Raw genomic sequence first — 60,948 nt, forward strand, 5'->3', positions numbered from 1 at the left:
AAACCTATCGGGCTATGAAAAGGTGTATGGCGCCACATCGTTTAAGCCCTGGAATCAACCCTTAAGGGAGCAATCTATCTATTTACCCTTGCTTCGGGGAAGGAGTGAATTCCATCTTATGTAGCTGAGTTCCCAGCTCTCAAATCAGACGAATCTCCAAAATGGTAGGTTTGAATCGACGACTTGGCCACTCTTTAACCTGTCTCTTATACACATCTAGATGTGTATAAGAGACAGCTCTTAAAGGCAGAAGTTCCCAACTCACTCAGGATTAAGGTCATGTTACCTATGGTCATTCTAGTGAAGTGAAGTCTCTGTCATGAACGACATTATATAACGAAACTATAACACTTTGTGGTCCAGTCTTATACAAACTCCTTTGTATAGGACGCCTCGACTGACATGTCTCCACATGAATGATCAGGATCAAACCATCTATAGCAAGTCACAACACTTATAACTATTCTACAAAGCGGGTCGCATCCATAGTGTCACTAGGATAAGGTTTCCCTCCTTAAGGCATGATCCACCTCTATGTCTCCACATACATGCTTAAGTTACAACGATAATCGGGGATCTTAGTTTATTGGTTTTTGGTAAAGCAATTAAAACATCCTATGTTTCATAGACAATAGTGAAGAAAATATCATATATTATTACATCACAAAAGTTTGTTCAATGCAATGTTTACAAACTACAGGACCCAACGAGAGTTTAGGGCATCAACCCCAACAATCTCCCACTTGTCCTAAAGCGAGTGGGGTTTACAATACAACAAGTACAAAATAATAAACTAGGGCACTAAGGCCCAGTACAAAAATCTCCCACTTGTTCTAGTCCAGCAGCGGGTGGTCCTGTAGACCAATACTCTAAAGGTCACCCTAAAATACTATTTCCATGAAAGCCTTCGTAAATGGGTCAGTAACATTGTGCTCCGAAGCGATCTTCGTGACTATCACGTCCCCTCGATGCACTATCTCCCGGATAAGATAATACTTTCGATCTATATATTTTTCATGCTTGTGACTCTGGGATCCCTGGAGTTCGACACAGCACCCCTATTTTCACAATGGAGGGTGATAGGCCTAGACATGTCTAGAACAACTTCCAAATCTGCCAGGAACTTCCTGAGTCAAATGACCACCTTAGCAGCTTTACAAGCCGCTACACACTCAACCTTCATCATGGAGTCGGCGATGCACCGTTGCTTAATGCTTCGCCACACTACTATTCCTCCATTAAGAGTGAAAACTAACCCTAAAGTGGATTTTCAAGAATCCTTATCAATCTGAAAGTTAGAATCTGTGTATCTAGTAAGGATCAAATCCTTAGTTCCATACACGAACATGTAGTCTCTCGTTCTCCGAAGATACTTGAGGATGTTCTTGACTATGATCCAGTGACCCTGTCCTGAATTAGACTAATACCTACTGACTATTCCCATAGTATAGCAGATGTCTGGTCTAGTACAGAACATCGCATACATCAAACTGTGAATGGCAGATGTATATGAGACCCATCTCATCTCCTCAACCTCTTGAGGCGTCTTAGGACATATTTCCTTAGACAATGTAACTCCATGCCTGAAAAGCAGTAGGCCCCTTTTTGAGTTATGCATCGAGTACTTTAGCAATATCTTGCCAATGTACGAAGCCTGAGGCAGTGCTAGTATTTGTTCTTCCTATCCCGAAAGATCTGAATACCAAGAACAAACTGAGCCTCTCCCAAATCTTTCATTTAAAATTGGGTCGCTAGCCAGTTCTTAACTGCAACCAGTAGTCCTACATCATTCCCAATGAGTAGGATATCGTCTACATACAAAACTACTGAACTGTTGATGATTTTCTTGTATACACAAGGCTCATCAACGTTTTGGTCAAAGCCATACGATTTGATTGCAGTATCAAACTAAATGTTCTAAGATCGAGACGCCTGTTTCAGCCCATAAATGAACCGATTCAGTTTGCAAACCTTTTTCTCTTGACCTTGGGCTATGAATCCCTCAGGTTGCACCATATAAATGGTCTCCTCAAGATTACCATTAAGAAAGATAGTCTTGATGTCCATTTTCCATATCTCATAGTTATAATAAGCGATAATGGATAGAAGGATGTGGATAAACTTCAACATGGTAACAGGCGAGAAAGTCTCCTCATAGTCGACTCCTTCCACCTGGGTATAACCCTTTGCCACAAGTCTAGCCTTGAATGTTTGCACCTTCCCATCGGCACCCCGTATCCTCTTGTAGATCCATTTGCAACCTATAGGGTATACATCATCAGGTTGAAATACAAGATCCCATACTGATTTGAAATACATCGACTCTACCTCGAGATCCATGGCTTTGTCCCATTCATCCTGGTCAACATCCTCTATTTCCTTCTGATAAGACAATGGATCCTCAACGTCGCCATCGGCTACCATAGCCAAGATTTTTCGTGAAACCCAAATAGTGAATAGGTGGGTTGGCAACCCTCCCATTACGTCGAGGTTCCCTCAACTCTTGAGGTGGAACTAACCTACCAAATGAACTATCATCAACAACTCTTGCTAATGAAGCATGCCCTTCAATAACTCTTGTTGAAGTTTCAATAGTTTCATTGGAAAGCTCACATAACATGATCTTACTATGTGGACTGTGATCCTTAATATGATCCTCCTCTAGGAACGTAGCGTTCGTACATACAAGCACTCTGTCATTCGTAGGATCATAAAAGTACACCCTCGTATACCTTTAGGGTAGCCTCAAAGAGGCACAACCTCGACCGTGGTTCCAATTTATTTGGATTAGCCTCAGGCATATGTGTTGGGCAACCTCATATGCAGAAGTGACGTAAACTAGCTTGACGCCTATTCCACAACTCCAAATGTGTTCTCGCAACACTCTTGGAAGGTACACAGTTGAGTATATACACTGCAGTCTCCACTGCAAAACCCCAAAACGAGTCTGGTAAGGAAGTGTAACTCATCATCGATCGAGCCATGTCCAACAAGGTTTTGTTTCTCCTCTCCGTTACACCATTCTACTGAGGTGTACCCAATACTGAGAGTTGGAAAACGATTCCATGTTCTATCAAATAGTTCTGGAATCCCAAATCCAAAAACTCTCCACCTCGATCGGATCGAAGTGTCTTAATTCGTCTATTCTAATACATTTTCAACTTCAACCTTGAACTCTCTAAGCTTTTCAAAAGATTCTGACTTCCGATGCATCAAATAAACATACCTATACCTAGAGTAATCATCAGTAAAGGTGACGAAATACTCATAGCCTCCCCTGGCTCGCACATTTATCGGACCAAAAGGTCAGAATACACTAACTCTATAGGCTCTTTAGCTCGATAACCTTTTCCAAAAAAAGGTCTTTTAGTCATCTTGCCCTCAAGGCAAGATTCGCACACTGGTAAAAAATTTTCCTCTAACTCGCTTAGAGGCCCATTCTTCACCAACCTCTCAATCCTACTGAAATTGATGTGCCCTAATTGAAGGTGCCAAAGTTGGGCATTTTCCTTTATATAAATCTTTTGTCGTTTATTTTCAGTTACGGTAGTTTTAAACATCTCTATGTTATGGAGGGAACTCGTTGCTAAAGACCTTAGAACATACAAGTTACTTTCTAGATTTGCTTAACAGATTTCAACTCCATCTTTACGAATAAAAACTTTATTCAATTGAAAATTGTGAGTATAATTATACTATATCAGACACTTTACAGAAATTGAGCTCATTTTCAACTCAGAAACTACATAAACATTATGCAAAATGATAAATTTCTTCTGTAAAGTCAACTGGACTCCTCCCACTACCACAGCTGAGACGATGTGTCCAGTGCCTACTCGCATCGTCATCTCACCAGCCTTCAGCTGCCGCTAGGATCTAATCCCCTGAAAAGAAGAACAAACATGATTAGTGGCCCCAGAGTCAATAATCCATACATAATCATCATTCTCCACTAAACAAGTTTCCAACACCAGTAAATCATATTTACCTTATTTTACCTTGACCTTGGCCTTAGCCTTGTTTTTCTCCTTGATCTAACGAGGACAATTCCTCTTCCAGTACCCATCTGGTTACAATGGAAACACTTTTCTTTGTCTCCTGGCATTAGTCGCCTTCCTTGTTGGGCGACAGGCTGTGGCTTAGCAGGTGTCTTCCCTTTCCCCTTATCACACTTCTTTTTCTTCCACTTGGTAGTGTTAGAAGTAGAAGGTGTAGATTTTGTTCCTGAGGTTGAACGCTTATGGAACTTCTTTAATGACAAGGCAAAATTTGCCTCACCAACCTTCTTCTCCTTACTTTTCAGCAAGGATTGGAATGTCTGCAACTCTTTCAGGAGAGTTGTAAGGGTATAGTCCACTTTGTTCAGAATCGCATTACTAACAAAGTGCAGGAAGCTATCCGGCAACGAATGCAAGATTATGCTAACCTGACTGCCCTCATCGATCCAAGACCCATTCATCTCCGCCATGTTGAAGTGGACCATCATATTAAGCACATGTTCTCGAACAGATGTGCCTTCCTCCATTTTGGAGTTGAAGATGCATTTAAGAGCCTCATGTTTGAGCTGTATATACGGTTGTCTGAACATTCCCCACAGGGACTTCATGATCTAACGCGCTGAGACCATAGGCTCATGCTTCTTGGCCAAAACATCGTTAAGACTGGCTAAAATATAGGCTTAAGCCTTCTCGTTCGCCCGTGTCCAACACTCATAAGCATCTTGAACATTTTGAGTGGTGTTAGGAGGTGGAATACGAGGACACTCCTCTATAAGGACGAACCATAATATGATTAAAATGGTTGTGATCATGTGTTTCCAACTAGCGTAGTTTTCGCTAGTCAGTTTGTCGATGCTAAGTAGAGCTAATGTGGCGGTAGCCATAATTACGTTGCTGAAAAAAGAACAAACTTAATAAGTCTATGCAATACCATATTTTAACACCAATTTTAGTTTTAGCAAAATCGTTTCCAAGTATCCTAAGTGAAAAGACTTCTATTTCGCAATGATGCCCCAATGAGGTAGGACAAACATCACCGGTGGGGTGATCAGATGCCCCTTCACTGGGATGAGACACTCTCAAGCATTAGGCAGAAACAACTCTTGTAACTGCACCTAACCCTTAACAATTCCACGTAAGTGTAACCCTTCGATTTTGGCCCTAGATTCTCACCCTAATGTGCCCACCGTACGGAAAAAGTAGATTAGAACAAGAGACTAAAGTGACCTTATCCTATACAGGAGATCAGATAAAGAATCATGCAAAACTGCCATCCTATAGGGGGACACTCCCAGGGTGCCTCAAGGCGATGTACAGAAACGTTATCCAACCTAACGAGAGAGACCGTGGTATATGCTATCGCACGTCCTGCTCCTACTTACTATAAACATTCTCTCCGTCTACCTTGATATTGACCTACCTAAACACCATCCTTTAGGAGGACACTCCCAGGGTGCCACGAGGCCGAGGATAGATCTCACGGTGTGAACATCAAGGGAGAAACGTGAAGAAGTTTAAATGAAGTATCATATACCCCAAATACTTCCAACTGAATGCTCTACCTAGGGGTTCATTAACTTAGACCATCCGGCTACTGATTTTATCTAAGTCAGTTTAATTTGCTAAAAAAAACCTCTTGTCTTTGAAATTAAACAAGTTCAAGTAGTCATATTAAACTCTTTAACGGACTGTCCTCAAATTTGCATGCATGCATCAAATCTATCTAATTCACCTTTCCAGATAGGTTCTCAAGTAGAGGTGTTCCATTTCCGCCAGTTTAAATACCCCAGCCTAGACAAAACCCGTCTTAGACAAAAGGTTCGTTATAGATAGATTTGCTACACTTTTAATCTTTTATCAGTCAATTTAATCCTATTAAATTGATTAAAAGATTAAACCTTAGGTTGCTAATCTTATTAGAACCGTGATTTAAGGTCTATCTCCACCAAGTTTTAAAACACTTTTAAACCATCATTCAAGCCTAAGTTTGCATGCATGCATTTCTTATAGATTTTAGTTCTAATTTTCTTATAACTCTTATAAAAGAAACAACTAAAACCCATCCACATTGCCATGCATAACTAGGTATTTATAACATTTATAAATTTAACCTATGTTTCATGCTTTATGCAATGTTAATTCATTACTATATATAACTCTTATATACTTATAATGAACCAAGCAAGCATGCTTCCATAATATTAAGTTGATGCATGTCTATGCTTAATGCATACATAAATATAATTCTTATATTATATGATGCATGAGCATGCTCTTATGTAATTTAAATCATGCTTCTCTAAATCATAACACTTACAATTAGAGATAATGCATGACCAACGCATAACCTAAGGTGGGATTTTAATTATATGGCATACCATATGACATATAATCAAACATACATCCTATGTACATTCATTAAAGATTAATGGACCGAGATGAATAGCTTCAAAATCGGAAATAAAATTCTATCTATTACATTTCTCCATCGAGCAAACCGGTTCACAGGCGAACCGGGTCTTGAACGCCCGGACGAAGCCTCCCTGATCGTTTAGCAAACTGGCTGGGTATCCACGATCGTGTAGCTACAATCGAGTACCATTTATAATGCGATGAAGCATGAGGCACTCGATTGTTTAATGCACCAGACATTAAACACGCAAGTCTAAACGATCGTTTAGATGACGACGTTGTTGTGAAGCACAATCGTCTAGACGATCACATAACAAGTGCTAAAGTAACGATTTACTCTGCGATCGTATAGTTAATAACTAAGCGATAAAGCTTGCTGAGCTACATGATCGTCTAGTGCACGCGCGTCAACATTCTGCCAAGTATACCATACTCAACGATCGCTTACCCCATCATTTACACGATCCAACCAACACTTGGTCGTTTTCATCCTTAAAGTACAGCAACTCCTTGCCTTAAAGCCTCATCACGAGTGACTCATAGACACTCAAACACTTTGAATTTACAGACTCGATAACAAGTTAATATGCCCAAAAACATAGGGGTCCTTACAATTAACTTTGAATGTAAAATAATTAAATAACCAGAGGCATCATCCCAGAAAACTCCATTAATCCACATCCACAAAACTATTAAACAATTAAGCAAAGTGCAGACATGCTTTACCCACCGAGAAAGTAAATGTTATTCTTTGCATCAATGAATTTGGAATATCAAAATCTAGCTCTGATACCAATCTAAGGAACTCTGATCAAAGAGTACCTATGAGTGGAAGTAAGATCGTTTCAAATTCATTGTGATTAAAATACTGCATTCACTAACAAGCATACAAGTTATGCATTTAACAACAAATTACGACATGCTTTTTAAACTTAATTAACAAAAGAATGAGCGACATACCTATTGAAGAACTTTTCTTCTTTTTATATCTCACTCTCATCAAGGGACTGCACCTCTCGTTGTCGCTGTGTAATCCAAGCCAATCGTCCACCAAATCATGTTGTCGCTCACCACCGAACCGTCTTCAACATGAACAGGTAGCAAGGAGGACACCACCAAATAGTAACATTGGTATTCTTGGAGTGAGAATCCAAGAGGTGTGGACTCTGTTGGATTTGGTAGAGGGAAGGAGGAAGGAATGATTGTTTACAATGACCAAGCAAGTGGGAGAAGTTTGGTGTCTATCGTATAGACGGGTGCTTAATTGTTTGGCAAAGGGTGCACAATCGTTTAGTAAAACGGTGCTGATCGTTTAGATGATCATTTAGGTAAATCACTCGCGCGTGCAATCGTTTAAAAAATATGTTTAGTAAAACTTGAGTTATTGTGTATGCTCTCATTAGCTAGACGATGGGTAGTGTACTAATCATGAAGCGATTATTCGATATCTTTACAAAATGAAAACTATTTTTATTTTATCCTTCAGTTACGAAAACTGAATGCAACCTTCCACTATATTTCATACGGTTATGGAGAAAAACCACCAACAAGAATCCTATAATTGTTTAATTAAAAATAAATATAATCATATTATATTTATAACCTATGGTTTAACATCACATCATATGCAACATATGAATCATAGTCCTTTTCCCCTCCACTAGATATAAATCATATTTATATTCTTTTCCTCCAATTAATGCATCTCATATATCATGTCAACTATATCATATATAATTGACCAGTTTAATCATATCATATATAATAAAACTCCTTTTTGTCAATTCCACATTTCAAACTGACCCAAAAACTAATTCTCAACTTGAATCCATTGAGCAACTAAGGGAACCTTATGGACCTGTGGCTCAAAGCTCCAACGGTACGTGAATAGCTGACTAAACTCTTTAGCCACAAGATCCACAATCCATTAACTACCAGGCATTCCACTAAAGACCTACAGCTGCACTCTTCTAATTATAGATATATTTCTGTGTTTATCTGATATATCGAATCAATAGTACGATAATCCTTCACAGATGCTCATAAGTACAGCTGGGACAATTTATCGTTTTGCCTATATAGTTACATCTAACTTCTTAAGTACCACTGATCCCTCTAATGAACAATACAACATAGTCTTACTATGTGTGGACACCTCTCGAGCCATAAGAAGGTGTGTGGAGCCACATTGTTCAAGCCCCAGAATCAGCTCTTAAGGGAGCAATCTATCTATTTACCCCTGCTTTAGGAAAGGAATGAATTCTATTTTGTGTAGCTAAGTTCCCAGCTTCCAAATAAAACGAATCCCCAAAGTTGTAGGTTTGAGTCGGTAGTCTGGCCACTCACACCCATGCAAATCAAAGGACTGTCCTCAAACACAGAAGTTCCCAACTCACTCAGAATTAAGGTCATGTTACCCATGGTCATCCTAGTGAAGTGAAGTCTTTGTCATGAACGACATTATATAACGAGACTATAACACTTCGTGGTCTGGTCTTATACAAACTCCTTTGTATAAGACGCCCCCACTCATATGTCTCCACATGAATGGTCAGGAACAAACCATCTGTAGCAAGTCACAACACTTGTAACTATTCTATAATGTCTCCACTTGTATGTCACCACATACATGCTTAAGTTACAATGACAACCAGGGATCTTAGTTTATTGGTTTGTGGTAAAGCAATTAAAACAACCAATGTTTTATAAACAACAGTGAAGAAAATATCATATATTATTACATCACAAGCGTTTGTTCAATACAATGTTTACAAACTACAAGACCCAACGAGAGTTTAGGGCATCAACCCCAACACAAACTACATACATTCATCCACTTATAGACATGAATAAAATACATAATGCAAACCCACCATTAAACTAAAATTTTAGTTATGGAAAATTAAAATTAGGACAAAAAAACAATCGCTCTAATACCAATTGAAGGAATCTAAGGTCCACTACAGAAGCGGGATCATTCCAATTTCATTTTTATAAAGATTAAAATTACACAGAACATAAGATTATGCATAAACATGAAAATTATAGCATGCTAAAACAGAAAGGAAAGGCAGAAGGTTTAAAATTCGACTTACCCTTGAAGAACAAATCTTCACGTAAATCCTCCTCGAAGGTCACAAACACTTCAAACCACCGATCTTACAAAAAAAAAAAAAATACCGCAAACCAAAGGGACACCACCAAGAGGTAATCCTCTGTATTCTCTGTAGGAGGATCACAGGAGGTGTGGGCTTTATGTTCTTTTGAGAAGAGGGAGAGAGATTAGAGAGGGAAAAAAAAACTTGTAGGGAGAGTGCTTCTAGGAATAAACTCACAAAGACCTTCTTTATAATCTTTTGTGAAGAAGATGAAAATTGGAAGAAAACTGAACAACCACTCACGTATTCCACCAGAGAGAAAAAAAGGGAAGAGTTACAACTCCCTCCCAAATTATTTTTTTAAAAAAATTAATGTCATAATATAAAAATTATTTAATAAATAAAAAATAAAAAGGGAAGAGTCATACCTTGACATAGTGTCTATCATGATGGTTGATGTAACGGCTGAGACGACCATGGCAGAGATGCAAAGGAAGATAAGTCTCCTAATGTTGAGGAGTGAAACCATGAAATCGATGCCTTAAGAGATCAATTACAGGCTTAAGAAACTGCTGAGATAAGTCAAATTTCAACTGCCAAGCCAATGACAAAGGAAGACTGTTTTGCAGGAAAGTCAGCCGCAATAATCAATCTATGTTGTCTCCTTATCAGTTCAATAGCTGCAAGATAAGATCACAAACTCCATAAGAGCTCAGTATGGAGGACCATCGCAATCTTCTTTTATGTACTCCAAGTCGTACACCAAGAGAATCGACAACCTAAGAATGGCAGCTGGATATCAACCTCCAACGTTTAGCAGTTCGATGCAAAGGCAATCCAAAGCAACACGTTGCTTACTTCATTGAAACTTGCAAAAATGCAGGGACAAGAGGATATCTGCTAGTCAAATAATTTGTTCTAACCTTGAAGGGAAAGGCTTTTGATTGGTACATAGATCTAGAGCCATGAGTGGTTGACAATTGGGAACAGCTAGAAAGAGAGTTCCTGGGCCACTTCTATAGCACAAGGTGCACTGTTAGTATGATGAAGTTGACAAATACCGAACAGTGAAAGGGAGAATTGGTCATCGACTACATCAATCGATGGAGAGCTCTGAGTTTGGATTGCAAAGATAGACTCACTGAATTATTCGCAATAGAGATATGTATCCAAGGCATGCACTGAGAGCTTCTCTACATCCTACATGGGATAAAACCTCGTATTTTTTAGGAGCTGGCAACACATGCTCATGACATGGAGTTGAGCATCACCAATAGGTGAACTAAAGATTTCCTAGTCCTTGAAGGGAGAAAGGATAAGAAAGAAATTACAGGCATCGAAAAGATTAAGAATAGTGCCATAACATAATCTATGGTCGTCAATATGACCCCACTAAATTTTTCCTCCAAATGAAATGAAAAAGGATTTGAAAGAAAGCATGATAGCGACAAGAAGCATTGTCCAACTCTTAAAAAAAGACTAACTCTAATGTTGCAGGCATGCTGGAACAACTACTAAAGAAGCAACTTATTCAGCTGTCGGAATGCAAACGACTAGAACAAGCAGGAAGAGTTAACGACCTAAACTACCACAAGTATCATCGGGTCATTAGCCACCCAGTGGAAAAGTGCCTCATGCTAAAGGAGCTAATTCTAAAGTTAGCTTGTGAAAAGAAGATTGAGTTAGATCTTGATGAAATAGCTTAAACAAATCACGCGGCAGTCGTGACGACTTTAAATGTTCCAAAACCGTCTACATCTTATGATCAAAGAGAAAGCTTCATCCAATTTGGGACTTTTGAGCCTATAGTCGTTCAATTCCAATAAGAAATTCTAACAACAGATTTCTGAAGCAAAGATGATCCTATGAAGATAACAACGAAGGGTGGATAGTTGTGACTCGTCGAAAAAGAAGACAACTAAATTCCTCCCAAAAAGAGTCATGCTTCTATGAAGCTATAAAAGAAGGAACAAGACTCAAAAAAAGAAAGCAAAAAATAAGGCATGGAAGCTTAAGCCTGTTAAGGAAGAAGACGATGACTTCCCTCAACTTTGACAGTTGGTAACTTTGGCAGAACTTCTCCCAAAAAACTTCTTTGATAATCATCTAAAGGAAGTATTAGAAGTTGTTGCACATCATGCTGTCAGCATAGAAGAAGCCAACAATAATCATAAACTGCTGAAGAAATTGATAATTCAAAAGAAACCGAGCAAAGAACTATTGTCTTCGATCGTATCAAGCCTTCAACTACTCAATCTTCAGTCTTCCAAAGATTGAGTATGGTCACGATAGAAGAAGAAAACCAATGTCCAATATATACTTCCATTCGAACTACAGCCTTCAAAAGGCTAAATATCTCAACATCAATGATAATCAACCTTCAAAATCTATTTTGATCGTCTCAAAATGACAAGCGATCAACCACTACTACAGAAATTGGATTACTTGATGTCTTTCCAATGTCGAGTAAAGGGTATACCTGACACTTATAAAAGTGTCAAGTATTCGACTGTCAAGTATAGTGTGATAACTTGACTCCGAAAAAATGTCAAGATAAATGTTTCTTGATACAATTTTCGTGTCAAGAAAGATATTACACTTGATATTGGTGGTATGTCAAGTTTATTGATTCTTGACATTGATTACGTATCATATATGATAACTCTTGTTATTTTTTATTTGTCAAGTATATGTCTTTTTTTTTTTCAAATTAAATGCCTCAATTGATATTCTCATTTTTTGTCCTGTATTCCAATAATACAATTATATTAACTAAATAAACATTATACATTTAAGTCTATCAACTCAATATATTCCCTAAAAATTCCATATGTTCAACTATGACCTTTCATATGAACACTCCTCACAAATTACAACAATATTTCTCTTTCACATGTACATGCACAAAATAAAATCTCAATTGCTGCTTTTGAATACAAAACTCAACTATCAACAAACACAAAAGTGACAAATCGTTTAATAAGTAACTTCTCAACAAATTACATTATTTAATCTATACATTGAGCTTTGAAGTCTAAAGATCGAGAACTAAGGGTCAAGCAAGTCATGTTTAAGCAAGTCAACCTGCAAAATAGAATAAAGGATGGTAATATCAAATTTTAAAATATAGAAATAAATATTAAGATACAACAATGACAAAAAGTCACGCACAAGGAAAAATGTACATGATTGGCTTACTTTATGCAATGGAAAAATATCATACTCGAGACTTAAAAAATATCTACAACTTAAAGTTAGTGACTTACTGAGATTTCATTCATTCTCTTTTGACCATATCCAGCCTCATGAGGAACAATTATCTTTCGCTGAAAAAAAAGGAAGATGGGAGAGATTTGAGAAAATATAATAAAGAGGAAGAAGATTATCAACAAATCAAGCATATGTTAAAATTTAAAATAGAAGAATGCAGACACCTATCCCCAACTTTCACAACTTTCACAACTTTAAAGGAACTCTTAACGAAGAGCATCCATGAGCGCGTTTGGATCTTTCAGATATCATTGTGACCGAAATACAACACGTACATTCTAACATACAGTTATGCAATTTAACACTAATTAACGGCATGTTTTGATAAATAAAATACAAGGGATTGAGTTCACATACCAGTTGACGACTCTCTTCAATCTCAAACTAAACACAGTGGAAGAACCTTTAAGAACTGTATCACCCAGCAAAACAGCCGACTACTGTAGCACGATCGTTTACACGAACAGCAGCAACACGAACAAGTACGAGCAAACAAAAGCGGGGACGACACCACCACTTGGAGCCCTTGACATTCTCGGAGTGAGAATCCAAAGTGTGGTCTTTTGTAAATTTGGTAGAGTGTTGGAAGAACAGGCTGATCGTGTAGACGATAAGCAAGTGGGAGAGAAATCTATCATATAGCGGAGTGCTTATCGTTTAGACAAAGCCACACGATCGTGTAGGTTTTACTGAGCGATCGTCTAGTAATAGGTAAACGATCGTTTAGAAAACACGACATGCTATGCAATCGTTTATAGAAAGAAGTGCGATTATTTAGACACAAGTGTGTGATCGCTTAGACGATGAAGCACCATCGTATAGGCTCTCGGGTAAGCGATCAAGACGTTTTCACATCAATTGCGATTTTTTCCGAACCTGTTGCAAAATAAAAGAAATCATTTTATTCTTCGGTTACAATAACCGACTACAGATTGTCCCACTAATGCACGATTGAGGAGAATATTTCGGGTAATTATCTCATAATTAACCAATTTAATAAAAAAAATGAATATAATGATATTATATTTTTACCCTATAGTTTGATATCACATATCTACTATAGTAATTTCTCCTCCATTTGATATAAATCATATTTATATCTAATTTCCTCTAAAATAATGTATCTCATACATTTAGTCAATTATATCATATATAATTAACCAGTTCAATTATATCATATATAATCAAACTCTCTCTTGTCAATTTGAACATTTCAAACTGACCCAAACACTGATTCTCGACTTTATCCAAGCTACCTAGAGGATCTTATCGACCTGTGGCTCGAAGCTCCAACGGTACGTGAATAGCTGACTAAACTCTTTAGCCACAAGATCTACCATCCGTTAACTGTCATGCATTCCACTAAAGACCAACAGTTGAACTCTTTTTACCACATATATATTTCTGTGTCCATCAGATATAACCAATCATGAGTACAATAATCCTTCACAGATGCTCATAAGTATAGCTGGGCCAATTTACCACTTTGCCCCTGTAGTTACATCTCACTCCTTAAGTACCACTGATTCCTCTAATGAACAATACAACATTGTCCAACTATGTGTGAACACCTCTCAGACCAAGAGAAGGTGTGTGGCACCACATCGTTCAAGCCCTGGAATCAGCCCTTAAGGGAGCTATCTATCTACTTGCCTCTACCTCGGGGAAGGAGTGAACTCCATCTTGTGTAGTCGAGTTCCCAACTCCAAAATAAGATGAATCCCCAAAATGGTAGGTTTGAATCAGCGACCTAGCCACTCGCACCCATACAAATCAAAGGACCGCCCTCAATGGCAGGAGTTCTCAACTCACTCAGGATTGAGGTCATGTTACCTATGGTCATCCTAGTGAAGTGAAGTTTCTATCATGAACAGTGTTATATAATGAGACGTTCACACTTCGTGGCCAAGTCTTATACAAACTCTTTGTATAGGACGCCTCCGCTCGCATGTCCCCTATACGAGTGATCAGGTTCAGATCATCTGTGACAAGTCACAACACTTGTGACCATTCCACAAAGCGGGCCGCATCCTTAGCGTTACCAGGATAAGATTTCCCTCCTATATCCATGTACTACAGACCATTTTGGTTATCACTCAAGACATGATCCACTTGTATGTCACCACATACATGCTTAAGTTACATACAGATAACCAGGGATTTTATGTTTATTGGTTTGTGATAAAGCAAATAAAACATATAACTAAGTAAAATCAAGATGTGAAGTAAATATCATATATTATACAACAGATGCGTTCATACAAACTATTTATAAACTATAGAACACGAGACTTTAGGGCATCAATCCCAACAATTATCATCTACAAGCAATAAAAAATAAAGAATATTTGAAGCTCGATCCTATCTACAAAATTTCATTCAAAACTACAAAAAAGTAATCCAATCTTATCTACAAAATTTCATTCAAAACTATGAAATATTGGAAGCCCAATTCTTCAAAATTTCAGTCACCAAAATAACTTATTAACTCCAAATAGATTACCATAAGTGTGGCTTAATTCAAATGCCACTTCAAAACTACAACAAAGTAATCCAACTACGAAAAGTTCAATAATAATGGTTACAAAATGTAAATTCCAACAACTATGTAACAATTCCAAAAGAGTTTCAAGACCTTAATACCTATCAAAACATCCAAACATTGTTAACTTTGTTGGACAGTGGCTCCAATCCCTTGAAATCTTTGAATTGAACATAAAAATTTGAAAATAACTCAATTATTAGATCAATACTTCAATGAGTAACAAAGAACTATTAATACTGCATCGACAAAGCCTCTGAACTTGAAGATGGGGGAACATCGACGAAACCTCCAAACTTAAAGATGGAAAAGCATCAACGAAGCCTCTAAACTTGAATTTAAAGAGGCATCGACAGTACTTGATCTTGAAAAACATCTAGCTGAAGATGAAGAGTCGAACTATAGACGATTGAATTTTAAGTGAGCACAGTACTTGATCTTGAAGAACATCGGCTACATAACACTGCTTCTTTATTTAAGTGAGCGAAAAGATGATTGAATTTTCTAGCGATAAGCTTATTGTACACATCCAACCCCTGTACCATCGTGTAGAAAACATGCGCCTTCAACCTTTTGTGTTACCCCAAGTAGGGATAAACATCTTTAAATTGTTGTGTTGCCTTCAGTAGAGATGAACATCTTCAATTTATTATGTTGCCCCCCAATAGAGATGAATAACATCAATTATTTTTGTAGCGCCACACGTAGGGTGATTATGCCACTTCTTTTTTATGGATTAAACTTAAATTTCTTACCTACATACCCTTATATCAACAGATAACTTCATCTTCATGCGTGAAGGGGCACAATTGTGAATCTTTTCGTCCTTGTTTTCTTCATAAAATGGTTTTACCTTCAAGATTTTCATCTTTCTTATATATATATTCACTACTACAAAATCTACATTACTTGACACTTGTAGTTTTTAATTACTTGAAGTTTCTTTAGAAGAAAAAAAAAGTCAAGGAAGGATCTTTTAGAAAGAAAAAAAATGTCAAGTAAATTGGTTAAAAAAGCGGAGATTAATGAAATGTTTCAAATATTTTCAAACGAACCATTACTTGACACGTTTTTTGTGTCAAGTAATATAAGGTCTTGTTTGACAGGTTTTGTCATGTCAAGTATAAGAAGCTCTAACTTGACATATTTTTTGTGTCAAGTAGAATATAAAAATAATATATTTTTAAACTTTATTTATTGTTCTCTCCCTCCCTCTCCCATTTTCATTTCTCTCTCAAATTTGGTTTCCTTCCTACCAAAATTATCAAATAAAATATAAATAATTAACTTATTATTTTAAATAAGTAAAAAATAGTTATCAAATAAAACTTCCCCCTTCCTTATTTTCTCTCTCGCACCCCTCCCCCCCCCCCCCCCCGAAAAAACACCCTTTTCGCAGCACCAGTCAGCCACCATACAGCCTCCACCAGATTCGTGCCAGACACCTATCGATCAACCACTTTACAGCCTCTATCGGTCAATCCTTCACCGGATCTGTGTCAGACGCCATCGGATCCGCACTAGACGGCCACCAGATCCGTGCCAAATGCCCATCGGTCACCCACCGGTCAGTCCTTCACCAGATCCGCGTCAGTCGCCCAGCCTAGCCTCGCGCCAAATCTGGTCAGTCCTCATGCTAGATTCGGTCAGCCCTCAACTAGGTCTGATCAGTCCTCCATCGGATTCACTGTACAGTCACGTTGCCCCTGTCAAGTAAGAGCTTCTTATAGTTTTATGAGTGTTCTTGTTCCTCTTTTGTTTTTCTTTTCAGGTAAGTTGGTACAGGCCCGAGTGAAGCATCGATTTGAGCAAACACTTCGGATAAGTGTTTTAGATGTATTGAAATGAATTTGTGATTTGGGTTATAATGTAGCATCTTCTGTAATGATTTGCTTGTTTGAATATTTGATGATGAGATTGATTTTGAAGTGTTGGAAGGAGTTGAGTTACTGTCCAATAGGTTTAAGACCGATCTTGGCAAGGTTTTGGTAAGTTTGGAGGTTAGGATGCTCCTATATCTTCAAGTTAAGAGGCTTCATCGATGTTCCTCCATCTTCAAGTTTAGAGCCACTATCGATGCTCCTCCATCTTCAAGTTTGGAGGCTTCACCGATGCTCCTTCATCTTTACGTTCAGAGGTTTTGTCAATACTTTTCCATCTTTAAGTTTAGAGGTTTTGTCGATGCTCCCCATCTTCAAGTTCAGAGGCTTCGACGATGCTTCTCTATCTTCAAGTTAAGAGGTTCCGTTGATGCTCTTCCATCTTCAAGTTTAGAGGTTCTGTCGATGCTCTTTCATTTTCAAGTTCAGAGGCTTCATCGATGCTCCTCCATCTTCAAGTTAAGAGGCTTCATTGATGCTCCTTCATCTTCTCTTTTAGAGGTTTCGTTGATACTCCTCCATTTTCAAGTTCAGAGGTGATGCTTCTCCATCTTCTAGTTTAGAGGTTTTATTGATGCTCCTCCATCTTTAAATTCATAGGCTTCACCACTTCCTCTTTGAAGTCAGTTTCACTCCATCTCCAAAATATTGGTGAACTTCGCTCCCTCTTCAAAATATTGGTGCAGCTTCGCTCTTTCCCAAAATTTCAGTGCAACTTCGCTTCCTCTCCAAAAAAAAGTTTGTGCGGTTTCATCTCATATGTAAGATCAAGTTTGGTCTACCTGGCTCTGGATTATATGCGAGATCAGCTCTAGTCCACCTGGTTTTGCCTCATACGTGAGATATCTCACCTTCTTCAAGTTTTTTCCAAGAACTAATTTCCTGAAACAAGAAACAAATATGATTAGTGGCTCCTGAATCTAGTATCCAAGTTGAAGTATCATATTCCACTAAACATGTTTCAACGACTAGTAAATCATATTTACCTTGTGTCGTTTTCTCAGCTTTCTTCTCTGCAAGGTACTTCGAGCAATTTCTCTTCTAATGCCTGTTTTGGTTATAGTGGAAACATTTTCCTTTATCTGCATCCTTCTTTCCCTTTCTTATCTTGGGAGCCTATCCTTTCCCCTTCTTTTTCATTTGAGTTTTAAAGGGTCCAGCTTTGTTTCTAGAGGACAATCCTTTTATGATATTTTTCTTAATGGTAAAAACATTTACTTCCACTTCCTTCCCCTTACCTAAAGTAAAGTTTTGGAATTTTTGGAGCTCATTAAGAAGGGTAATGAGATTAAATTCTATCTTAGTTAAAGATGCATTTGTCTGAAAAGGTATAAAACTCTTTGGAAGAGATTGTAAGATAAAGTTAACCTGATTAGCCTCATCAATGGGTCCACCATTTACTTCAGCGATATTGAAGTGCATCATCATGTCCAAGACATATTATCTAATAGAGGTCCTCTCCTTCATCCTCTTTGTGTAAATGTGTAATTGCCTCGTGTCTAAGGGACCATGATGGTTGCCCAAACATTCCTCTTAATAAATTTATTATCTCTTTAGTCGTAGCTAAGGATTCGTGTTTCTTTACCAAAACATCAGACATACTGGCAAGAATGTAAACACGGGCCTTTTTATTGGCTTTGAGCCATCGATCGTATGCTTCCTGAATAATTCGGCTAGCATTTGAGGCTGGGGCTTGAGAACATTCCTTAGTTAAGACAAATCTTAGATCGTCAACTACCAGTATTGTATTTAGATTTGATTTCCATGCCGAATAATTATCGCAATTTAGTTTCTCGAATGCTAAGAGTTGAATTATCGAGCTATTCATGCTGAAAAAGATAAACATATTCTTTTAGAAAAACTGTAATCACAAAGAAACCAATTAGTTTAGCAAAAAAAACTAATAATGTACTCTTCATTATTATATTTTACAATGATATTTCAAAAGTTTAGAGTAACCTCCACCGAAGGGCAGTCGATTATTCCTCTTTTAAACCAAGACAATCTTGACTAGATGCTAACCCCAGAATAACTCTTTATTCTTATAGCACTTTAGTTATCGCTACTTTGGTCGAGAATATACTAACATCTTAGTAATTCTTTTAAGTTTAACCTTCCATTTTTGGATTTTAAAGACCAGAATCAACATGTCCCAAAAGTGGAAAGTCAATATGAAAACTGATCTAAGAAAGCCTATCCAAATTTGGAGTTCGCGGTGTTCCGAATCCTATAATACAACCCTCCGAAGGGAAAGGTCGCTCCAGGGCAGACATGCATGCGCATTATAGGAATCTCACGGTGCGACCTAATGGAAGAGATCGTGGGATATGTTGTTACATACCCCTCATCCACTTACTATGAACTACTTCCCCTATTCACCTTGATAGTAATCCATGCAAACACTCTCCGGAGTCTGCTCCTAAGCACAGCCTAAAGCCCTGCATAGACCTCACGATGTAAACTCTTATGGACGTTAGAGCTAAAAGTACACTACTTCTCTCTAGCTGAAGTGTTCTATAACAGTTTAGGGTATAAAAAAAACTTATAGACATATTTCGGCTAAATTAAACATATCCTAAGTCTAGGTGATAGATCTATGAATAACTCTTATACTGGATTTTAACCTATAATGTCTAGGTGATAAACAAATTTTATTACCTCACATCCCTCACGCATGCTCATTAAAACTAGGGTTATTTGACTTAGACGCCAGTTTGATCTCCAGGTAGGAGGTGTTCCGTAAACTATCATCTTAAGAACCCCCAACCTTAGACAAGATCTCCCCGAGTAAGTAAATAACTTTTTGTTTAACAAGTAAACCTATTCTAACTCTTTAGAAAAGCCAATTAAAATTGCACCAATTTAATCCTAGGCGAGCATGCAAACTTTACCTTTGTTATAGATTTTAAAGTCTAGGTTATTTTATAACAATTATAAAAAAAAAAAAAAAAAAAAAAAAATTATAACCATTATAACCCTACAATCATACATCTATAACATACATCCATACTCAATGATCATGCATTAATATAACACTTTATATTAAAAAAAACTTAACATGCATACTATATACATTATAAGAATTATAACATATATCAAATGCATGTACATGTTAACCTATGGTGGAATTTTAAATCTATATAGCATACTATATGCACAACATCAAAAAATAATTAAAACATACATCAACATGCATAATTAATTAAACACCCTAAAATGGATTGGTTTTGGCTCTTAAATTAAGCCAACAACTAAATTATTACAATAATAATTTGGTGTAGTACAAAAAACCGTTCTCGAATCAGCTTCAAACACTTTTGAATCAACTCGAACTGGCAAAAAAACTCTCGAATCGGCACAAAAACTCCAAAAACCAGGTTGAACCAATCAAACCAGCTCAACAAAACCGGACCAGACCATCTGGACTGGCTGGTCAATGCTTGCAGGGGCGGTCAATGAACGCTGGAGCGCGGGTCGGCTGAAGCGGGCGAAGCGCGCGAGTCGGATCCGGGCAACGGTCGGGTCTGGGAGCAGTGTCTCAGGTTTGTGAGCCAATTTTCTCCAAATTTGAAGCTGTCCTCTTTCCCAGAACCGAGCAATTACAGTTTAATTTCAACTCTAATGACTCTACCAAATTTACAGACCTTTTGCCACACATTAATGCTCATAAACATGTAAGCAATTACAAATTAATACTACAAAAAAAAAAAAAAAAAATTAATTTAATTGCCAAAACCTAAAAACCATTTTAGTTTCCAATCTCAATTTTATCTAATAAATTGATACCCATCATATGCAATTGAGTAAAATTAAAACATGCTCTGATATCATATGATGGAAAAATAAGCATGCACAGCGGAATTGAGGACCAATTTTACTCTAATTGCATAAAAATAACATACAACCCTAAATTAATTAATAAGGGTTTTTTTTTTTTTTGAAATATTGCCTTTAAAACTCTCGAAACGCTTCTATCTCTAACCGAACACAAACTGGACAACCACTAGAGTTGACCTACTATCCTCTGGACTCAGAACCGGGTTGTGGGACCGATGGATGAAGAAACCGAGAGAGAGAAAGAGATGGAAATAGGAGATGGATTTTTTTGGGTTGGGTTTAGGTTTTGATATTTCTCAAAAATTGTGATTTTTTTCTACCCAATTTAGAAACTAATTTTGGCAAATTGTCAAAAGTTCTCTATCCAAATTGAAAGCTCAATTTTATAGAAAAGAAAAACCATGCAAAAATTGCATGAAACAAATTCATAAAAACCCAACACCTCAAAATTCACTATCTAACTGGGCTTGATGTCTCCACTATAATCCAACACCTAGCCCACTATCTTGTTAGTGGAATTGTCCAACAAAAAATTTGGATTTTTCCACTAACTTTAGTTAAAGGGCAAAATAGTCATTTTATCAAAGTCGAATTTTGACCGAAAAATCAACATTTTGACTTTTTATGATTTTTTTCCGTATTGACTAATTTTGACCTCTCGCGCATGAATCCATATTCATTTTCTCGAAATTCAAATCACATTTGAATATAAGGCCGGTCAAAGTTTGACTTTTCAAAGTCAAAAGTCAATTCTTTGACTTTATACATCTTTGATCATTTTTATTATTTTCGAGCTTTCAAATATGAACGTATTCATATTCTTGATATTTAAATCACATTTAATCATTAAAGCTATATCTCTAAACTAAAAATCGACCACTGTACCACATATATTCTCTCTTCACCTAATTTGAACAATTTAAATCATTCTATTATACTGTTCTAAGTTTATTCCATATGAGCTAGTAGGGGAACCTAATAGACCTATAGATCATGGGCTCCACAACAATTCGAGATTAGCTGGCTAAACTTTTTTAGACGGAGCTAATCAACATTCGTAGGTCATTTCACTATAGTCCCGTAGTTACACTTCCCTCATTATAGATATATTTGTGTCCATATGATATAACCATGATTAGTAAGCTAATCGGTTGTTTGTAATCTCGGTTGGGTCATAAAAATCGTTTTACCCCAAGACTACATCTTATTCCTTAAGTTTCACTTAAGAGGGTGGGGCCTTTGTTCAAGACCTGGATACTAAGGGGAACAACCTATCTACTATCCCTAGAGTAAATTTCGTCTTGCACCCCTATGTTCTCAGCTATCCGCCTGATCTTATCCCTGAAATGGGAGGCTTATTGGGCCAGCGATAATGAGTTGCCCTCACCTATGCAGATCTAAAGATAATTCCGAGTAAACATGAGTTCATAGTTAGCTCATGATTAAAATTAAGTTACCTAAGTCATCAATTAACGAAATAGTCAGTTTTATACATAAAACGGCATTTAGAACGTAAAAAGTGACTATTTCATAATTCAGTCTTATGTAAACTCTTTAGACAAAGGATGCCCCCACTTTCATGTCTCCACATGAACGGGTTAGGATCACATCGTTTGTACTAACTACAAAATGGGTCGTATCTATAGTGTTCCAATAAGGCGTCCAACCTTATTCATATACAGACCATTTTGGTTATATATTTGAACTTGATCTTCAAACTTAAACTTAATAGCTCAGATCCTTAATTTATTGGATTCATGAATATAGAATTTAATTTTACTAAAGATTTTCAATAACATCTTTATTGAATAAAAATATGATATTACAAACTACTGACATAAAATCTAACAGTTAGTAAATTAAAATATATGTTTTAAAAAGAAAAGAAATGGTGACAGAAAATTTAAAAGGGATTTGTTGAAAAAAATTTCAAATGAAAAAAAGAAAGAAAGGAAGAGAAAAAAAAGAAGAAGAAAAGAAAGGAAAAAAAACGAAAACAACGTGAGATGAAGAAAATAAAGGAATTTAAAAAGAAAAAAGAAAATGTGGGGAAAAAAAAAAGGAAAAAAGGGAAGAAAAAAAAAAGGAAAGGAAAACGTGAACGAAAAAAAGAAGAAAAGAAAAGAAAAACGGTAAAGAAGAAGAAGAAAGAGAGGAATGAAAACAGTCGAACAGAAAAGCAGAAAAAGAAAGAAGGAAAGAAAAAACAAAAGAGAAGGAATGAAAATAGGGAAGGTCTACCCTCCATCATCTTCTTCCTCTCCTTTTGTAGCCGCCGACCACCCACCCCCTTCTGCTGAGTCTTCTTGGCCGGCGAGCCTCAGATGGCGACGACCCACACGAACTCACGTTGACACGAGCAGACACCCACGCATTGAAGGTGTTACTCACGAATCTGCCTTCTCTCCCACGCATCTGGCGGGTGTTGTGGCGATGAAGCCCACATATCCGGTCCGCAATGGCAACGCGATTCTCGAAAACAGCTCCATGGGTTTTATGGTCATAGTGTAACCAAGCAGATTCGCCGCCCATGAGACGGGAACCAAGTGGTGGCACCCCATCTATTCACAACCTACATTCTGGAACCAATTCTTCTCAAATGAAGCACCACAATTTGGCTGGGAGTCAAGATTGGTTGAATTTATAGAAGGAATTTAAATCCTTGTTGGATTTCGCCTCGAATCTAATTTTATCCAATCTTGAAATTCCTCTTCAAATTGGGAGAATTCAACTCAATCCAATTGGAAAATCTTATATTTCATCTTATTGATGAAGTTGTTTGGTCGGATTTGATTCATTTGGGAAAAAATTACTTAACTTCTTTTCTTTTTTTCACAGGATTCAAATTATCCGAGGTGGATTTTTTTCCAGAACCAAATTGAATTAGTTTAAACCACAAATTTGTGAAAAGAAAAGGTGATATTAAATTAGAATCTGAGTATATTCCAAATTTTATCCTAAATCCAAATTGTTCGACTTTGAGATTAAATTGTGATAAAATCTCAAATTGATGTAAAATTCATATTTGGGCATCTTCCAAATTTATATCAAATTCATCATCTAAAATCCATCCCAAATAAAAATTTGATCATATTCCAAATTCAAATTAGGTAGCCTTAAGTTTTTATCTTCAATCGATCTCTTATTAAAATTTGGGCATATTTCGAATTTTATTTCAATTTTCAATTTTATCCCAAGTTCGAGTTAAACTTATGTAATAAATTCATAGTTTAACTGACATGTTCAAATTCAAGAACAAATATATTTGAATTTCGATTCCAACTTTATATTTTTCGAGATTCGTCCATCCATATGAGTGCATAAATCTCGGATATTGGTTGAATGAGAAACTTTGGGTCAATAACAAATTGCCACGTCATTTCTCAAATTAATGACGAAATTACAAATCATCAAATTTGAGACCAGTTAGAAGTGGGCACGTGTCTTAAATTGGCGAGTTTCAATGATAGCACGTATTTTCTTCATGACCGGTTGATTGAATACAATTAATTTAGTCTAATTTGATATTTTTATTTGGGCCAAAGTCCAATGGAGGCTTTAATTTGACTAAGTGCCAAATTAAGCTCAAATTCAATTAATTGGACCCTAGGGCTAGGTCCATGAACCAACCAAATCTAAGCCCACCTGATAACTCTATAGATAGAGGGGTTATCTTCATTTGTGGGGTTAACAATTCTACACTTGAGAGGCTAGAAAGAATTATTCAATCAGAATACCATCTAATTCATGAAGTTGCACGTCCCTTGAAGACACAAGTATCTTAAAGATTCAAAGTTTTTTCAAGACTTCGACTTTAAGAATATCACACGCTCCACTTCTATAAGTCAAGCATACACATTCAATTGAGAGAGAATCAGAAGATCAAGTACTAAAGATCGAACTATATCGTATCAAATCAACATCAACATAGTTCAACTCCACGAAACAAGTTTCTCTAGAAACCTCGTGTGAACAGGAAGCTTCTATTAATTTTACTTAAATGAAATTTAGTCAATTCTTGAAAATAACCATGAATCTAAACTAATGGTATATATGAGATAATAACACAAAATATAAACAAACTCAAAGTAAACAATGAAATATAATAGATAAATTCAAATAAGTCAAACCATCATATAGATAGAGTAATATATTACAGGCACACAAACAATACCTAATTAGAAGGACATACATATCAAAATACCTCGGATAAATAGAATATATTACATAAAAACAAATAGTACTCAAAACAACAATGGAATATATCACATAATATCAAAAATCAAACGTTAAATGCATTTTCTGTCTCCAAAATGAAAAAAATTATATTAAATGCAGTTTTCTTCACCATTTGAAAATGAGAAAAAAAAACATATTAAATACATTTTCTCTTTTCATAATAAATGTTGTTTCTCTCTTCATCATTAAGGAAGCTTCGTAAATAGGGAAATATATATATAAATCAAAAATAAAAAAATAAAAAAAGGGTAAATTTGTCTAAAAATAATACTAAAAGCTTTTCACGAAAAAATTCAAATTTAAAGACATTTTTAAATATATGACCTAAAAAGGATGTTTTGTGTAAAAATCTATATAAAAAAAAATAAAAATCGATTTTTTTGGTGTATAGGAGAAGGGGAAGTATGAAATGCACCTAATCATTACTCATTAAAGAATAGTTAACGACACAACTCCACACATGCACGTTGAGGATAAAAACGAATCACCATTATGGTTTCTGTCCATGAAAACGGTCGATTGAATAAAAAGCGGAAGAAGCCGAGCGACAAGAAAAATTCCCGCTGCAGTCTAGCCTATGTTCTTCTTTAGATCCCTTGTTTCATTTCTTAAAATCTAAATCGGTTTGTCAATTTTTAAATCCATCTTGAAAATTAGCTAACTCATCCAATTCTCCAATATTAAAACCTTAAGATCCCATTTAATAGCCAGCTGATTTTTAGTTTTTAGGTTTTGAAAATTAAGCCTATAAATATTCATTTCACCTCTAAATATTCTTGTTTTGTCACCTACATTTTATCACTATTTTCAAAAATCAAGCCAAGTTTTGAAAATTAAAAAAAAAATCATTTTTAAAAGTTTGTTTTTGTTTTTGAAATTTGGTTAAAACTCAACTATTTTACTTGAGAAAAGAATCTCAGTGTATTTCGTTTAAAAAAAACCATTTTACTTGAGAAAAATTTAATCCATTGTTAGAAATTGAGAGAAAATAGACTAAATTTTCAAAAACGAAAAAACAAAAACAAAGGTTTTATTTGGTAATCATTTTGTTTCTTTGTTTATTATTTTTTTTTTTTAAATTAAACCTATAGAAATTACTTTCACCTCCAAATTTCTTCATTTCTTATTTACCATTTACCAATGGTTTAAAAAACCAAGCTAAAATTAGAAGAAAAAAAATAGTTTTTAAAAACTTGTTTTTGTCTTTGAAATTTGACTAAGAATTCAAGCATTGTACTTTAGAAAAATGTAAATTGTTATAAGAAATTGAGAGAAAATAGACTTATACCAAAAAATATATATAATTAAAATAGTTATTAAATATAGGCAAAATAACTACTAAAGGGGTCTGAATAAATTAATTTTCTTAAAGGTGTTATCCAGCAAAAATTGAGTACGAGAAGTTTGAGCGTAGACCAAGCTAAGAAGTGAAGGGGAATTGGTGTAGTATTTTTGGATTGGATGTGATGGGCCTTAATGGGGTGTGAATATTAATTTAACATTGGTTGGTTCTTTTATTTGGGTCCAATTATTTCACACCTGAAGTTCACCAAAAGCGAAAACATGTCACTTTCCAAAAAAAATTATGGAATTAGAGTATTATATATAGGGGAAGAAAGTGAAAGTTTTCTGAAAATCTGGGACATAAAAATAATTTAATTATATAGATTAAATTTAATGTTTAGAAATTTCAAATTAAAATGATGTTTCATGTACAAATTTTATATGTATGAAAGTTAACTTTGTAGTTTTTTTCAATTTGAATGAGTCATGTTTGATTTTTGTCAAGTAACAACTCTATTGAGTTAAATTTGAAAAATGTTTTAATTTTTGTATTTATTTGATTTTATTTTGTAATTTAGAGAGTTACCAAATTGCTCACCTATAAATAGCAACTTGGTTTTTCATTTGTAGCATCTCATCCCAAATTGAGTTGTTCTCTCATTTCTTTCTTTCTTTCTTTTGTTCTTGAGTTGAGTTGAAAGTAAGTATCCAAGAGTTCTGCCAGATCTGAATAGTTCGATCCAAGAATTCTGTCAAATCCGAGTAGTTCGAGGTTGCAATTCTATCGAAGTTGGTCATTGTATTCTATTGAGATGATCGTTGTAGTCTGCTTGCAGCCCGTGTAGAACGAATAATTGTCTTTAGGACAACACTTAAAAGAAGCATGCATCAACTACGTTTTGAGTCTCCAAAGGTTTTGAAGTTCTTTCAAGTATTTGGTTATTTTCATATCTAAGTCTTGTTACACCATCTGGCTTTCGTTTGAGTTTAAATATTATACATTTAGTGTATTGTTTCTAGTAATTGAGGTGTAACCAGTTTGTTAGTGTATTAGTTCTATATATATCATTTTTCTCCAACAATTTGAAGACATTATTATATTTGAACTAATGATTGTAAATTCTTCAGCCAATGTCACTAATTCTACCATCATTAGAGCACCCATTGTCAAACCTCATGCTGAAAAACCAGAGAAGTTCAAGGGAGACAATCTCAAGAGATGGCAACAGAAGATGATTTTCTATCTCACCCCACTGAATCTTGCTCATATTTTGAAGGAAGATTGCCCATTACCTTGGCAGAAGTTGTAACTCCTAAAACAGAAGCTGCAAAGCAAGCGTGGTTGCATTCAAACTTCCTATGCCATAATTATATACTTAGTAGTCTTGAGGACACTTTGTACAATTTCTATTAAAATGCCAACAATACATCAAAACTATTGTGGAGGTATTACACAAGAAGTACAAGCTAAAAGATGCTGGTACTAAGAAATTCCTTGTTGGAAAGTTCTTAGATGATAAGATGGTTGATACCAAGTTGATAATCAATTAGATGGAAGAATTGCAAATTATCATCAGTGATTTGCAAAGTGAAGGATTGGACATCAGTGAGCCATTCCAAGTTACAGTTGTGATTGAGAAGTTGCCTCCTTCCTGGAAGGACTTCAAATGCTATCTCAAACACAAGTGAAAGGAGTTATCCATGAGAACCTCATGATAAAACTCCATATAGAAGAGGATAACAGAAAAGGAGATAAAATTCTGCTAGAAGTTAAAGGGAAGGCTCACATTGCTAAAGCTTCGAAACAAAACCCAAGAAGCGAAATTTCAAGAAGAAAAATGAAAATCATGGGTCAAGGAATGATGTCAATGTTGGGTTCTATGCCTTAAAACTCGTAGATAGTAAATATAACATTTGATCGATCATTAATAAAGTGCTATTAATGTTGCAATAAATAGTTATAGTTTATCTTGTATTTATCTTACTTAAATAACTCTAATCCAATAAACTAACATCCTATGAGTCTTGAACTATATGTGGAGAAATATAGAGATCAATATTCAAGATACAACCTAAAGGATCTATAGTATATGGATAAGGTTGGGTACCTTAACCTGATGACACTATACGACCCACTTTGTATTTGATACAATTGCAATGATCCAACGTGTTAGTGTAGGATATATGCGAGTGGGGATATCCTATGCAATAAGTTTGCATAAGACTGAACCACAAAATAGTAATCATTATATGTAACTTCGTTGACTAGTTAGGTTTCTCTTTCACTAGGATGACCTAGGCAACTTAGTCTTAATCCTGAGTGAGTTATGGACTCCTGTTCATGAATGATTGTCCTTTGATTTGTATGCATAAGAGTAGTCAATTCGCCAACTCAGTAAGCCTACCATTTTGGGAACATTGTTTCTGGGATATGAACAAAGGGCCCTACCCTCTTACTGGCCCAAAAGGAGTTTATATTTAATGTTTGAACCATAAACATGTTGTTCATTAAATGGGCACTGGTACTTAAGGATATAGAGGTAACTGAGGGGTAAAACGATAATTTGACCCAACTGTTGTTACAAACACTCGTGAAGGACTAACTTGCTGTCATTGATCTATATCCGTAGACACAAAAATATATTTGTAGTGAGAAGAGTGAGACTATGGGTCTTTAGTGGAGTGTACTCACAGTTAACGAACATTATTTAATTGGTTAATGAGTTTAGCCAATTAATCTCATATCGTTGAAGCTTTTGATCTATAGGTCCATGAGGTCCTTTCCTAGCTCGTAAAGGGAATTGAGGTAACTATACTTTTAATAGAGTTTGAAATGTTCAAATTCACTTAGGGAAATAATATAATGTATAATGATACATTATAATACAAAGTTTATATTTTAATTAAACTTTATAATATAAATTAACTTTTGGATATGATTCAGAATTAACGGGAGAATTAAATATTTGAAAGAATTCAAATATTAATAAATTAGATTCATATTGAAACTATAGGTTAAAATTAATATGTATTTGATGCACATTAAGACTATAGATTATGAGAGAAATACAATTGAATATGTTTCAAAAGTAAGCCAAATTAAAATTTTGATATTTAATTTGGAGAAATAAATAATTATTTAATTTTAATTAATTTAATTAATTGAATTAAAACTATAGATTATGTGAGAGATGTTTCATTTAATGTGATTTAAATGAAATAATTAATTAAATTAGATTTAATTAATGATTAATTAATAACTAAATTAATTTAATTAATTAGATAACTCCCAGGAGTTATCTAAAAACGTGGGTGCTTCCACGTTTCTCTCCCTTTCTATCTCCATTGATAAAAAAAATTGGTTTTGATCATAGAGGAAAAAGAGGAAAAAACCTGCTTGACAATTCTAGCCTTTTTACTTCTTTCAGAAAAATCCTCCTCCTTTCTTTCTTTTTTCCAATTCAATTGGTTCTCACAAACCAAACCAAAGATTTCTCAGATGATAAGAAGGTTACTCTTTTGGTGGTGTTCTAAAATCCCAAATTGGATTCTCACTTGGTTCTACAAAGATAAAGGTTTTCTATCCCTTTTTTGTGAATTTTAAGAATGTTGGGAATGGCATAAACTCGTAGTTCGTCAATGTTGTTAATATATTCTATTTATCAATAAAAATGTTGTTGAGTTTTTTATTCAATAAATTACTATTGATATTACATTCTTCTATGAAAATTCAATAAACAAATCCATGGCTATAACATGAATACTTTAACTTTATATGGTGACATAAAAATAGATCAAGTTTTAGTATGTAGCCAAAATGGTCTATAAATATATGGATGAGATTGGGTACCTCATCCGGGTGACACTATTGAATGCGGCCCATTTTGTATACTGTTATAAATGATGTGATCCAAAAATCATTCATGCAGAGACATGTGAGTGGGTGCATCCTGTGCAATGAGTTTGTATAAGACCGGACCTCGAAATAGTCACTTTTCTTTATAACAACTGTTTACTGTTAAAACTGATTATTTCAAACTCAATGACCTAGGGTAACTTGATCTCAATCCTGAACTAACTATGAACTCCTTTTTATTCGGGATTATCCTTTGATCTGCATAGGTGAGAGTAGTCCAACAACACTGCTCAATAAGCCTCCCATTTTGGGATATGGCTTTGCAATATGGAATTCATTCCTACCCGATTTAGGATTAGTAGATAGGTTGTTCTCTTAAGCGTTGATGCCTTTTCTTGAATAACGGGGTCCCCCCTCTCATGGAAGAGATGATTATGATTTATAAGTTGGACTATAAATCAATTGTTCAATGGAGGATTAATGGGAGCTTAAAGAGCAAGATGTATTTATAGGGGTAAAACGGTAATCTTTGACCCAGTTATAAATACGAATGACTTGTGAAGGATTGACTTACCGATTATGGTTAAAATAGATAGAAATATATCTACATTGAGGAGAGTGCAACTATCAAACTATAGTGGAATATTTCGGTAGTTAACGAATAGTAATTAATTCGATTTAAAGAGTTTAACCAATTAATTACAAATCGTTGGAGCTCATGATTTGTAGGTCCATAAGGTCTCTCTACTAGCTCATAATTTGGATTAATAAATTGAGTAATCTTGATAAGATTTGAAATTAGGGTTTAGAAATTGAAATATTCAAATTTAAGTAGGGTTTTTATTTATTGTATTCGATACAATTGAAATGTTTAATTTTATCGAAATTAAACGAAATTGGAGAAATGATTAATGTTTAAAATATGATTTAAATATTAATTGTTAATATTAATTTCATTACAATGGAATTGTTTTTTTATTAATCTAATATTAGATATTAAATTAATAAAATTAATTAAAAGGTTTAATTAATTAATTTTATTTAAAAATTAATTAATTCAATTAATTTTTATAAAACTAATAAATCAAATTAAATAAGTTTAATTTAGAAAATGATTTTGGAAATCATTTTTGAAAATCAAAATTCAAAGTGGAGATTTCTCCACTATGGTGCAAGACACTTTATTCACTCAATTTCATTTTCTCCATGAAGTGGGAGTTAACCTTCATGCAAGCTTTGAATTTGCATGATGAAAGCTCTATAAATTGAAGTGTTAAGCTAAATAATTGATTCGTACTTACAAGACTTTCTTGAAGAACTCTGTAGAAATCCATTACCCTCCAAATCCTCTTCATATCTTATATACATCCAGCTCAATTTAGTGTTTCCACCACACAATCCTTACAAGCGAATAGTAAAAAAGATCTTCGTGGTGGTCTACTTGAAGATTGAAGCTCTTTCACGTGGAACTTAGCTAGTATTGAAGAAGATTCTTCAAAGGTATTGTGCTCAGCAAACCCTCTTCTGTAAAAGTTACTTTGAAGCATGTTTAAAACTCAAATTAAGTATAACTAGAGTGCTTATAGATTCTGATTTTCTTCGTTGCATGTTAATATACTCTAACAAATAATGCTTAACCTAGGTTCTAATTTAACAGTGGACTCATTGTTCTTTTTCTTTGGTCTCTGTATTTTTTTTAATTGCGTAGTGTATAAGTATTTCAGAAATCCCAAATTAATAATGAGTATTGGTCCTGTGTTTTACAAGACGTCAGGACTTTCATCCCTACAGCTAGCAAGCACAATGTGCACGCACGAGAAGGGACAAAGTTCCAACAATCAAGTCAATGTCATGGAAAATGACGATTTGGTTATCGTCATTTTTAGGTAAATATGGCTTCAGACATCAAAGATTGGTGGATTGATACTTGTGCTACTAGACACATTTGTAAGGACAAGTCATTGTTCAATACATATGAGAAGCTAGATGGTAGTGATAAGTTGTACGTGGGAAATGCTTCAACTGCCTCAGTGGAAGACAAGGGAAAGGTCCTGCTAAAATAGACTTCTGGAAAGATACTTACCCTTAATGACGTATAGCATATGTCAGAGATTCGAAAGAATCTAGTCTCAGGAACCCTACTTAACAAAAATGGGTTCAAGCTTGTATTTGAGTTAGATAAATTTATTTTGACAAATGGGTATGCATATAGGAAAAGGCTATATGTGTGATGACATGTTCAAATTGAATGTATTGGCACAAGTGCCAAAGAATAATGATAATATCAACTCTCTACTTATATTGTTAAGTTGTGTGATGTATGGCATTCTAGATTGGGACATGTCAATTATCGTCCTTTAAATATAATGGTAAAATTAAGACTATTGCTGAATTATAACATTGATAATAGACACAAATGTGAAGTTTGTGTTGAATCAAAGTTTACTAGAAAGTCATTTTCATATGTAGAAAGAAGTAATGAGTTACTTGATTTAATCCATAGTGATGTATGTGACATGAAAAGTACTCCCACATGAGGTGGTAAGAGATACTTTGTCACATTTATTGATGATTGTAGTAAATATTGCTATGTATATTTATACATAGTAAAGATGAAACCTTTAATATTTTTAAAACATGTAAAGCAGATATTGAAAATCAACTTGAGAAGAAAGTAAAGGTGCTCATATTAGATATAGATGGTGAATATGAATCATCATCGCTTTATAAACTTTGTGAAGTTAATGGTATAATCCATCAAACTACAGCACCTTATATACCATAACAAAATGATGTAGTTGAAATAAAGAATTATACTTTACAGAACATGGTTAATTTCATGTTAAATAGTTTAGGTTTACCTCACAATTTGTGGGGGGAAGCTTTGCTGACAGCAAATTTATACTAAATAGAATTCCACATAAGACGACTAATAAGTTGCCTTATGAAGTATGGAATGGATAGTTACTATTATATAAAATGCTAAAAGTGTGGGGGTGCTTGGCAAAGGTACAAGTTCCTTTACCAAAAAGGACCAAACTTGGGCCTAAGACAATTGATTATGCCTTTATAGGCCATGAAATGCATAGTGTTGCTTATAAATTCATGGTGATTAAATTAGAAATATTTGATATCAATAATAATATCATAATGGAATCTATTGAAGCTGAATCTTTGAGGATATTTTTCCTTTAAAGGAGGAAGGACATAAAATTATTGGTACCAAATGAATTAATGAGGCTAGCTCTTCGAAAGGTCAAAACAATCATAATACTAAATTTGAACCTATAAGATGCAAAAGAGCTAAGAAGCTACCTCTTTTGGACCTGATTTCATAAAGTATACGATAGAAGGTGAGCCTCGGACTTTTCAGAAAACTGTATCATCTCCTGATGCATCTTATTGGAAGGAAGCTATCAATAGTGAGCTAGAATCCATTTTACAGAACAATACATGGGTATTGGTTGATTTACCTACTGGAAGTAAACTAATTGGGAATAAATGGATTTTAAGAGAAAGCTAAAGGTTGGTAGCACTATTGATAAGTACAAAGCCCGGTTGGTAGCTAAAGTCTTTCGCAAAAAAGAAGGGCTAGATTTTTTGGATATATATTCTCTAATGACGAGGTTTACATCTATAAGGATGTTAATTGCAATAGCAGCTTTACAAAATTTAGAAATACACCAAATGGATGTAAAAACTGCATTTTTAAATGGAGACTTAGATGAAGAAATTAATATGGATTAACCTAAAGGGTTTGTTGTTAAAGGACTTTGAGACAAAATTTATAAACTTGTTAAGTCTCTTTATGGGTTGAAACAAGCACTTAAACAATGACATGAAAAGTTTGACCACACTATGTTATTAAATGGATTTAAGATAAATTAGTATGATAAATGTGTCTATGTTAAAACCATAAATCAAGAGTATGTCATTGTTTGCTTGTATGTGGATGATATGTTAATGATAGGCACAAATAGAAATGTTATTGATTCCACTAAAAGGATGTTGAAATCAAACTTTGATATGAAAGACCTTGGTCTTGATGATATTATCCTTGGGATTCAAATAACAAGAAATCCAAGTGGATACATACTTTCTCAATCTCATTATATAGAGAAAGTGATGAGAAATTTTGATCATTTTGAGAGTAAGTCGGTTGTTACTCCATTTGATCCAAATTGTAATTTGAAGAAAAACTATGATAAATGTGTGTCTTCTCTAGAATGTTCTAGAGTTATTGGTAGCTTAATGTGCATAATGAATTGTACAAGACCTAATATTATCTATTCAATAGGAAGGTTAGTAAGATACTCTAGCAATCCTAGGCATGATCATTGGAATGCATTAGCCATAGTTCTAAGGTACTTGAAGTACACTCTAGACTATGGATTGCATTATACAAGGTATCCATATATACTGGAATGATTTAATGATGCTAATTGAATTTATGATAGTATGGAGACTAAATCTATCAATGGTATATTTTTACCAGTTGGAGCATTTGTATCATGGAAATCTTCAAAACAGACATGTATAGCACGTTCTACTATGGAATCAGAGTTTATAGGTCTTCTTAAAGCAGGAGAAGAAGCTGAATGGCTTTGAAATTTTCTTGAAGATATTTCGTTGTGGTCAAAGCCTGTAAATGTAATATGTATTTATTGGGACAATTTAGCGACTTCTATGAGAGCCAAGAATATGTCTATAATGGCAAGTCACGACATATTAGACACAAGCATAATTCGATAAGATAATTTCTCTCTAATGGAATAATTTTAATTGATTATGTGAAGTCGAAAGAGAATATTGCAGATCCTTTGATGATAGGATTGTCAAGAGAGAAAGTCACATATACATCAAGGGAAATGAGGCTAAAGCCTATGAAATGAGTTATCTAGTGGTAACCTAACCTAGTTGACTGGAAATCCCAAGATCTAGGTTCAATAGGCAAACTAGTTAGATAATTCATAGTTGACACACTAAGAAACTTGTAGTTTCTTCCCATTTCTATGATGTTCTAGAGTGTATGATTTGTTGATGTTAAGGTTATATTGATATCATGTTTTACAGGAGAAGTAGTGACAGGAAGCTCTTAATTAATATTACCTATATGAAAGTAGGAGTGGGCCGCTTCTATGAGAATAGTGGGTCGCTTCTATGAAAACTCTTCAAATGGCATATGTTATTTAAGGCTCTCATGAATTCAGGATTTTGTCCAATACCAAAATAGATACAAATGTATAAAACTCAAATACACAAGATGAGTTGTGTGTAATACCTGTTGTCTTAATTCACTAATGAAAATGATATTCCAGAGCTTAGTCTCACTATTTCTTCGGTAAATTCGATGGATATTCACTAAGGAAGGTTCAAGTTCAGAAGACACATCTCCTGATGCATAGCTTGTTTGTTTTCTTTCAATGGTTTTGTTTGATTTTTCTTACTTTCTTTCATGCGGAGAATTGTTGGATATATATAGTGAAAGAAAGTGAACATTTGGTGAAGATTTGAAGCATAAAATGAATTAATTGTGTAGATTAAATTCATTGTTTAGAAACTTTCAAATTGAACTGAAACTTCAAATTAAAATGATGTTTCATGTACAAATTTAATATTTATGAAGTTGAATTTGTCAAGTAACAACTCAATTGAACTAAATTTGACAAATGTTTCAATTTTTTGTATTTATTTGATTTTATTTTATAATTTGGATAGTTACCAAGTTGCTAGCCTATAAATAGCGACTTGGTTCTTCATTTGTAGTATCGCTCCAAATTGAAGAGTTCTCTCTTTTCTTTCTTTCGTTCTTGAGTTGAGTTGAGAGTAAGTATCTAAGAGTTTTGTCATATCCGAATAATTCGAGGTTGTAATTCTACCGGAGTTAATCATTGTATCTTGTTGAGACGATCGTTGTAGTCTTCTTGCAGCCCGTGTAAGACGAATAATTGTCTTCAGGATAGCACTTACCAGAAGCGTGTCTCGACTACGTTTTGAGTCTCCAAAGATTTTGAAGTTCTTTCAAGTCTTTGGTTATTTTCATATCTAAACTTTATTACATCATCTGACTTTCGTTTGAGTTTGAATATTATACATTGAGTGTATCGTTTCTAGTAATTGAGGTGTAATTAATTTGTTAGTATATTAGTTCTATATATACCATTTTCTCCCAAAAAAAAATCTTGAATAAATAGTAAATCAATCCTGAAATATAGTAGTAGTTGCAATTATATTCAACTTTCAATTGTAAAAATTAAAACCTCAAACCTATATGAGTGTTAAAATTGGACCTTTAAATAATAAAATTTAAACCTTCAAACTTATACCCCAAGTTTAACACGTATAAATTTGAAGACGTAATTTTTACAATTGAAATTTTGAAAGTGTATTTACAACTACCACTATATTTTAGAGATGATTTTTATCGTTTACCCAAAATCTTTAAAAGAGAAAGAAAAACAAACAAACTTGACAATGTGGTATTGTTTTACCATTTATTCAATTTTAAATAAACACATACTCTTTTTTTTTTTTTTCTTTTGTTGACGATCATAATCTCTAAATTTTGCTCACCCTCATCAACTTAAGAAACGTAAATCAACGTGATAAAACGCAGAGTTCGACTAGCATAATTCGTAATTTGTAATTCATATATATATATATATATTTGTAATTTAGAGTCATATGAAACCTTTCTAAAAAATCGATTCAAACAAAAACCAATAATGGGGTCCGCAAGTTCTTTTTTCTTTTTCATTGCTTTATGGGTTGATTCAGCTGCAAGAACCAGAGGGAAAAAACCAAAAACAAAAATAAAATTTAACTGCGTTTTAGATTACGCTCAATTTTCTATATCTCACCCAATCATTCTATAATAAATTATCACGTGACACATTCTTCTTATTTTTTAAAAATATTTTTAAATTTTTTCATGTGTAGTTAAAGTAAGATGCACGTAGATAAGTGCATTTAGGTATGCACTCAAGTATCACTCAAATAACAACAAATGAATTTTAGTCTAATATCCTATTTCCTAAAATACTCTCTCTCTTCCTTTTTTTCCCCCTTTATTTTGCCCTACAACTCACTCACAACCTTAAAGTTTGTCCCATTCTTTTCACAATCCTGACTTTGTGTGACCATTGTCGTCTGTCACTCTCGAAGTTCTATACAAATTACTTCAAGAAAAAGAAATTAGTGTATTTGGGATTTCACACATCTTTGTGCATGCTATTCAATTGTTCAATCACAATTTATCGCATTACAAATTCTTCTTTCTTCTTTTTTTAAATAGTTTTGAATTTTTACTACTACGTGGTCAAAATAGGCTACAAAAAGATGGACAGCCCAAAATGCACTCAAGTATTGCTCTTACTTTAATGTTTCTAAGTGATAACGATAAGAAAAACACTTTTAAATCGCTTCAAAAATTCGATGATTTTTGAGTGGAAGGTGTTTTTTTAATCATGGTAAAAGTGATTTTACGTTTTTTAATCTAACTTTTAATAGAACCACTAACTTTTTACTCTATGATATTAGACAACGAGAAATATTTAGGTGACCTACAACTATTTTTGTGCATCCCACTAAGTTATCCAACCATAGTTTGTCATGTGCTAAATTCTTCATACATCTTTCTTTAAATATTTTAATTCTTTTTGTTGCATATGACGAGAGTATGATGCATATAGATAAGTACATCTACATTGAAAATCGTCGGATATTCACACGGTGTGATGATATTATTGTTTAAAATTTTTGTTTTTTAAGATTAGACTATAGATGTCTCGCACCGAATGAACACACTATTATTCTTAGCTATACATTTAAGTTACTCTTAAATCTTGTTTAAACAAGAAGGCAAAATAAGAAGCAAATGAAGATCAAGAAAGAAAATGGTTAAAGATGGAAGAACACTTATCATGGCTTCACCAATGGAGAGAGGGAGCTTGATCAACAGAACAGAAATTGCAAGGCTCCTCTGTATTAATCAAACTTTGATCCTCATTCATTGCCTTTGTAAACTGGTTTTGATTCTCATAAACTTTCCCAGAAAATTCAAAGCAATTCAACATGGAAATATATGAATTCCCATCTCTGTTTGAATCTTTCTCCATTGACCCATTTCTCACTTCTCTTTGAATTTTCATCTCTGTTCCTTCTCTGTTTACTTTTTCCCTCAACTCTTTCACCTGCCAAAGAATTTCCTTTGCAATATCCAAAATTAGAGTATGAAAATGGCTAAAACCCAGTTTTTGAAATCGAAAATGGAGATGATTTTCACTACCTTTGAAGCAAGAGAAGCATTTTCTTTCTCAAGAACATCATAATCCAGCTTAAGAGCATCGTAATTGAGTTTAAGAACCCCATAATCTTTCTCTAATTGCTTAGTCTTCCAACGAGCTCTTCTATTTTGAAACCAAATTGTAACTTGTCTTGGTTCAAGCTCTAATTCAGCTGCAATCCTCATTTTTCTCTCTGGTTCTAGCTTGTTTTCCACTTCAAAATGCCTCTCTAAGGCCTTCACTTGATCCAGCTTTAACAGGCGTTTTCTCTCCGGTGCTGAACCGCCACCGCTGCTGCCGTCTTCGCTGTTGTCTTCTTCCTCTAAACTGTCTAACATTGCTTGAAACTCCTTGCTGTAAGCACCTATTGTTTTGGAGCTCTGTTGCTCTACAAGAAGAAAAAAAAATACTTAATAACCAAACAAAAAGGTAAAAAATCTTTTTCTTTTACTTCTGGGTATTTGGTTTTGAGCACTATTTACCATTAGGGGAGAAGAAGGAGATGAAAGAATCCAAGGATTCTGAGTGGCCAAATCTCTTCATTATCACTGCAAATGAAGAAGATAACAAAAAACAGAGGAAATGGTGGAACTTTTTATGGTGAAACCAAAATAATGCTTCCTCTGTCTTTCTCAGCTTTCATTTCTTGAATTTTTGGTGACACAGCCCAAACATTTAGCTGAAAAGAAATTCAGATGGACTTTTTATTTATTTATTTTTTAAATAAAAAAGTGTAAGTGGAGTGGCAGGGAGAAAAGAAAATGAAATTGATGTATGTTTTTAATTATTGGTTAATGATGATGAGATTTTCAAAAATAGAAAAACAAGAAACTATTTACAGTAAATAACAAAATCTCAACTTCCGAGGATTGTTTTTTTTTTACTATTTTTATAAATAGTTAAAATTTTCCTTAATATAATAGGATGAGAATGGTTTTTATTTTTCATTTTATGTTTTTACTTTTTGTTGTTTTTATGTAATCAGACTTATTCTCTTAAAAAGAACTAAAAAAGCATCGGCTTCTGTTTTCTAAATCGACTTTTTTGGGGACGGTTCTCATCAAGGGCCAGGTTTTAGGTTGGTGGATTATGGTTAGGCTATACCATGGTTTTCCCTTTTGCCTTTTCTCGTGTACACACGTTTATGGCAAACTAAATGGACTTCAAAATTTTAAATTGCCAAAAAATATTTTAATTTTCAAAAAGATAAAGTTGTATCTCATGCCATCAAAAAATAAATTCTGATTTTCAAAAATTTTCAAAATAGGTTAGAAAATATATTTAGTTATTCACTCGATATAATTATAAACCATTTACTAAATAGTTTATAAACTTGTTTTATGTTAAAATTTTTGTATAATTATTATTTTATAATATCATATAATATATAATATATTATATAATCTATAGACCTTACATATTACATATTAGAATCATATATCATTCTTATTCTTTTTCTCTCGTTCTTTTACCCTTCCATTTATCTGCATACTTTCATTGCTTCACAATTCATAATCGGATTGTTTTTATGCAAAACAATATTTTAATTGCTACAATGATATGACCAATATAACATATCTTGCCTAGTTGGTTTTTTAGATCTAAATAATGCGAAGCGATGAGTTGATAGCGAATTCATTAATTGAATTCTAATTTAAACAATTGTTTAAATTGTGTTTAATAGTATATTAAAAAAAATCATAAAACTAGTTGTTGACAATAAACTATTATTCATTTATTTATGAACATGTTTTGTGTTAAAAATTGTATAATTATTATTATGTAATACTATATAATTTATGCTACATTACATAATACATATTTTAATTTTTAAAAAAACAAATTGAGTTTATAACATGATATAATATATTTCTGAATGTTTTGATTTTTATTAGAATGAAAATATTAAAATATTATTTTTCAGAATTTTCATTATTTGGGTCACATAATCCGAAAACAAATTTCATAAACAAAATCTGAGTTGTTTGCCAAACACATATTAGTCGAACTCGCTAAAAACATAAAATATAATCTGAGTTGCCAACCAAATAGGTCTTACAAAATTTTAGCTTTATATTTATAACTTTTAATATCGTAACTAATAGGTCGCTGAACTTTAAAACATCTAATAGTTACTTAATTTTCAACTTTTTGTTTAATAGGTTTCAATATATTTAAAAATTTTAAAAATTAATTTATACATTAGATAAGATTTTGAATTTAATGAATAACAACACTTTAAACTCTTAATTTTTTTTCTCTAATAGATTCGTTAATTTAGAAAATGTATTGGATTTTTAACAACTGATTAGACATTTTTTAAAAAATGGATATGACCTTTTTTTTAAATGAACACACAGGTGAAAATTAAGAAATTTATTAGATATTTTTGAAAATTCAAATACCTAATCCACCAAAGTCTTAAAGCATTTTGAAAATAATTCTTATTCTCCTTTAAAAAATAATAATAATAAATTTATAATAAAACATGATAATTTTTTTTCAATATATTAACATTATTAATATCTAAAAGCCGTCTAGTCAAAGTTATAAAAAAATTCTACAAATAAATAAAACAATTAACTTGAAAATATTAAGTTTCAAACATATTCTCGTCCCTTTGTATAAATAAACATGCATTCAATCTAACTTACACTAGAGTCAAATTTGCCCAACGTATGGTAGATGTAATGGAAGGAGCAACAATGTAATTTGTATACAGTTTACATTTAGAGGACAAATTATGATATAATTTCTGTAATTTATGGAACTAAAAGTAATAATTTAGTAGCTAATCAATTACAACCGCATACTAGTAACTTTTTCATTCGAATATCTATCCTCACATTAATCAATTATCATACTATCTTATTTGGGAAATAAATGCAACTATCAATCAGTATCACAGATGAATTTTAGACCAATATGAAAAAATATATATGTATAAATAACAAGAATACTTTTTAAAAAAAAATTGAAAACCTACTCTTTTTTTTCTCTCTTTTGGCTTTAAAATGTGACTTAGTTTTATTTAAAAAATATTAGTAGAAAGTGAATTGCAAAACATAGAAATTGATGGTAATATCTATGAGATTAATTTTCAAAAATCAAACATTAGAAATCAAACAACAAATTTAACATAAGCTCACACTTTTACTTGAATCTGATCACTAAGGCTCCGTTTAAGATTGTTGTAACTTTTAAATTAATTGTTGATAACTATACTTTTAGAATAATCAGCTATGAAAAAAATTAAATAGTGTTTGTTAATTTACACCTCAAACTTGAAAAAGTAGATTAAGGCACTTGGTACATATATACGAAAACATCTTACTTTAGATTTAATAACTAAAATAGATTTATATTCAACTTTTTAAAAATTTTTGTAATTTAAAAACTATAAATAATTGTTTAGTGTAATAAATTTTATTTGTTATAGATTAATTTTTAAATATTAAGGAAAATAGCTTTATTTTAAAAGAATGAATATGTATACTTTCTTTTTTTAAAAAAAATGATGCATTTAACTCATGAAAAATATAAAATAGATTTGATTAGATGAAAAATAGATAAATATATAAAATAAATCTTCTTTTTAAAGTATAAAATTAAAAGCTATATATTAATTAAAGATTATACCTGATTTCAAGAGAATCTAAAAGCTAGAAAGATACTACTTTTAAAGTCAATATGAAATTAACATGTTTTTAAAAGTGATTTTAACCAATTTAATTTTAATCTATTTTACCAAACGCAAAAAAGGCTAATTTTTTCCAAATGACTTTTGACACAACTAATACGATGTCAATATAGCCTAAGACTCAATTTGGTAACCATTTGGTTTTTTTTGCTTTCAATTTTTAAAAACTAGACCTATTTTCTCTCGATTTCCTACAATGATTTATTGATTTACATTTTTCTTAAGTAAAGGAGTTGAATTGTTAGCCAAATTACAAAAAGAAAACTACTTTTTTTATTATCAAATTTTAGTTTGTATTCTAAAAACATTGGTAAAAAGTAGATAACAAAATAAGAAATTTTAAGGTGGCAAAGATATTTATAAACTCAATTCTCAAAATCTGAACACCAAAAATCAAATAGTTATCCGACGAGACTTAATTATCTTTTGTTAGAGTAAGGATTAAACAGAATGACATTGCTAAAATAGTATACAAGAGAAGAAATTATATATGAATATATTTCTCTAGCCCTATATTTTCAAGTGCCATCAAAGGAATATCAAAAGACTATACAGGGTTTATATAAATAATATCAATTTAAATCCTAAATTAATAATTATATTAATTTAAACGCTGAGTTTTGAGAGTCGTATCGATTTAAACCCCAAACTAATACTTGTATCAATTTAAATTCTAAACTTTTATATCAACTTAAACCATAAACTTTAATAACTATATCAATTCATATTTTCCATTATATTTCATTTAGATACATTTATAAATGAATTTTAGGAGTCGTATCAATTTAAATTCCAAATTAATACTTATATCAATTTAAACCTTAAACTTTTACGAATATATCAATTTAAACCATGAACTTTTATAATTATATCAATTCAAACTCTCCAGTATGTTTCATTTGGATACATTTATGAATTAACTTTGGAAGTCGTATTAATTTAAACCACAAACTAATACTTGTATCAATTTAAACCCTAAACTTTTCCTAGTATATCAATTTAAACTATGAACTTTCATAACTGTATCAATTCAAACTCTCCATTATATTTTATTTAGATACATTTAGGAAAGTTGAGGATCTAGATTGATACAATTATTAGTTAGAATTTAAATTAATATAACTCCAAAATTTAAGGATATAAATTAATATTTGCCCTAAAACTTTAATTTCAAAGAATCCTTCTTTTTGAAACTTGATTGATATGGATGCGCATGAGTTTAGGGATCAGTCTTATCAGAAGGGAAGGTTTGTGGGATTGGATAGATACAGTACACCGCATATACTAGAAGACATGGTCATGCCATCCATCCAAATTAAACCAGCCGCAATCTCTGTGACTAATAATAAATCCACTAAATGAAAAAAAAATATCATGCATGATGAAATCCATGGACAATGACATTTCTCATAGAATGGGAATCTAAGCCCCCATATGGCATTACGTCAAAAAAGAAAGATTTTAGGTACACGTCTATTTCTAATAAGACATAATAGGCGAGGTCAGGTTCTCTGTAGTCAATGACCAAATCCCATCAAAGGATAAATTACAAATCAAGCATTAATGGTAGAAAGCGATTGACAGAAACTCACTTGTATGAATTAAATAAGAAATTATGAAGGATTAAGATTAGTTTAATTAAAAATTATAATTGCTACTGTATGGAAGAATTTATGCTGTATAAATTAATGAAGTTATGAAGCAGCATACATGGCCTACAAAATTTATGCTGCATTTTGGTGAACTCGTGCAAAATTTTAATGATTCTATTAGTGATGACCTGATAAAAGCCTACCTGATTAAATGATTTGGCTTTAATCAACGGATGAAGACAAAGGAGCACAACAGGAGGAGATGTCGATACCGGCAACCTCCATAGCATTGCAGACCCATTGCGGCACATCGCCACGAGGGAACTATAAGACAACAAAGAAGCGCTTATATATTAGGATACATATAGACAACGGTGGTTGTTCAGTTGAGGTCATGACAAAATTAGTACACAACAAATTGAAACAAAAGAGTAAGGTGCAGAATTCAGTCCATTGGAACGGCTATTGTTTTTCTCCTCTCATTTTCTTTTTTCAAGTTACAAAAATATCTGATATCTTTAAATATTCAAGATACTGAAGCAGGATATGGACAAGCACTTAAATAAGATTCGGGTGTGTGTGTGAGAGAGAGAGAGAGAGGACTCCTTCCAAGAAAAGAACCAATACCATTCTCTGCAAGAACTTGCGAACGAACCTGCAAAAGTTTGAGAAGGCGTGTTAGGTTATAACAGGCTACTATTAGAAGCAATTACAAACTATGTCCTGTATAGTAACTTTCTGTGGCTTATTTTAAAATCTTCGCGAAAATGTTTTTCCTTTTTTTTGAAGGAAAGTAAAACAGATATTTTTGTTGTTTATTCTTTAAAAAATATATATTGCATTTGCAAAAAAGGTTTTTTTTTATGATAAAAGAAACAATTCTATTGATGGTATGAAATTACAAAAGGGGAGACCTCCATAGCCGAGTTACAAAAGACATTCCATTGATGGTAAAATTGAATGATAGAATCGCTTTCACTTGTGAAATCTTTTAAATAAAATTTCACTATGTTTCACTTTAGATATTCTAGCAAAATTAAGCACGAGTGAAGATATAAATAATAACTGGGCATTGAAATTTACAAAGTTGAAGAATAAATAGGAGGGTAAACTACACTTAGCCATTGGATGGTACAAAATGAAAAACTTACTCTGGGAATTGCCCCTGAACAATCGAAGAATGTAAATCTCTGCTAAGCTGTAAATTTTCAACACTTCCCACAGTTAGCTCTATAAAAGAGACAAAAATAGGAAATGTATTGTGGGCAGGATAATGGCCCATACCTTCATCATGTAATATAAATTGTGAAATGAGAGTAGCTGAGAACCCATAGCATCTTTTGTCACAAGACAATGGATGTAGGCCCTAGTATAGTTCCTGCAGACCTAAAATCATAAATGATGAAGCAGATGCATAATGTGTCTCCTTAAACTGCAAATAACTAATTACTAAGAAGCCAAAACTGTTAAAGTATACCATGCAATCACATGTAGGATCAATGGGACGGGTATCGTCAGCCATTGCTTGGTGTTTTAGTTTTAAAACTCCCTGCGGTAAATATCACAAACGGATTAAGTTCCAAGGGTTGACTAATAATAAAGCAAAACTGTAACTGAAAGAGAGAGGCTATCTCTCATTTCCTCAATCCCAGCAACTCACAAGCCAAAAAATAAATAATGTTAAAGAAAATGATAATTGCGTAGTACAAATAAGCATGCACAACACCATACCTAAATATCATTCGAAACAGAATAATTAGAGATGCATTCCTTCAATATGATAATAGTTCAATAATTTAAAATACTGGAGGGAAAAGTAAGCATCGCACCAGAATAAAATTCATTGCTTAACCATTTCTTGATACTGTTGATGGTATGCGTAAATGCCATGTCAATGGACATATTTCTCTTAAATTAAATCTTAACTTTTTGTACCAGTACATGAGATCTAGTTCCAATGACTTTTTGTTTTATTATTTTATTTTAAAATTATTAAACTTTTTATCTAGTTCCAGTGACTTTGTAGCAAAAATGCACACATACAAATTGAACCAGGTAAGCCCCCCCCCCCCAAAAAAAAAAAAAACACCCTTAAATTCTTAAGCTCGGAATGTATTTACCTCAGGTATGAGCGCTGTGCCAAAACGAGCAGTACGAGTTGGATAAACACAGTCATACATGTCGGCACCTAAAGCACTACATACAACAATGTCCAGTGGATAGCCCACACCCTGACAAGATCAAAGAAATCAAAACATAGAAAAATAAAGAAAAAGGATAGCATGAAGAATTATAGAAGTACAAAAATTATTACCATAACATATCTAGGTTTGTCCTCAGGCAGTGAAGCAGTGCATTGGGCAACAACACGCCAAAATGAATCTTTATCTTCACCACCTGCCAGACCGCCAATTGCATACCTGTAGAATGAACCAGGCAGTTTCAGTACCTCAACTATTGAAACACACAACACCATAAAAACAAACAATGTGTATAAGAGAATCAGGAATGATGTTGAACACTGATGAATCGATGATGTTGAACACTGATAAATCAATGAAAAGATACATTTCAGATGAATGAAACAAGAGAGAGCCCAGTAAGTAAATAAGAAGCAAGATGAAAGGAGAATCAAAATCCCAGAGGCTAACTATTGTATCAAATGGCAATAACAAGAGATTTTTTTACTCTGGGAAGATGGGTGGTGCATTCTCACTCTTGCTCTATCTGGTGAAAATGGAGATATTAGATGGATCCTATTCTGAGTAGTTGTAATGCAGAAAATAAGTCATTTTCTATTAGTTCAGTTTCTTTGGCTATCGTGGTTTTGAGTTCAACTGGAAGGAAAGGACAGGTGCTGGAAGCTCAATTCTAAAATAAAGTTAAGTAGGACACTAATGCAGAAGTCCGAATGCTGGGTTGGGGCAGATGAAGAAAATAATAGTTGATTGAAAAGAGAATAAGATTAATCGCAATCCTAGGAAGTTTCTATCTATATAGAATCTGAGGTTCTTTTTTTGCATTGTTCTTATTCTCCTTTGAGATGCTTCCTCCCCTTATTCCTTTGCATTTTGTTAACCTCAACTAAAGTTTGTTGCATACTAAAAAATTTCAAGAAGTTGGAAACCTACATAACTCATAACCACCTCCCATAAGCTACTTAGGTTTTATGCATTCTACAATGTCTAAAATAGGATTAAAGAAATCATGCATTAAAAGTGGTGTAAACTTGCCCTGGTAAATTTCGGTCAACCAAGCCTCTAACGCATATGTTCCTGCCATCACAATAAACAATCAGATCATGCAAGGGAAAGTTCTGGGACTGGAAGGAAGGACCAGATCATACAACTTGATGAGAAACAATTAACTGAGAAAGTTGATTTTAAGTTATACCTTAGGACTGGATCCAAACCACCTTGCACAATACCAAATAAATTCTGCTCATGAGGTCTCTTGTGTGCTGAATATAAAAAGTATCGCAGCAAAACAATTCTTAATTATTGAAGTAAAAGGAATTAAAATTACATATTAAGACACTATTAATATGATTGGTCTAAAATTTATTTATGGAACAACCAAGTATGCAGCAGACAAGGTTCCAGGTGAACAAGGAAATAATAAGTCTCAAATTAGAAAGAAAGGTGTTCTGTCAGAGAAAAGGTAACATTTGAACATGTGAGTGAATAATGCTACATTGAAATAAAAAACTAACAAATTACGAACTTAGAATATAAAAGTAGGTTAATTCAACAAGTCCAGTAAATTCCGTAAGTGCCAGCACTAGAACAGCCAATTATTGTACATCAACACTCACGCATAAATAAAATATTTGTGGTCACTATTTATATCAGCGCTTGAAAATTTATAAATATTTATGGTCCATGTTTATGCAAGTGCTTGAAACCCTCTTTTAAAATGCAATCTCTATATACATGCAAGTGCTAGAAAAATTTACCTGCTATACATCTGTCTATCCAACGAAGAGTACGGTACATGGCCTCCTCAATTCTTGGACCTGTAATGGTTGTTTTTACTACATCATCAAGAGCCATAATAATATCTGCTCCTATTCTGTTCTGTGCAAAATTGAGGGGAACTAGCATTAAAATGAAGAAACGCAAGGGAAAAAAGAGAGTGCATTCAGTGCATTCTAGCTTATGGCAAACTCATGCCAGGTCTTGATGTGGTGGGATCAATGTTCAACTGTGCACCAGTGAATGTCATGCTAATAAACCAAATGTACCTGGTGAAGGATATTAAAGATCTTCGTGGTAATAACATCCTAAAATTCTAAAAATTCAAGACATGAAAGAGAGGGATGAGCACTAAATTACCATGAAGTCTCCATAAAATTAAATTAAAAAAAAAAAAAACAAAAAAAAACAAAAGTAGAAAAAATAAAATGAATTTGAAAATGAAAATGAAAGAATCCCGTGAAGGTATAATGTACATCTCAAAACTTAATATGTAAGTCACATATCCACAATGTGGTCTATATTTATAGCTTCCTTCTCATTATGAATAAGGATGGACCATTCTTATATGTATAGTCACATAACCACAATGTGGCCCGTTAGGATGTTCTTATTGATCTTTTGGAATGAAAGGTTTTCCATTTCTTATCAATATCTTTTTTGTGGTTATTTGAATAAAAAGAATAAGAATAATGTCACCAAGTTAACATCAAGCAATCATAACCTACTTGAATTTGAATTGATTCCTCAGGAGTCAAAAGCATTGGCTTCCCATCAACTGGAGACTGAAGAAAGAAAACTTGCATTAATTCTCTTTTTTTTTTTAATAAAAAGGAAAAAAAATTATTAGAGAATTAAAGCACTCTTCTGTAAGTCAAAAAAATTATCAGCCAGAAGATAATGCTAAAGATGATTGTCAGCTAAGAGCCTTCATATGCATAAATAACGTACAACATTTCAGTTTTTAGCATTATCTTCTGACTGATAATTTTGTTATTATTTTCTGAACAAGAAACAAAAATGCAACAAGAAAATTTAATAGAAATCCAAGAGGGGGGAATGGAAACCCTCCTCTCTCCCCTCCCTCCTAACCTCCTCCTCCATCAATCCTAACCTCCTCTTCCACCGCATCTGCTGAACTTCTCCGGCCAGTCAGATTAGTCCTTCCTCCCCAACTCCTCATTAACTCCGGTGCCCATTCCGGCCACTCCCTGTCTCTGAACTCATGGATGTGAAAAGTTGCAACATTGGAGATCACTTCTTCTGTATGTGGAAAGCGTGCAATGGCTTTTACATAGAAGATAGGGGAAAAGGGCAAAAGACTCTATTCTCAACGTCAATGGCACAATGGCTAGATGGAAGTTTGAAAAAGCTACTGAACGGTCCAACGTTTGAATTTTTCCTTCTAAAGGAAAGAATAGATCAATATGTCATCCGCCTCTCAAAATTTCGTGCTAACAAAGGTTGGTTTGTGGAATGCGCGGTCTGGCCCCAACAGGAGGAAGAAAAAACATCCATATCCCTTATGGTGATGGAATGTCCGGTTGGCAAGAATTCAATGATATGGTCAGTGTTTGCATCAAAGATTCCTTGTCCCCCGCGCTTGATTCAGAAGCTTCCCAGCCTCCAACGGAAAAAGACAGGCCTTTCTTGGGCAAATTACCTTCAGTCATCCCTTCCCTAAAACAGACAAGGAGAATCTTAAAGGTTCCCAGAGCCCCTGCCTCAGATTTCAAAAAACAGAGTATACAACACCAATGGGTTATCAAGAATTCCGAAGTGCTCCAACCAGACTTTAATAACTTATGGGTTGTCTCACGCCTCTTTGAGTTTGACAATTGGCTGGATATTAGTAACACGCTCAAAGTTCACTTTCAATCTAATGTTATTATCAACCCTTTATTTGCAGAAAATGCACTAGTGGCTCTGAACCGAGATTCAATGGATGAGTTGATTGAAAGCCTAGGCAAATGGCAGAAGTTCGGCTCCTTCCACCTGAAATTCGAAAAATGGAACAAATCCATCCACGACAGACCTTTGTATGCAAAAGGTTATGGAGGTTGGCTCTCAATAAAGAATCTGCCCCTGGAATACTGGAGCAAGCAAATTTTCGAAGCAATCGGGGCCTATTTCGGAGGTTTAGTAAACATTGCAAATGATACTTTAAATTTGATTAATGTTTCAGAAGCCAAAATCCAAGTCAAAGAAAATCTATATGGATTCATCCCAGCAACTCTAGAAATCTTAGATGTAAGAAGGGGCACCTTTTTTTTTTGAATTTTGGTGACATCTTGTCAATCAGCCCTCCAAACAAGGTCAGAGGAGAGCTTTTTATGTTCGACTTTACAAATCCTATTGACATTATTCGTCTAAGTGAAGTTATGAAAGATGAAGCCATTTTTTGTGATCCATTAAACCCCAAGTTCGATTTCCTCCTCTCCTCAAACTGCAAAGCAAAATACTCCAGAAGTCCAGGCTTTTCTGTTGAAGGCAAGGAGGCTAAGAAGAAAGAGGATCAGATTAGGGCCAAAAAGTCAAGGATCCGCTCGAATTCTTCACGCATCTCAGACGGTTGAGGTTCCCTTGGTTCCTTTCTTAGATGCGCTTTTATTGAAGAGAGATATTATTAATGAAAGAAAGCTTGAGGGTCACGGCCACTCAACTTCTCCTTAAAAAGGCGCCAAAGATTTTTTTCAAAAGAATTGGACAGTCGGCTCCGCATACTCTCACCAGGAAGTCGAATCGGCCCCAAGCATTAATGAGCTGACTGGTTCTGGTATTCAAGGCGACCTTTCCAAACCAAATCCCTCTTCGCTTTTGGAAGCCTCCAACCAACCCTTAAGTGAAGACTTCTCTCCAGACCATCTTACTAAAGATATCGCAAATTCGGGTTCCAAAAATATAACCCTAGTCACGACTATTCAAACTTTTTTCCCACACCAAAAGCAAACTTCCCTCCGTCACCAAAAGCAAAAAGGAAGCAAACCTCTCAAGTCTCTTAAATCAGGTAAAAGAGAACCTTTTGGGATCAGGCACTTTGCCAGAAAGCAAACTTCCTTTATTAACCCTTGGTCAGCCATCACTAATCCTGATCTTCTTGAAGTTAGCTGTATAAATCTTCAAGCCTCGGGTCTAGTTAAAGAGAGATCATTTCCCCTACCTTCCCCCAACAGCTTATTATCTCATCAGCACTGCGTCCCAAATGAGTGTTGCTCCCCGGCTGAACAAGGATTCAACCGCAATTCTTTTATATCGCCAGCTCAAGACTCTCAAGACTCAGAAACAATTCGCTGGCTAGTGTAAGCAGTGAGGAGCCTGACCAAATAGAAGTTGATGATATCAAAGATTTTGAAGATAGCCTAGAGGGCTTGGGTCATTCTCTGAATCAACTTTTTCTTCATCCAGAAAATCCTCCACAAGTTAGTAAAGAAGCTTTCCCATTCCCCCTCTAAAATTGTCAGATATCCCCCAATCCTTGCATTCCATCCTGAAAGAGTGTGATATCGTCCTGGCCTGATTATAGGGGCAAGAAGAGGTAAGCTGAGGCTCTTAATTTTCGGTGTGTCTTAATGATGATAGTTACTTGGAACACAAAGGGGCTAGGGGATTCTTCAAAAAGATTGATTCTTAAAAGATTTTTGAAAAATCAATCCGGATTCTGTCCTATTTCAAGAATTATAAAATAAAAAAAAAAAAAGAAAAAAAGAAAAAAAAAGAAGTCAATTTCGAAGTCTCATTTATCAAAAGCCTATGGAGCTCATAAGATATAGGGTGATCTTTTGTAGAAGCTAAAGGAAGGTCAGGAGGACTACTCATAATGAGGTGGTCCTTCTTTTTCACTCTTCAAGTTCTTCAACTTAAGTTGGGTTTTTGAGACTGCATTCAGAGTTAACGTCCAGCAGCTGATAATAGGTCCAAGCCTTAAGAAATCTCTTCAAATTTTGTGGGCCAGCGCTGTTATGGCAGTGTTATTTGAGCTCTGGTCTGAATGGAACCAAAAAATCTTCCAAGACAAGGAAACTCCATGGTTTACAAGGGTTGAAGCAGCCAGGCTTTAAAGCCTATCTTTGGAGCTCTCCCACAGCTCCTTCGCAGACTACTCTAGTCAGGAATTCAGCTTGATTGGCTTGCCTTTCTTTCTCCGGCATTTTGAAGCCTCCCTACCAAAGGATTTTTAGCTACCATTGTTTTATTTTGTTCTTAGGTCGTCTAGTTCTTATTTTGTCCCTCTTTTGCAGTTTGTATCTCACTGTAATGTTATGAATCCTTGTATTTTCATTTGTTGCTAGTATTCGGAAGTGATGAGGGCGCTAAGGGAGTGTCAACCTAGTTGAGATTCCTAGTGCACCTACTGGTTCTTTTTGTATCCTTGTATTTTGAACATTAGTCTCATCTCATTTCATTTTCTTAATGAATAAATAGACTTGTTTCCTTTTCCAAAAAAAAAAAAAAAGAAAAAAAAAGAAACAAAATTCTCAATGTTTACTTCTGCTGATAATATTAATGATGATGATGATGATAAAACATTGAGAAAATACCTGAAATGTTACACCTTTTTCAGTGATGTCAGCTAAATGTAACAATGAAACCTAGTGAACATTGAACAGAATATAACCTTCGTTAAGAAGATACTATCAAGCAGGCTAATAAATATGGTATAAAGGAAGCTAATTTGTCTTCTCAAACTTATTAATATGATATATTATCAAGAAAGGTTGGAAGAATTCTTTCATTTTTTGAGAGGACAAATAAACATAAAAAAAAAAGGAAGCTAACAGATACTATCAAGAAAGCTAATTTTCAATCCTTCCAAACCTTTTTTTTTAATAAAAAAGCCAACCTTCAATTGAGAAAAATGAAAGAATTCCTTCCAACCTTCATAAAAAAGCAAAGAAGTTGTAAATGTAAGAAAATAAACAAATCAGAAATGCTGCAGATGAATCTCGTAGATAAACGACCATTTGAAACCCGCCAGAATCAGTAAGCATTGCTCTGGGCCAGTTCATAAACTTGTGGAGACCTCCCAGTTCATCAATAAGCTCGGAAGTGGGACGAAGTGCTAAATGATATGTATTTCCAAGTATAATTTGGCAACCAATCTCTTCAAGCTGCTGAGTGGTCAACCCTTTAATTGTCCCTATAGCCAGATAAACTTAATTTCAAATACAACTGCGTGCAATTGGAAAATGCTAGAGATCATAATTTATATGTTTTCCACAAGGGATGCATATGTGCGATTGGATTGGCATTGAAAATCATACCTTGTGTTCCCACGGGCATAAACAGAGGTGTTTGGCAGATGAAGTGGGGGAGAGTTAGTTGTGCAGCACGAGCACGATTAAATCTTCCCATAATCTAGAGGAACAAACAGGGGAGGGGGGGATAAAGACCTTGTGTTAGCATAGAATCATCTGTCAAGTATTATTGAGCCACGGATCCATATTATGTTTGATGTGGTTTTTTAATAAGAAAGATAAATGCATGTACATTATTCCTAAACAGATCGAATGTTTTACTTTTAACCCCCACTAACAACTAAGTGATCAGAAGCAAAACACCTTAGCAGCAAAATATGAGATCATAATGTTCGATTTGTGCGGCTGAGACACAATTCTTCTTACAGCCATTTCATTTACTAATACCAGTAAAAATGATTGAATAAATAACATCTCTCTCTAACTAAAGAAAACTCGGGAGACTGTGACTCATTTGGACTTGTAAAACCAAAGTTATGAAATCCAATCTAGGATTTATATGTAAGGTTTGCTGAACTCATGCTACTAATTTTTCTGATTTCATAGGCTACACAGACCAAAGCTAGATAAGCTGAAGCTTATTAAACACCTCTTATACTAAATAATTTTTACAGACCAATTCCCTACTGACCAGACATAAGATACATAAACCTCTAACTAAGTCCTTCAAACAACTTAACATCTATGTTTCACAAACCCGTGTTTATAAAGACCGTGAATCAAACATTCAATAACATCCCCTATAATTTGTGTGTACCACGTCAGATTGACATGCAAGTGTGATATAAAGGACAGGACTTCTTTCCCTAATGGCACATCAAACCCAATTATTCGTTACAAGTTAATTTACTTTGGGGAGGGGGGATTCAAATTTCCAGTGCTACTATTATCAGTTGAGTTATGCTTACTCTGGCTAAGGTACTAAAATATTAAACTTGTCATATTCGACTTTAATATTCAATTCTCTTTTCAAAACAAAACTAAAAATAGTTAAAAATCAAACAATCAGATTTAGACAATTTACTAAAAGAGCATTCTAAATTCAACCGAAGAAAGCGGTTTAAACGCTCAATCAGTGTCAAACAAACATCTAAATACATCATAAAGAACACTCGCAGAAGTAGTCTTATGTAATAGCAAAAATATCTATATAAAGAAAGTCAATTAATAATTTCATCACACGGGTTCAATTTAATGAGAACAGCAACTTAAATCCTACAAAAAACACCCAGTCAGTTCGTCTTCTCTTAATTAGGAAATAACGTGCGAAGGGTGAAAAATTTTGGCATGATAAAATTATTTTCTATAAGAAACATTAATGAGACAAACATGAACCCAAAACTTAGTAAATAAGTGCTAATGGTTAAAGTTAACTCGAGATTGATGGAGTGTTAATGAATTGAAAAGTCGTTAGAACCCAAGAGTCTGAGCCCCACCCACATTAAAAATCGATATGGATTAACAAGTTAACTTTAAACAACGGTTGTGCAAAACGAAATAATACCTCAAAACGTAGCGCCATTAAACCAATATTTCAACTTCTCAACTTCCCCGGATGCCGAAGCTGTTCCCGATTATACTGCATTTAACAAATAACGACAGACAACTCCATGAATAACTGTGATCTCGAGATTGGTTTGATAGTTTTGTTTTACTAAAGATGTGTGTCAATTAGCAGCCTTTACATCGAGCAATACCATCACATCAAAAGCCTATGTATATGGCCGATATTGCAATGCGGATAAAATTAAAACTAGTAACGTGATATATAGCTCGATAGAAGAATATACGGCTGGCAAACATTAAAGCAACCGTACCAGCTTTCTCTTCTGTTCTTGCTCGGAGAATAATGCAAGATGGAGGTCAATGCGTTAGAATGAAACTTCGATTGATACCGATTAACGAGCTTTGAGAGTGCCCTAGCCCTAGTATCAGTGTGAAAGGAGATGGGTGGTAGAAAACCCTAAGGCGGATTGAGGCGCCGCCGGCTGCGCCTCCTCCTCGATTTCTGTTCGCGCGTATTCCAGCTTGGCTATTTGGTAAGGTGCGCGCGCACTTGTCTTGTTTAATTTTTGGAATAATACATTTTTGTTTGCTCTAATTTCTATTTAGTTTTTATTTTAAAATATAATAACAAAAAATAAAATTGTTATCAAACGGATATTAATTTTTAAGTTTTAAATTTTATTTCAATATAGTTTTTAAGTTTTAAAATATAACAATATTTTTATTAAAATTTGAATTTTATTTCAATGTAGCCATGAATTTCAAGATTTTATATTTTTAATTTTAATTTTTCTTTAGATGCTCACTTCATTTATTGGCATCAACTTCTATTAATTAATTAAAAATAATTATGAAGTAAAATTTGAAATTTAATTTCAAATGTGATAAAAATAGTGAAATTTAATTAATTATAATTTTTTTAACAATTTTTAATTTATTAACATGAATTTTAAATATGGAAAGTGAGTATTTAGTAAAAAATCAAAGCTAAAAGTGTAAATCTTAAAACATATGGACCAAATTGAAGCAAAACTCAAATGTCAGTAGTAAAATTGTTACGTTTTGAAACTTAGATTTTGTTTGGGGCGTTGAGTTGAGATAAGATGTTTGGAATTCGTATATTTGTGAAGTTCATATGTTTGTGCTTAAGATGCAAAGTTTAGTTTATATATCTGGAATATCTTGTGCAATTTTCTATGGTGAATTAGAAATATTTGTTATAAGCATGTAATGATTTATTAACGTTTATTGAAGCGTTTAGCAAACAATAATCAATATTGTTTAGTTATCCAAAGTAAACGTTATATTGTGTCAAAGTTAACAATAAATATTTAGTAAAAATAATTAGTCGTATTTTTCTAAGTTAATTAACCATAGGTAAAACACTAAGTGGAAGGAAAATAAGGTATATGATACTTCAATTTTTCTTATCACCTTTCTCTCTAAAATTTCACATAGTGAAATCTATACTCGGCCTTTAGACACCTTTGCTTGTATCCCCCCTAAGGTGGTGTTTGTATAGGGCAATAACAAGGATAATGGAGATAGTGTTTATAGTAAGTGGGAGAATAACGTGTATCAACATATCACACGGTCTTTCTCATTAGTTCGTAGTAAATTTTTATGCTCGACCTGAAGACACCTTTGTATGTGTCCCCCTGAAGAATGGCATTTGCGTGACTTTTTACTCAAGCTATGTATATATATTTATTAAAAAAAAAAAAAGGATTGCTTTAATTTTTGCCCCAATCAAATTTTCCCTACGGTTAGCTCATTGGGGCGGAACTTTATAATCTGAAATGAAGGGTTAGACTTACAAGAAAAATGTTAAACTAGTTAACAAATTTATGGACCAAACAATAGTGATTAGTAATTATAGGAATAAGAGTCGTTCTAGTATAATTATTGGTCGATATAGTCTTAATCAAGTGAAAGGGTAATTAATCACCCTAAGGTGGCTTTCACTCTGCCTCACCAAAACATCATTGCAAAATAGACATCACATAAGGTGCATTGAAATTATTTTGCTAAATTGATTGGTTTTTCAAACTAGTTAATGCTTGTTAACTAATGTAAATAAATCGTATGTTTTAGCAATCTTTACAATATGACTTATACTACATTAAATATGCCTGTTGCCAGCAAATTAAACGGCGATAACTATGCAACCTGGATAAACGTAACCAGTACATTTCTGATCATCGATGACCTACGCTTTGTCCTAGTTGAGGAGTGTCCTCCAGTCCCACCAGCCAAGCCACCTTCAATTTTCACGAGGCACATTAGCGATGGGTTCAGGCAAACAAAAAGACCCGAACATACATCTTGGTAAACCTATAACTATTGCCCAATAAGCATGAGTCTATGCTCACTGTCTGTGAAATCATGGAATCCATTAGGGGAATGTTTAGACAACTGTCCATTCAGCTTATGCATGATGCGCTCAGATACATCTCCAATACCTACATGCCAAAGGGGTCCTCTATTCGAGAACATGTTCTGAACATGATTGTCCACTTTAATGTGATGGAGACAAATGAGTCTGTCATTGATGAAATCAGTCAAGTTAGATTCATTTTAGAAATTCTACCTAAAAGTTCCATTCAGTTCCATAGGAATGTTGTTTATGAACACAATTGACTACAACTTGACTACCCTGCTCAACGAGCTACGGAATTATCGATCCTTAATGAAAGTCAATGAACATAAGAGCGAGGCAAATGTTGCTTCTTCATCTAAAAGGTTCTACAGAGGCGCGACTTCTGGAACCAAGTTTGTATCTCTCTCTTCCGGTATCAAAAAGTGGAAAAAGAAGAATGGAGGCCAGGGGAGGGCTAACCCACCAACTATTGTTCACGAGGGCAAGAAAGCCAAGGTTGCCAAGGGAGTATGTTTGCATTGCAACTAGAAGGGACATTGGAAGATAAATAAACTCAAATACTTGGCAGAGAAGGAGAAGGCCAAATAAGGTAAATATGATTTTTCTTGTATTGAAAATTTCTTTAGTAGAGAATGACGATTTGACCTAGATAACAGATTTATGAGTCACTAACCATGTTTGTTCTTTATTTCAGTGAATTGATTCCTAGCGGCAGTTGGCCGATGGAGTTGACTTTCAATATGCGGAAGAGATTTGAATCTTAAAAACTTTAATTACATTAAATTTAGTGGATTATAATGCATGATAGAGAAAATGTCAGGATAGGGTTGTAGAATACAACATTCGATGAATCCTCCAATTGATGCAATCTACTTGTGAAATCTTTTAAAGAACTTGTTGTAGGTTACCACAAGGATCCTCTCTACTATCTTCATACCTTAAATTGACAGGAATTTTAGGATGGAATTTTGTTTGGAGAAAAATTTTGACAAAAAAACTTATTTTCCTCTCTAAATTTAAATTTTGCATGAAAACTTTAATCATATTAAAAATTTATATTTATAAACTCATATCATGCAAGCTGGATTAAACCATAATACGACACTTAATAACCCACTAGCATGCTTGATTAGGTGTAAATGGATGAAATCCCACTTTTCATCCACTTTCTTTTATTTATCCATTTAATTTTTTTTAAAAATGATTAAATTGGTTTTGAATTTCATGAATTTAAAAAAATAATTCATTTAAATAGATAAATAAATAAATAAATTATTTATTTTAATTAATTTAATATCAAATATTAAATTAATAAAACACCTGATTTAAATATGAACTCGTTCATATATGTATATAATATTTAAATCTTATTTAAATATTATAAATTCTTCAATTTGTTTAATTCTATAATCAAACATTATCGAATATAATAATCTGCACCCTAAACCGAATTTGAACATTTCAAAATTTATCAACACATTATTCTAAGGTTTAATCCATTTACAAACTAGTAGAGGAACCTAATAGACCTACAAATCACAAACTCCAACGATTTGAGATTAATTAGCTAAAATTTTTAAACCAGATTAATCAATATTCGTTAACTACCGAGACACTCCACTATAACTCAGTAATTGCACTATCCTCATTGTGGATATATTTCCGTCCATTTGTTTTAATCATAATCAGTAAGTTAATCATTCATAAGTTGTTCATATTTACAGCTATGTAAAAATTACTATTCTACCCTTATAATACATCTGACTCCTTAAGTCTTCACTAATCCTCTAATGAACAATTGATTCATGGTCCTACCAGTAAACCGAATCCCTCTCAGTCATGAGAAGGCGGGGCTCCTTTGTTAAAAAACAGGAGTCAGTACTTAGGGGAATAGCCTATTTGCTAACCCTAAAATAGGTTGGAGTGAATTTCGTCTTGCAGGACTATGTCCCCAACTATCTATCTAGCCTTACCCCTAAGTGGGAGTCCTATTGAACGGCGAAGTTGAGCCACTCTCACCCTTGCAGATTACAGGATAATCCCGAAAAAACAAAAGTTCATAATTAGCTCAGGATTAAAATTGAGTTACCTCAAGTCATCAAATTGAGATAGTCAATTTTCAAAATAACAGTCGTTATAAAGAAAAGTGACTATTTCGTAGTCCGATCTTATGCAAACATCTTTTGCATAGGATGTCTCCACTTGCATGTCTCCATGTAAACGACACTGGGATCACATCATTTGTATCAATATACAAAGCGAGTCGCATCCACGGTGTCCCAAAGATCAGGTCCAACCCTATCCATATACTTATAGACTGTTTTGGCTATATACGAAAACTTGATCCTTTTTATATCTCTACATAAAGTTTAAGTATTCCTGTCGTATCCATGGGTTCGCTAGTTTATTAGATCTAGGAATCTATAAATTCAATTTATATGTTCAATAACAGCTTTAATGAAATAATCTCAATAACATCTTTATTGAAAATAAAAATATGTTTAAAGTTTACAAACTGCGAGTATCAGGAGATATAACCCAATAAACTCCCACTTGGACTAAAACTCCAGTGGGTCTAAATATATAAAAACATACAATGTTGAGTAAGAGAGAATAAATACAACAAACTGAGACATCTATCCATGCCTATAAATTATCCCACCTGCCATAGATTTATGAAGCTCGTAGTCCTAGTTCGACTAGGTGACCCTCGAACACTTTAACCATGAGGGCCTTCGTAAATGAATCCTATGTTACAATCCTCCAATGAGATAGCCGCTGGAAAAACGACTAGCTAATGTTGTCTAAAAACGATAGCAGGTGCAACATGATAATCTCACAGTTCAAACTAATGGAAGAGACCGTAGGATATGTTGATACATTTTCTTTACCCACCTACTATGAACAACTTCCCATATTCACCTTATTATTGACCAATGCAAACACTTTCCGAATGAAGCAGTCTCGGTAAAAGCGACACGAAGCCGAGCATGGATTTCATTGTGTGAACTCTTAGGGACGTGAGAGCTAAAAAACAATATATCATATATATTATTAATCTCCCACCGGAGTGCTATAATTGAATGAATATATTCATTTACTTAGGTATATGTCGGCTAAAACATCGTAAGTATAGGCGATTAACCAAGTGTAACAATTATATTTGCATTTAACCTACGATATATAAGTAATAAAACCATTTTATTACCTCACACCACTCACACATGCTCATAAAACCGGGTTAACAACGCTCAATAATTTGGCTATAATCTCTAAGTAGCACGTGTTCTATAAAACGTTAACTTAAATACCTCTAGTCTTAGACAGTATTATAGACCGATTGAGTTTATAACCAAGGTTTTACATGATAACGACCTATTTTAACTATTATAACATGTTATTATTTGTTAACCCTAGGTGAGCATACATCTTATATTGGTTATATATTTAAAATGTCCAATTCATTTCATAACACTCTATAAGACTATATACATACTATAACATACATCAACAACTTATATTAAATACATTAAATCCTAAATCATGCATTCAATATATTATAACATATTATAACATACTTTCAATGCATGAGATATGTTTCCTATGGTGAGATTTTAAATATGCGTGGCATACTTTATGCACATACAATATTTAATTTAATTAAACATACATTCGAAATGCACAAATAATTAAACATACATTGAAATGAACTGGTTTTGGTATTCTAAGCAAGCAAAAGCCTAAAATTTTTACAAAATAACTTGATACGAGTCTTGAATGTCCTGAACCCACCCGAATTGGACATCTAAGGAAGAAATTTGGGCTAAATCGATCTGAAAC

The 60,948-nt window shown here is 33.9% G+C and overlaps 2 protein-coding genes across 4 annotated transcripts; both read right to left on the reverse strand.

Annotated features, from left to right (window-relative positions):
- Positions 1–38,161: 38,161 nt before the first annotated feature.
- LOC120084548 (homeobox-leucine zipper protein ATHB-6-like) lies at positions 38,162–39,319 on the reverse strand. Of its 2 annotated transcripts, none has more exons than XM_039040347.1 (3): positions 39,184–39,319; positions 38,704–39,089; positions 38,162–38,608 (listed from the first exon to the last, which is right to left on the reverse strand). In XM_039040347.1, exons 1-3 carry the CDS (start codon positions 39,242–39,244, stop codon positions 38,345–38,347), a joined length of 711 nt encoding a protein of 236 aa, XP_038896275.1. In that variant the 5' UTR covers positions 39,245–39,319; the 3' UTR covers positions 38,162–38,344. The 2 variants fall into 2 exon arrangements, with proteins under 2 accessions (XP_038896275.1, XP_038896274.1); XM_039040346.1 differs by having other exon boundaries at positions 38,162–38,623.
- On the reverse strand, positions 39,246–55,279 carry LOC120084547 (queuine tRNA-ribosyltransferase catalytic subunit 1-like). Of its 2 annotated transcripts, XM_039040345.1 has the most exons (17): positions 55,040–55,279; positions 54,727–54,801; positions 53,229–53,322; positions 52,926–53,104; positions 52,506–52,556; positions 48,696–48,752; positions 47,949–48,069; positions 47,387–47,453; positions 47,227–47,268; positions 46,308–46,413; positions 46,114–46,224; positions 45,471–45,542; positions 45,278–45,379; positions 45,145–45,191; positions 44,621–44,648; positions 44,197–44,317; positions 39,246–39,380 (listed from the first exon to the last, which is right to left on the reverse strand). In XM_039040345.1, exons 2-16 carry the CDS (start codon positions 54,742–54,744, stop codon positions 44,216–44,218), a joined length of 1,197 nt encoding a protein of 398 aa, XP_038896273.1. In that variant the 5' UTR covers positions 54,745–54,801; positions 55,040–55,279; the 3' UTR covers positions 39,246–39,380; positions 44,197–44,215. The 2 variants fall into 2 exon arrangements, with proteins under 2 accessions (XP_038896273.1, XP_038896272.1); XM_039040344.1 differs by lacking the exon at positions 39,246–39,380 and having other exon boundaries at positions 44,031–44,317.
- Between the last annotated feature and the right edge of the window lie 5,669 nt (positions 55,280–60,948).

This window comes from Benincasa hispida, chromosome 9 (genome assembly GCF_009727055.1).
Source record: "Benincasa hispida cultivar B227 chromosome 9, ASM972705v1, whole genome shotgun sequence".
In the NCBI taxonomy this organism is placed as follows: Eukaryota; Viridiplantae; Streptophyta; class Magnoliopsida; order Cucurbitales; family Cucurbitaceae; genus Benincasa; species Benincasa hispida.

Bases quoted from the DNA above. Each gene is read 5' to 3' on its own strand.
- LOC120084548 (XM_039040346.1), bottom strand. From the start codon at position 39,244: ATGAAGAGATTTGGCCACTCAGAATCCTTGGATTCTTTCATCTCCTTC. The intron at 39,090-39,183 runs GTAAATAGTGCT...TTCTTCTTGTAG, and splicing joins CTCCTTCTTCTCCCCTAATG to AGCAACAGAGCTCCAAAACA. The intron at 38,624-38,703 runs GTAGTGAAAATC...GATATTGCAAAG, and splicing joins ATGCTTCTCTTGCTTCAAAG to GAAATTCTTTGGCAGGTGAA.
- LOC120084547 (XM_039040345.1), bottom strand. The intron at 47,454-47,948 runs GTAAATTTTTCT...TTTTATATTCAG, and splicing joins GATAGACAGATGTATAGCAG to CACACAAGAGACCTCATGAG. The intron at 44,318-44,620 runs GTATTGGTTCTT...GTTGTCTTATAG, and splicing joins GCAAGTTCTTGCAGAGAATG to TTCCCTCGTGGCGATGTGCC.